This window comes from Muntiacus reevesi, chromosome 18 (assembly GCF_963930625.1).
Source record: "Muntiacus reevesi chromosome 18, mMunRee1.1, whole genome shotgun sequence".
In the NCBI taxonomy this organism is placed as follows: domain Eukaryota; kingdom Metazoa; phylum Chordata; class Mammalia; order Artiodactyla; family Cervidae; genus Muntiacus; species Muntiacus reevesi.
In genome coordinates this window covers 52,571,065-52,635,610 of record NC_089266.1, presented here as the reverse complement: position 1 = coordinate 52,635,610, position 64,546 = coordinate 52,571,065, and the positions used below count along the sequence as shown (strand labels likewise).

Genomic DNA, 64,546 nt, shown 5'->3' with positions numbered 1-64,546 from the left:
CAGACTGGCTGGGCAAGTATGTAGTCTGTAGGGCAGGCCAACAAGTAGGGCAGGCTGGAATTTTGGGGCAGGAAGCTGCAGTCCAGAACTGCATCCTCATCAAGGAAACCTCAGTTCTGCTGTTAAAACCTTTTTTAAGAAAAAGTAATTAATTTATTTAAATTGGAAGATAATTACAGTATTGTTATGGTTTTTGCCATACATCAACATGAATCAGCCACAGGTATACATGTGTACCCCCCACCCTGAACTCTCTCCCACCTCCTTCCCCACCCTACCCTTCTGGGCTGTCCCAGAGCACCGGCTTTGGGTGCCCTTGCATCAAAATTGAAGCACCAAACTTACACTGGTCATAATTTATTGAATCTGGTACATCCACATTGGCTAGGATAATCTCCTTTACTTAAAATGAATGGATGGGACTTCCCCGGCTGTTCAGTGGTTAATACTCCATTATTCAACTGTAGGGGACAGGGTTCAATTGCTGGTCTGTGAACTAAGATCTCCCAGGCCATCTAGTATGGCCAAAAGAAAAAAAAAAATTTTATGAATTGATTGTAAAAAAATAAAATTAGCTGATTAGAGAATCAATCACATCTATAAAATACCTTCACAGCAACACCCAGATCCAAGTTTGAATAACTGAAAGCTGCAGACTAGTTGATTGACACATAAAACCACCCATCAAGAGGGGAGTCATTAATCATCAATGACTCAGGTCTCTCTCAATGAGGATGTAAAAAAAAAAAAAGTTCCTTCTAAATGTATCCTGCATCCATTTAGCAGTTGGAAGTTAGGCATATATATACATGTATATATATTTTGATATCTGATATGTAGGATAATAATTTTCTCATCTCAGTGTACATGACTGGGTCTTTACTCCATTCTGGCCATTCTTGACTTTGGAACTCATGTTGGCAAGAGGATGCAGTGAACAGATGATGAGGTTTGGTGAACATTTTACAGAGTCACATGTGCTCCTACTAGAGAATATATAAAGTGGGACATATCAAGTTTCTCTTATTGGAAACTAAATCAGAATCTGTATCAAAATCATCTACATGACAGTCAGTGAGATGGACACGTCCTGTCCCTTCCCCAGACAGGAAGGCTACTTTTGTGTGACTTAATTTTATTTTCTTATTTTACTTTTCTTTCATTGTGAATCAATCTTTTTTTTTTTTTCTAATTTTATTTTATTAGTTGGAGGCTAATTATTTCACAACATTTCAGTGGGTTTTGTCATACATTGACATGAATCAGCCATAGAGTTACACGTATTCCCCAGTGAATCAATCTTAAAATGGACTAGAGCTCTAAATAAGAACGCTTTTTTGAAAAAATTATTTATGTATGTGACTCTGCTGGGTCTGTTTCTGGAAGAGCATCACATCCTACTCTTACCTGCCATTATATTTTATTTTGCCAAGAATGAGCATTTGTAGTAAAATAATTCAGACCAACCTGGAAAGTTACATGTAGCTCAGAGAGCTCTGTCTAAAAAATCAGACCATTTTTAAAGCACATCAAGTTTAAAATGCCAATTAATTCCAGTTTTGATCAATCCCTCATAATGAGCATTGTATAAGTTTCCTGTACCAGTCCTTGCATTAGAGGTAGTAAGAGTTCACAGGTAAAGAATGCTGGCATTTAAATAGATGATGTACTGGACTTGGGGCTTCCTTGATGGCTCAGTGGCTAAAGAACCCATCCACAGTGCAGAAGACACAGGAGATGCGGGTTCGATTCCTGGCTCAGGAAGATTCCCTAGAGGAAGCCATGGCAACCCACTCCGGTATTCTTGCCTGGATAATCTCATGGACAGAGGGGCCTGGTGGGCTACAGTCCACAGGGTCACGAAGAGTCATACATGACTGAGTGACTAAACACGCAGGCACATAGTGGACAAGGGTATAGATGGTAAATCAATAATGGGGCTTCAGTTGCTAAAATAAAGGGCAAGTTTTAAGGACAGTAGGGTTCTGTTGAACTGATACCATATATCTGCCCATGTATGGCTTTCTCTATGTAAAAATCAATAAGGCTTAAAAGTAGAAGAAAAAGAAAAAGGGAAGAAGAAAGAGAAGAAGAAAGAAAGAAATCAGACTAGATATCTCAGATTGCACAAGAGAGAGAACAGTCCTTATACTGTTGAGCAACTCCATGGTTCTCCAAGTGTGGTGCCTGGAACAGAGAAATCAGCATTGTCTGAGAATTTGTTACACATGAAAATTCTTGGCCTTATCATTGATCAACAGAATGAGGAAGTCTGGGGCCTGGGCACTGTAATTTGTCTTTTAACCAGCTCTCCAGGCGATGGTCTCAAGGGAAAGAATCAAAGGAATGGGTTCTTCTAAAACTCCCAGAGAAACTGTTTCTTTTGAAGAGACTCTTATAGTTCTAGATCTTGGCCTGAGATCCTACATGCTACAAATCTATAAAATTGTTTTGTCCTTGGTCCTTTTGACCCTAATGAATGTGTGTTTTTGAGAGATTTTCAAGCTTTTTAACAAGTCCCATTGCTCCCTTGTCCCCAGTGGTAATCAACCCTACCCTGCCTCCTGAATCGAGTCCAGTAGTTTCTCCTCAAGGATATTCCCTCTTCCCCTAGAGTCACACCCATTGTTGTATACGTGATGTTTGGGCAGTGGTTAGGAAACTAAGTTTGCAGAAAAGGGATCTTCAAGAAGATGCAAGACATGAGGGCTCTCTCCCGTTCTGAGCTGAAGGAAGGTGCGAGACCAGGGGTTTCTCACCTGTAGACAGAGCAGCTGTTAAGAAGAATCCAGACACACTTGCTGGAGGGTGCAGAGAAAAGGCAAGAGATTTAGACTTGATGATAGTAAGGCTAAAGTGTGAGGAAAACTTCAGAAAATAATGCAGGGGAAATGCGGTGTTGGAAACAGATTTTCCAATGAGGGATGATATTGAGAGCAAAGGATAGGAAAATACACCACAGAGTTCTCCACATGGTCACATTGAATGGCATAATTACCTACTAATTCATTATGACAGCAACTTTTTTGAGCGACTGGTGAATCAGAGTTGCTATTACAGGTGCTGGGGCTACTAAGTTACTGAACTTACAATCTAGTTAAGAGGGACAATGGAAAAAAATATGATGAGACGAAAATGACCTCTGATGGACAATACATTGCAGGGAGCAGGTGGAGGTGGGGAGTGAGACAAGGCAGGGGAGTGAGAAGGCCACTTAACTCTCACCTGTCACCCTTATCTCTCACCTCCTGTGTCCTTCACCTTTGTTCCCAGCCTCTTCCCTCCCCCTCCACTTTCCCCTTCCCCTTCCTTCCTCTTAATATCCCCTCTTTGTTCTTTTGACAACACACTGGTGGCTCAGACAGTAAAGAATCTGCCTGCAGTGCAGGATACCTGGGTTTGAAAGACCCCCTGGAAAAAGAAATGACAACCCACGCTAGTATTCTTTATTCCTTTGTCTATACTATTGCTCTTATTTCAACATCTTCAACATCTTCATCTATCTTTGTATTCAGTAACAGAAATTCTTGGACCTTTTAAAGGAGCCTTTCCATTCCCCTTCTTACAAAATCCATCACCTATTTCTTAATCCAGGAAATCTCTCTCCACCTTCTCATGTCTCAGCACAAACACCATGTATATTCTGTTAACTCATCCAGTAAGGGACCACCTACATCAGTGATGGGGGGACATTCCCTGTAATTGTTTACCCACCCAGCAGTCAATGCCACATGCTTTTTGAGTATTGACTATGAGCAAGCTTGAGCACTGCAGTGCACAGATTAATTGAGAATCAAGGTACATGTCTGTAGTGGCACATTATGGTTGAATCAAGACGAGAAACCTAGAAATACAAAAAGTTCACGAACTTTTAGATGTAATAACAGTTGCATGAGAAATGACTGGTATAATAATGTATTAGAGACTGTAAGAAGGCAGGAGGTTTTCAGTGGGAGGCTACACAGAGGAGAGTGATTACTATTTATTATTCCAGACACTATTCTAGGAACCTTATGTGTTATCTTATATAATCCGCTAGACAATGTATAGAGATAACACTTTTAATTCCACCTTAGAAGTGGAAACTGAGACAAAGAGCTTGAATAACTTATTGTGGGTCACATCTCAAGGATAAAAAAAACTCTGTAGTTTGACTACAAGTCTGCTGTACTTCAAGTGTCTTTCTATCACTATATTACACTGAATTTTTAAAGCAAGTTGTATATGTCATGAATGGCTTTAAGATATCTCAAGAATATATATTCCAGGACAAACTAGTACACATTCTAGAGCCAAGGCCATTTAGTCAGCACCTGGAATTATTATATGCATATAAATGTCCATCATCTAAACCGGGACATGCATTTTGAGGCCCAGGCACTAATATGTCACTTCTGTGGTGTGTTTCCTGTAGGTGTATGGAGTAGACACCATGTTATCAGGGAACCACACGTGGGTGCCAGAATTTGTCTTCTTGGGACTCTCACAGACTCAGGAGCTCCAGTTCATCTTGTTTCTGGTGTTCCTATTTGTTTATATCACCACTGTCGTGGGAAACCTCCTCATCATGGTCACGGTGACCTCTGATTCCAGACTCCACACACCCATGTATTTTCTGCTGCGAAACCTGGCTGTCACAGACCTCTGCTATTCCACAGTCACTGCCCCGAAGATGCTGGCGGACTTCCTCTCTGAGAAGAAGACCATCTCCTATCAGGGTTGCATGGCCCAGATCTTCTTCTTCCACTTTCTGGGAGGTGCCATGGTCTTCTTCCTCTCAGTGATGGCCTATGACCGCCTTGTTGCCATCTCCCGGCCCCTCCACTATGTCACCATCATGAACACTCAGGTCTGTGCTGGGCTAGTGGTGGCCAGCTGGGTGGGAGGCTTCATTCATTCCATTTCGCAACTGGCTCTGATGCTCCCTCTGCCTTTCTGCGGCCCCAACATCTTAGACAATTTCTATTGTGATGTTCCACAAGTGCTGAGACTCGCCTGCACGGACACCTCCCTGCAGGAGTTCCTTATCATTTCCAACAGTGGGGTGCTGGTCCTCATCTGGTTCCTCCTCCTCCTGGTCTCCTACTCAGTCATCCTGATGATGCTGAGGTCCCACTCAGGGCAGGCGAGGAGGAAGGCAGCTTCCACCTGTACCAACCACATCATTGTGGTGTCTATGGTCTTCATTCCCAGCATTTACCTCTATGCCCGGCCCTTTACCTCCTTCTCCATGGACAAGGCTGTGTCCATTAGCCAAACTGTCATGACCCCCATGCTCAACCCTATGATCTATGCCCTGAGGAACCAGGAGATGCAGGCAGCAGTGAAGAGATTAGGGAGGCATCCTCTGGCTTGTAAAAGTGAGTGACAGTGAGTTCCTCACTTCTCTTTGACTTTGTTTTCTTTGTAGAGTGGGCATAGAGAGCTACTGTATCTCCCCTGTTCACAACTTGTGGATGTGTTGTATGGATTACCATAGAAGTGAATACATAGTGAACCTAAGCAACTTACTCAGATTTTTTGGCAAAATTGATAATATCCTTATTTTTTATTTTGATGTTGATTTGAATACTCCTATGACAAGATGTGTTGTCATGGAAGCATTTGAAAGTCACAGGTTCTTTTCTGGCTTCTTTGTGGACAGTTTCTTCTTAGGATGGCAGCATTCCCCCAGAAGAGCAGTTCTATTTTCTGTACCTGACCTTTTTTCCCAGTACCCCTTTTGCTGTGAGTCTGGATGGCTGGAAACTACACAGGATCCAGAGTCTTTAGCCTGAAATTGGAGACCGTGTCCATTACTTACCAAATGGATGACCTTGAATGAGACACCTGGCCTCTCTTGAACCCTTAATATCTTCTTCAACAAATATGCTGAAACTAATATGTGACCCCAAACCTTCCAGTAACAGAATCAAAAATTGTTACAAAACATTGAGTGATCCATATAACTGTATTTTTATTTTCAAATTGGAAATTATCATGAGTTTCAGATATTTTCACTGTATATTTTAATATAGTATAATAATTATTACAAGTAAAAGATCATGTTTAAAACTTTTTGGAAAAGACCCTGATGCTGGGAAAGACTGATGGTAAAGGAGAAGGAGGCAGCAGAAAATGAGATGGTTAGATAGCATCATCGACTCAATGTTCATGAATTTGAGCAAAATTAGGGAGATAGTGAAGGACAGATGAACCTAGAGTGCTGCAGTCCATGGGGTTACAAAGAGTCAGACAAGACTTAGTAACTGAACAACAGCAACAACAAATGCATATACATTATAATACACAACATTATCAGTATAGTGTATAAACAGTCATGTATATAGTAGTCAGTTCAAGAATCACATGGTACCAGTAACTTCCCTGTAGGTGCTCTCTACCACATCACTTCTCTTCAAATGAAACCACTTGCTTGAATTTTGTGTTTATCATCCCATCATTTATAAAAATAATCTCATGACACCTTTACATAATCAGCATAGTGTTTTATTTAGCTTTTTTGAGCTTTATACAAACATTAGACTGGATACAATATTCTGGGATTTGCTTTTTTTCACTCCACATTAAGTTTCTAAATGCCACATGTTACTCTGTTTGGCTGTAGCTCATTCTTTGCACTGCTGTATAATATTCCTTTGTGAGAATAAGCTTAATGGGATTGTTCCAGTTTTTCTGTTGCAAACAGTGCTCTTTTGAATATTCTTTTTCTTCTCTCCAGTTGTTATGTTGAGGAACTATGAGTCATTATATATTTTAAAGTGGAATTGCTGAGCCATGAGATCTTCAAAGACTTATCTTTACAAAACTATACCAAATTCTTTTCCAAAGTTGTTAATGCATTGCATTTCATCAGCAGTGTTGAGGTGTTCTTATTGATTCATATCCTCCTAACATTTGTTATTGGCAGATTTTTTCATTTTTGCTAATTTATTGGGTTAAAAAATGGAATTTCACTGTGGCCTTAATTTGCATTTCTCTAACATTTCCTTCCAACTTTTTATTGTATGTAGGTTTCTCATGAATGCATTTTGTTCCCTTTCCTCTTACTTTTTCTAGTTAGTGTATGGGTTCTTAGGTAATTTAGTTGTTGACCTATTATCAGCTATATTTATTATAGTACTTTCTTCCAGTTTGTGACTTGTCTTCCTTATTCTTTGTGTTAGTTTTCACATAGTCAGTTTTATTTTAGTATTAGTTCATATTGAAATCTTATTTTTAAAAATTGCCTCTTATCCAGAGGACAAAGCAATATGATATTCTGCTATGTAGTTCTTCTAGCTTAAAAAAATATTTAAAACAATTTTTAACTTTTTAAAAAATCTCACACTTACAGAAAATTTGCAGGTAGAGCACAGTGTACTTTTTCCCTGAAAGTCTGAGCATAAGTTACAAACTTGATGCCCACCACTCCTTAATATTTGTGTGCATTTTCTGCAAAATTGTCAATACTGCTGTACAGTCAGGTATGGCATTTTTGTGACTTTACCAGGAATATCTCAGAAGTCATGCTCTGCTGCCATTGCAGCCTATGAGGTGTAAGAAATTTTGCTTTGTCCTGTTGCTCATGTCTCATCACTTTGATTACTAAGAGGTGTTCATTAGGCTTATCACTTAAGTTGTACATTCTCACTTGAAAGTTAGTAAATATTTTGTGGGAAGGTACTTTGAGACTATGTGAATATCTAGTTTCTTACCAAACTTCCAATTATTCATTTATACCTGTGTGAAATTAATTTTCCTTTTTTGTTCATTACATTATAATCTATTATTATCATTACTTATTTTGATGCTTCACTTACCTCAGAACTGGCCGGTCAGAATCTGTAAGCTGGGTTCTATGTTCTTTTTATTGTTTGAGCACTTCTTTTCTTACCTGCCCACTGAAATGCCCCATGCTTATCTTATACTTTCTCTGCTCCAGCTCTGGAATCACCTATTTCGGTAAACAGTCCTACTTCCTTTGAGTGGAGAATGGTACTGAAAGGCAAATCTGAGTGCTGGGTGTGTTTATATATAACAGTCCCATTCAATCTTTGTCTATCTATCACCTATCTATCTATCTACCTCTATCATCCATGTAACTAATGAAAATCATATATTCACACAAATACTTCCATTCCCAATGGAACATCATAGAATTCTTTCTATTTTTCTTTTTCTATACTTATAATTCCTTTCTCTGGTGAGGAAACTGGCTCCCATTATTCTTTCTCTATATATAAAGTTATTATATATTTATATTATTCTTTACATATATAATTATGTATTATATATATTTCAAGTCACATAAAATTAATTATTTAATTCACCCTTTCTTTGCAACCATCTCCCGTAGTAATTCTGTCTACATTTCCTCTCTCTCTCCTGATACTTTCCTCACTGCACTTGGGCTTAGGTATCACACAGCAGGCCAGCTCCCTGCTCAGACACTTTCCTTACCCTACTCATGCTCCAACACCCCCCATTAGAACCTTCCAGAATGGAAACCCTTCTCACCCTGCTGGGGCTCTGACAGTTGACATCAGGCCACACCTCTGCATAGACACCCTTCTCATCCATTTGGAGATACGCTACCCAAGCTGAGTCATCCCACCATAGAAACAGTCTTCTCACCTTGAGTTAACACCACAGTGGGTAGCTCCAAAGGGACACTCAGACTCTGACAACCCATTCTGGGCCCCATCTTGTGGACAATCTAATTAATTACATTTTCCTACATTCAGAGGATAATTCCTCAATTCTACCTTCCAACCCTCTATTAAAGTTTTCATTTCTGAAAATATATTTTAATTCCCAAGAACTCTCTTTCTGTTCTATAATGTTTTCATACCTCATTTTTTCATGTCCTTATTTTAAGCATATTATATCTTTTTGCTTCTCTCAAAGGATGATAGCTATATAAACTTTTCTTCTGTTTCCTATGACATTTTGGCCTTGCTTCTGATTCATTTTCCTATTTATTTGGTTTTTGCCTTTTGTGTTAATGGTCTTCCTTAATCCCTTGTTTATCCTTGGCTACCTTCACTCAAGAGCAAGGCAGTAAAACACAAACTTCTACCTCTGTTTATGTTAAAACTTTTAGACTTCATCTTTGGAGTTCAGGTGGATATCATCTGTTTACTGGAGGTTGCCAAAATGTCAAAACATGGAGGTGCATTTTTCTGGGGTTACTGTTGCTGCAAAGAAAAATCTTTCTTTCCTGTCTTCTCACCTTGAGTTAAATACTCAAATTTAGTCCTAGGTTGGGGAGAAAGATGGGTCTCAGTACCTCTTTGCAGAGTAAATTCTTACCTGACCTCCTTCTCTCATTTACATTACCTGCATTTGAGTTCATGACCACTGTTAAGAATTTTCCTATATAAGACAGTCTTTGCATCCCTGTCAACCTTCTGTTGCCTCTGGCCCATCATGTTCAGTCCACAATGCAGGTGCTTTATAAGAAGATAGTCTTGTTTTTTGGGGTCTGTCCAAAACCATTGCCAATCACTTCTCCTTCTTTGTCCCCAAACAAAATCGGGCACTTTCCTAAAACATTTAGAAGCCAGGCTTCCTGTTGTGTGTATCTGATCCAGGATTGAAAATTTCAACAAAAAATGTATTAGTCAAGGAACTTCTGGAAAAGGTTTCTGCTCTATGATTACAGGCAAGATATGCAGAAGACACTTCCCCCAAACGTATCGTCACCTCCAGCCTTTGAATGAGATGTGTGAGGACACACACCATAATGAAGCATGGTTGCATCCTGGCTCATGAGGGAGAGGTCAAGGGCACCACAGACTCACTGAACCAGTGTCCTGATACCGCTGAGTTAGTGGGTCCCTGGGGGCTCACAGTCTTCCACTCCTGATTTTTCTGAATATTTTTAAACTTCCTCCTTCTTTTTCAGCTCCCAACTCCTGTTCCCTTTCTCCTCTACCTCTTCACTCTCCTCACATCTTTAATAATTTTGAATTTGAGATAGGCTGAATCAAGGACAGAGGAAAAGTTATAGGCTTTTAACTCCCCTGATTAAGTCTTTGATGAAACAGAATGTGGTATGAACAAACAGAGGAGCAATATACCTCTCTGTCCATCCTCTCAACTCTCCCCACTCTCCTCCTCCCTGCTGCCACTGAGGCCCTACTATGTAGGTTACTTTTCTGTGTAACGTCCTCCCCTGGTTCTCACCTCCCTCAAGGTAAAACCTAAATGTATGAGCCTGGTCTCTTAGCACAGTTCAGAGTGATCCCTGCCTGCTCTCCGCCCAATGTCCCACCACTTCCTCTGTGCTCCAGCCTCGTTGAGGCTTTCAGGGGTCACGGAGTGTGTGCTTTCCCATTTCATCTCTGGTTTCTGTTCTTCCTGCCAGACACTTTCCCTCCTTTGCCTGCCTGACAGACTTGAACTTCACTTCTGTTTAAATATCATCTCCTCTTCAAAGACTTCCTTCTCTCCCAGTCATGGCTATTTGCTCAGCCTTATAACCTTTGAGCATTCCCCTAGTAGAGTTCTCTCCTCTCTGAAATGCATTTACTTTCCCCATCAGCAGCTGAGTTCCTTGAGAAGAGAATGTATTCTTATTTTTGCATCCTCAGCATTGAGCATATAGGTGGACTCAATCTACCTTTTACTGCTCTCTTACTCTTTTTTTTTTTTTAATTTTATTTTATTAGTTGAAGGCCAATTACTTCACAACATTTCAGTGGGTTTTGTCATACATTGACATGAATCAGCCATAGAGTTACACGTATTCCCCATCCCGATCCCCCTCCCACCTCCCTCTCCACCCGACTCCTCTGGGTCCTCCCAGTGCATCAGGCCCGAGCACTCGTCTCATGCATCTCACCTGGGCTAGTGATCTGTTTCACCATAGATAATATACATGCTGTTCTTTTGAAACATCCCACCCTCACCTTCTCCCACAGAGTTCAAAAGTCTGTTCTGTACTTCTGTGTCTCTTTTTCTGTTTTGCATATAGGGTTATCATTACCATCTTTCTAAATTCCATATATATGTGTTAGTATGCTGTAATGTTCTTTATCTTTCTGGCTTACTTCACTCTGTATAATGGGCTCCAGTTTCATCAATCTCATTAGAACTGATTCAAATGAATTCTTTTCAACAGCTGAGTAATATTCCATGGTGTATATGTACCACAGCCTCCTTATCCATTCATCTGCTGATGGGCTCTTACTCTTAAAAAGGATAACTCTCAGTTCTGTTAACAAATTGACCTAAATCAAATTGATTGCCAAATACCTCTCCAGCAAAGATGGATTCATTTGGGACCAGCAGAGAATTGCAGTTCAGGGTATGCACCCTTGGTGAGCCATGTGCAAGCCCTTCAGGGTAAGAGAATAAAACTGATTTTATAAGGAGGGAAAGGAGAGTGGGAGACTGCAGTAATAAAGCATCCATGGCTCTTCACAGACTGAGTCCTTGCCAGTCTTTTCGATGGAAGCAGGGAAGTCTTTCTTCTTATTTTTGATTTTGGAGGTTGTCGTAGGGTGTGAGAACTCCTCCATCTGTTCTGATTCTACTTAATTGAAGTTTTAGTTTATTAATTTTTTAAGCATTCATTGAAATTTCACAATGGGCCAAGTAACTCCAAAAAATAATATACTAGAATCATTTCCCTAAAACAGCAAATTACATACAGTCCCACTCTGAGGAATCAACATGGAGGCTGAGATGTGCCTTCAGTTTAGTTCAGTTCAGCCACTCAGTCACATCCAACTCTTTGTGACCCCATGAATTGCAGCACGCCAGTCCTCCCTGTCCATTACAAACTCCCGAGTTTACTCAAACTCATGTCCATTGAGTCAGTGATGCCATCCATCCATCTAATCCTCTGTCGCCCCCTTCTCCTTCTGCCCCCAATCTCTCCCAGCATCAGGGTCTTTTCCAATGAGTCAGCTCCTCGCATGAGGGGGCCAAAGTACTGGAGTTTCAGCTTCAACATCAGTCCTTCCAATGAACACCCAGGACTGATCACCTTTAGGATGGACTGGTTGGATCTCCTTGCAGTCCAAGCAACTCTCAAGAGTTTTCTCCAACACCACAGTTCAAAAACATCAATTGTTTGGCACTCAACTTTCTTCACAGTCCAACTCTCACAACCATACATGACCACTGGAAAAACCATAGCCTTGACTAGATGGACCTTTGTTGGCAAAGTGATGTCTCTGCTTTTTAATATGCTATCTATGTTGGTCATAACTTTCCTTCCAAGGAGTAAGCCTCTTTTAATTTCATGGCTGCAATCACCATCTGCAGTGATTTTGGAGTCCCAAAAAATAAAGTCTGACACTGCTTCCACTGTTTCCCCATCAATTTCCCATGAAGTGATGGGACCAGATGCCATGATGTTAGTTTTCTGAATGTTAAACTTTAAGCCAATTTTTTCACTCTCCTCTTTCACTTCCATCAAGAGGTTTTTTAGTTCCTCTTCACTTTCTGCCATAAGGGTGGTGTCATCTGCATATCTGAGGTTATTGATATTTCTCACGGCAACCTTGATTCCAGCTTGTGCTTCTTCCAGCCCAGCGTTTCTCATGTTGTACTCTGCATATAAGTTAAATAAGCAGGGTGACAATATATAGCCTTGATGCACTCCTTTTCCTATTTGGAACCAGTCTGTTGGTCCATGTCCAGTTCTAACTGTTGCTTCCTGACCTGCATATAGTTTTCTCAAGAGGCAGGTCTGGTGGTCTGGTATTCCCATCTCTTTCAGAATTTAACAGTTTATTGTGATCCACACAGTCAAAGGCTTTGGCATAGTCAATAAAACAGAAATAGATTTTTTCTGGAACTCTCTTGCTTTTTTGATGATCCAGCAGACGTTGGCAATTTAATCTCTGGTTCATCTGCCTTTTCTAAAACCAGCTTGAACATCTGGAAGTTCACAGTTCACATATTGCTGAAGCCTTGCCTGGAGAATTTTGAGCATTACTTTACTAGCATGTGAGATGAATGCAATTGTGCAGGTAGTTTGAGCATTCTTTGGGATTGCCTGCCTAGTAGATACTTTATTATTTTATGTGCCTTGAGAAAAGAAATATATAGACAGAGGAAACAATGGCTTTTTAAAAATAAAAGTATTCCTTTTTTAAAAGAACAATAATTGTTTTACAGAATTTTGTTGTTTTCTGTCAAATCTCAACATGAATCAGCCACAGGTATACATATAGCATCTCCCTTTTGAAGCTCCCTCCCATCTCCCTCCCCATCCCACCCCTCTAGGTTGATACAGAGCATGAGCAAATTCCCATTGGCTATCCATTTTACATATGGTAATGTAAACTTCCTTGTTACTGTCATCATACATCTCACCCTCTCCGCCCCTCTCCCCATGACCATAAGTCTATTCTCTATGCTTGTTTCTCCACTAATGCCCTGCAAATAAATTCTTCAGTACCATTTTCCTAGATCCTGTATTTATGCATTAGAATACTATACTTATCTTTTGCTGTCTGACTTACTTCACTCTGGATAATAGGTTCTGGGTTCATCCACCTTATTAGAACTGATTTAAATGCATTCCTTTTTTATGGCTGGGTAATAATTCCATTGTGTATATGTACAAAAACTTCTTTATCCATTCATCTGTCGATGGACATCTAGGTTACTTTCATGTTCTAGGTATTGTAAATAGTGCAGCAAAAAAATGGGACACAAGTGTCTCAATTTTGGTTTCCTCAGGGTATACACCTAGGAATGGGATTTCTAGGTCACATGGTGGTTTTATATCTAGCTTTTTAAGGAATCTCCATACTGTCTTCCTTCATGGCTATATCAATTTACATTCCCACCAACAGTTCAAGAACAATCCTTTTTTCCACACCCTCTCCAGCATTTATTGTTTGTAGACTTCTTGATTCTGACCAGTGTGAGGTGATATTTCTTTCTAGTTTTGATTTGCATTTCTCTAATCATGAGCAGGTGGTGATTGCAGCCATGAGATTAAGAGACCCTTACTCCTTGGAAGGAAAGTTATGACCAACCTAGATAGCATATTAAAAAGCAGAGACATTACTTTGCCAACAAAGGTCCATCTAGTCAAGGTTATGGTTTTTTCAGTGGTCATGTATGGATGTGAGAGTTGGACTATAAAGAAAGCTGAGTGCTGAAGAATTGAGGCTTTTGAACTGTGGTGTTGGAGAAGACTCTTAAGAGTCCCTTGAACTACAAGAAGATCCAACCAGTTCATCCTAAAGGAAATCAGTCCTGAGTGTTCATTGGAAGGTCTGATGCTGAAGTTGAAACTCCAATACTTTGGCCACCTCATGCCAAGAGTTGACTCATTGGAAAAGACCCTGATGCTAGGAGGGATTGGAGGCAGGAGGAGAGGATGAGAGGATGAGGAGGCTGGATGGCATCACCGACTCAATGGACATGAGTTTGAGTAAACTCCGGGAGTTGGTGATGGACAGGGAGGCCTGGTGTGCTGTGATTCATGGGGTCACAAAGAGTCGGACACGACTCAGCGACTGAACTGAACTGAATCTTGAACGATGTTGAGCATCTTTTCAAGTGTTTATATCTGTATGTCTTCTTTGGAGAAATATCTGTTTAGGTCTGTTACCCACTTTTTGATTGGGTTGTTTGTTTTTTTGGTATTGAGCTGTATGAGCTGCTTGTAGATTTCAGAAATTAATCCTTTGTCAGTTATTTCAGTTGCTATTATTTTCTCCCATTGAGGGCTGACTTTTTACCTTACTTATAGTTTCCTTTGCTGTGCAAAAGCTTTTAAGTCTAATCAGGCCCACTTGTTTACTTTTGTTTTTATCTCCATTACTATAGGAGTTGTGTCATAGAGAATCTTGCTTTGATTTTTGTCATTAAGTGTTCTGCCTGTGTTCTCCTCTAAGAGTTGTATAGTTTCTGGTCTTACATTGAGATCTTTAATCCATTTCGAATTTACCTTTCTGTATTGTGTTAGGAAGTGCTCTAATTTCATTCTTCTACATGTAGTTATCCAGTTTTCCCAGCACCATTTATTGAGGAGGCTGTCTTTGCCCCATTGTGTAGTTTTGCCTCCACTGTCAAAAATAAGGTACCCATAGGTACGTGGGTTTATTTCTGGGCTTTTTTTTTTTCATTTATTTTTATTAGTTGAATTTTTTTTCCTGGGCTTTCTATCGTGTTCCATTGGTCTATGGTTCTGTTTTTATGCCAGTACCATACTGTCTTGATGACTGTACCTTTGTACTATAGTCTGAAGTCAGCAAAGTTGATTTCTCCAGCTCAGTCTTCTTTCTCAAGACTGCTTTGGCTATTCATGGCTATTTTGTGTTTCCATATGAATTATGAAAGTCATCTGGTCCTGGGCTTTTGTCTTTTGGGAGATTTTTAATCACAGTTTCAATTTCACTGCTTGTAATTGGGTTGTTTATAATTTCTATTTCTTCCTCGTTCACTCTTGGAGGATTGAACTTTTTTAAAGTATCTGTACATTTCTTCCAGGTTATCCATTTTATTGCCATATAGTTGTTTGTAATAGTCTCTTATAATCCTTCATATTTCTGCATTGTCTGTTGTAATCTCTCCTTTTTCATTTCTAATTTTGTTGATTTGATTCTTCTCTCTTTTTTAGTTGATGAGTCTGACTAAAAGCTTGTTAATTTTGTTTATCTTCTCAAAGAACCAGCTTTTAGTTTTATTGATCTTTACTATTGCTTCTTTCATTTCTTTTTCATTTATTTCTGCTTGTATCTTTATGATTTTTTTTCCTTCCACTAATTTGGGGGGGGGGGTTATTGTTCATTTTCCAGTTGTTTTACTTATAAGATTCAGTTGATTATTCAACATTTTGTTGTTTCTTGAGTTAGGATTGTATTGCTATAAACTTCCTTCTTAGAATTGCTTTTGCTGCATCCCATAGGTTTTGAGTTGTCATGTTTTCATTGTCATTTGTTTCTAGAAACTTTTTGATTTCCCTTTGGATTTCTTCAGTAACCTGTCAGTTATTTAGAAACATATTGTTTAATACCCCTGTGTTTGTGTTTTTTACAGTTTTCTCTTGTAATTGATACCCAGTCTCAAAGTGTTGTGGTTTGAAAGGATGCTTGATATAATTTCAATTTCCCTAAATTTACTGAGGTTTGATTTGTGACCCAAGATGTGGTCTGTCCTGGAGAATGTTCCATGTGCACTTGAGAAGAAGGTGTATTCTTCTGCATTTGGATGGAATGTCCTGAGATATCAGTGAGATCCATCTCATCTAACGTATCCTTTAAGTCAACAAGAAAATATTGTGAATCTTCACTAATTTTCTGTTTTAATGCTCTGTCCATTGGTGTGAGTGGGGTGTTAAAGTCTCCTACTATTATTATGTTACTGTCAATTTCTCCTTTTATATTTGTTAGTGTTTGTCTTATGTATTGAGGTGTTCCTATGTTGGGTGCATAGATATTTACAATTGGTATGTCTTCCTCTTGGACTGATCCCTGGATCTTTATGTAGTGTCCTTCCTTATCTCTTGTAATATTCTTTATATTAAGGTCTATTTTGTCTGATATGAGGATAGCTACTGCAGATTTCTTTTGTTTCCCGCTTGTATGGAATATATATTTCCATCCTCTCACTTTCAGTCTATATGTGTCTTGAGATCTGTCTAAAGTGGCTTTCTTGTAGACAGCATGTATATGGGCCTTGTTTTTGTATTCATTCAGCCTGTATGTATCTTTTGGTTGGAGCATTTATTCCTTTTATGTTTAAAGTAATTATTGATATATATGTTCCTATTGCAATTTTCTTAATTGTTTGGGGTTTGATTTTGTAGATCTTTTTCTTCTCTTTATTTCTTAACTATTTAAGTCCCTTTAACATTATTTGTAAAGCTAGTTTGGTGGTACTGAATTCTCTTAACTTTTGCTTTTCTGAGAAGCGTTTGATTTCTCCATCAATTTTGAATGATAGCCTTGCCAGGTAGAGTAATCTTGGTTGTTGGTTTCCCCCTTTCAGTATTTTAAATATATCCACCAATCCTTTCTGGCCTGCAAAGTCTGCTGAACAATCAGCTGTTAAACGTATGGGGTTTGCCTTGTATGTTAGTTGTTGCTTTTCCCTTGATGTTTTTAATATTCTTTCTTTGTGTGTAACCTTTGTTAGTTTGATTAGTATGTGTCTTGGTGTATTTCTCCTTGGGTTTATCCTGTATCAGACTTTTTGCACCTCTTGGACTTGATTGACTATTTCCTTTTCGGTGTTGGGGAAATTTCCAACTGTAATCTCTTCAGAAATTTTCTCATACCCTTTTTCTCTTCTTTTTCTGGAACCCCCATAATTCAAATGTTGTTGCATTTGATATTGTCCCAGAGGTCTCTGAGACTATCCTTAGTTCTTTTCATTCTTTTTACTATATGCTGCTCTTCAGAAGTTATTTCCACCATTTTATCCTCCAGTTCACTGATTCATTCTCCTGCTTCAGATATTCTGCTATTGATTCCTTCTAGAATATTTTTATTTTCAGTAATTGTGTTGTTTGTCCCTGTGTGTTTATTCTTTAATTCTTCTAGGTCTATGTTAATTGATTCTTGCCTTTTCTCTATTCTGTTTTCAAGGTTTTTGATCATCTTTGCTATGATTATTCTGAAATTTTTTCAGGTAGTTTGCCAATTTTCTGTTCATTTATTTGGACTTCTGTATTTCTAGTTCGTTCCTTCATTTGTGTAGTATTTCTCTGCCTTTTCATTACTTAAAAAAAAAAAAAAAAAACTTATTGTGTTTGAGGTCTCCTTTTCCCAAGCCTCAAGTTTGAATTTCCTCTTCCTTTTGGTTTCTGCCCTCCTAAAGTTGGTTCAGTGGTTTGTGTAAGCTTCATATCGGGTGAGATTTTTGTTGGGTTTTTTCTTTTTTGTTGTTGTTGTTGTTTTTCCTCTGATGGGCAAGGCTGAGTCAGGTGGTAATCCAGTCTGGCTCTGATTTGGTTTGTATTTTTGTTTTGTTTGTTGTTTAGATGAGGCATCCTGCACAGGGTTCTATTGGTGGTTGGGTGAACTTGGGTCTTGTATTTAAGCAGTTTCTAGTGTGTGAGTTCTCATTATTTGATACTCTCCCGGGTTAATTCTCTCGTAGTCTAGGGTCTTGGAGTCAGTAGCACTTCCACTCCAAAGGCTCAGAATCTGATCTCTGGTCAAGAACAAAGATTTCACAAGTGGTTTGTTATGGCATTAAGTAAGATTAAAGCAAATATCTCAAAATGAGAAACTAAGGATAAATGCCAGACAAATGGCAGTTACAAAATGAGACAAATAATAATTAAAATAATGAAATACACACATGTACAAATACACCCATAAGCAAAATCAAAACAGTCCGACAAAAATAAAGTACAGTAGATTGACCTGGCAAACAAAGGATATAAAATTTATATTTACCAGTTAAGAAAAGAACGAACTCATGCACAAACTGGAAAACAAAAACTAAAGCAAGGTGCAAAGTGGGGAATAAAGCAGTGAAAACAAAACTAAGAAATAGAGAGGCATGGAAAGATAGAAAGAATAGCTATGCAAAGTTAAATAGAGGTAGATAAAAAGATTTATATACATTAAAGATTAACTGCAAGGAGAAAAGAACAGTAGGAAAAGCAAACAAAGGAATAAATATAGAAAAATAATAATAGTTTTTGAAAAATTAAAATGAAGAAAAGAAAAAAAAAAAAAAGGAAAATGCCAAGAACTGCAAAAGCCCAACGCAGAGGCAGAGGTTTATAATAACAATAAAGATAAAAAATGTGACTGAGAGAAGAAAACAAAATCAAAAGCTTAATTAGATTTCATAGTGCCAATAAAATCGACAACTACAATGGCGGGGAGGTGAAGGGGAAGGAAAAAAGTAAAATAAATCCAAAAAAACCCACAGAATAGTCAAAATATAAGAAAAATAAATGTTTTTCTTGAGACACTGCTGTCAGATTCCTTTTCCTCTCGGGAATCACAGTCCTCCTCACCTCCTAGGATGCCCTCCAGCGATGTGCTGGTCTCTGGACCTGCTGTGGGGGCAGTTCAGATTCTAATCTGGTCCTACTCCTTGTGTTCTTGCCTCCAATGTCCACAGCTACCAGGACCAGTGCATTTTCCTGGTGGGAGTTCTCAATGTCCTTTTTTTTATATATTCCATGTCATTGAGTCTGGCTAATTGATCATGTGGATTTAATCTGCAACATGTACAGCTGGTAGGAAGGTTGTGGGTCTTCTTCCTTAGCCACATTGCCCCTGAATTTTAATTCTGGTTTTATTTCCACCTCTGCATGTGGGTTGTCCCCTGGAGTTTGCTCCTGAGGCTGCCCTGGAGGACTTGGTTGTGCTCCAGTGAGGGCCAGGTATGGAGGTGGTGCAGCTGCTTGGGTTGCAGGGTTTCTGGCATGCCAGGTGCTCGGGAGAGTTGGTGGCTAGGACAGCAGGAAATATAGTGTTCTAGAAGGGTATGGCAACCAGTATGGACTAATACATTCCAGTATTCTTGCCTGGAGAAACCCCCTAACAGAGAAGCCTGGCAGACCACAGTCCACAGGGTCACCAAGTGTTGGAAGCTACTGAAGAGATCCTGTATGCATAAACACAAGCTTTTTTTTTTTTTTTATGTCTGTGGCAGCTCTGCCCAAGCGAGGGTTAAGCATGATGGTGGTGCATCTGCTTGGGTAGCCAGGACGCTGGAGGCACCAAATGTGTAGGGACACAGACTGCCTCCACCACAGGAGTTATGGCCCAATCAGAGTCTTCTTTTGAGCCTCTGGTAGCTGGCAATCAGAAGGCCTCTTTGGCCAGTCTTTCTCCTTTTTCTGCCCATTCAGGCACTTAGAGGGCTCCCTTGCCTGGGGTCCTTCTCTGTTATTCAGTGCAGCAGGCACACAGAAGGGATCCCCTGGCTGTTGTCTTAGTCTGTAGATCGGTGCATCACGCACTAAAGGGGCACTCTGTGTGGGTCTGAATCTGTAGTTTAATGGGCCAGCCTCTTGATTGTTCAGCAGCCTATTCTGGCCTTTGGGGAGAGAGAGAGGCTATGGTGATGGCTCCAACCCCTAGGTGTGACTCAGCAGTATCGTCTTGTTTCAGTGGCTGCTTGGCTTTCTTCTACAGGCATTTCCCACCACAGTCTCCTCCCTCACATCCCCTCAATCCGTCTCTCTGCAGTCAATAGCAGCCCTCACCCTGGGATTGCTCCATAATCCCTCAACTCCAGCTGCCAGCCACTGAGCCTTCTAGGGGACCTGCATTCCTGTCCGGGGTATGGTGCAGTAAGGACTGTCTGAATCTCATTCACTTCAGTTTGCTGCAGATCAGCTGTTTCACTCTCAGCCTTAAATGTTTATCCTCTGACTCAGACAATTGCCCTGATGTGGGGCTCGGACCCCTGCTTCAGTTCCCCCACTCACTGAGGTCCTACAAATGTTCCTGTTTTTCCCCTTAGTTCCTTCCTCCTATCGAGTTTTGCATGGTTCTTTATATTCTTTTCCACTGGTTGGGTACTCCTGCCCGCTCTCAGCTGGTGTTCTGCATGCACTTCTGTGTCTGAAGGTGTACTCCTGATGTATCTGTGGAGAGAGATGTACTCCATGTTCGCCTACTCCTATGCCATCTTGTTCTCACTCCTGCTTTTTTTTTTTTAATTGAGAACTAAATCAGAATCATAATAAATTAATCCAGGCAAGTTAAGTAGTTCCTTTTGATAGTTACAGTTAATGGCATCTCACAGTAATGTGCTGTCACTTCAATCGTGTCTGACTCTTTGCCAGCCTATGGATTGTAACCCTCTAGACTCTTCTGTCCTAGGGATTCTCCAGTCAAGAATACTGGAGTGGGTTGCCATTTCCTTCTCCAGGTCTGACTGTAAAGGAGATTGATAAGATCCATTTACTTCTCCAGAACAAATCCAGGCTATTTTAAGAAAAGACTGGAGTTTAAAATGAACTGAAACTCTAAATATTGGAAGAACTAGTATTTTTAGAAACTCTTGTACTTAGAAGCCACAATTTCACATATTTTTAAAAATAAACCAGAAGGATTGTGCTTTGCTAAGTATAAATATTTGTAACAAAAGAATTCAGATCATCCTGGAAATCTCATGTAAAATAGAAAACTGTGTCTAAGAACTCACATTTTTATTCTACACCAAGATAATAAAACTTATCTAAATGGTACATCATAATAGGAATGTATATACAATTCATGTACTAGTCCTTGTATAAAAAGAAGGACTTTATTGAGTAGTAATTCATATGTAAAGAGTACTAGAGTTTTATAGATGGTGCAATAGAATTGGATATACATGGGGAGTTGACCTTGGGTTCTGGTTGGTAAAATAAATGACAAATTAATAGGGTTTTTTCCCAGTGTAGTATGCAAACCTTTCCCCACCTATCATGTTGTCCAAGATCAATTAATTTTTAAAATTTTATTTATTTATCTATTTTGATGGAGGGTTCTTTTTTATTTCATTTATTTATCTTAATTGGAGGCTAATTACAATATTGTAGTGGTTTTTTCCATACATGCATATGAATCAGCCATGGGTGTACATGTGTTCCCCATCCTGAACCCACTTGTCATCGCAGTGCAACAGCCATGAGCACCCTGTCTCATGTATTGAACCTGGACTGGTGATCTAGTTCACATATGTTAATATACATGTTTCAATGCTATTCTCTCAAATCATCCCACCCTAGCCTTTTCCCACAGAGTCCAAAAGTCTGTTTTTTATGTCTGTGTCTCTTTTACTATCTTGTATATAGGGTCATCATTACCATCTTTCTAAATCGCATATATACGTGTTAATATCCAGTATTGGTGTTTTTCTTCCTGACTTACTTCACTCTGTATAATAGGCTCCAGTTTCATCCACCTCATTAGAACTGATTCAAATGCATTCTTTTTAATAGCTGAGTAATATTCCATTGTGTATATGTACCACAGCTTTCTTACATAAGACATTTCTTATATAAGAAATAAGAAATGATTTCTTACATAAGAAATCATTTGCTGATGGACATCTAAGTTGCCTCCATGTCTTGGCTACTATAAACAGTGCTGTGATGAACATTGGGGTACACATGTCTCTTTCAATTCTGGTTTCCTCGGTGTGTATGCCCAGCAGTGGGATTGCTGGGTTGTATGGTGGTTCTATTTCCAGTTTTTGAAGGAATCTCCACACTGTTCTCCACAGTGGCTGTACTAGTTTGCATTCCCACCAACACTGTAAGAGGGTTCCGTTTTCTCTGCACCCTCTCCAGCATTTATTGTTTGTAGACTTTTTGATAGCAGCCATTCTGACCGGCGTGAGATGGTACCTCATTGTGGTTTTGATTTGCACATCTCTGATGATGAGTGATGTTGAGTATCTTTTCATGTGTTTGTTAACCATCTGTATGTCTTCTTTGGAGAAATGTCTGTTTAGTTCTATGGCCCATTTTTTGATTGGGTCGTTTATTTTTCTGGAATTGAACTGCAGGAGCTGCGTGTGTATTTTTGAGATTAATTCTTTGTCAGTTGCTTCATTTGCTATTATTTTCTCCCATTCTGAGGACTGTCTTCTCATCTTGCTTATAGTTTCCTTCATTGTGCAAAAGCTCTTAAGTTTAATTACGTCCCATTTGTTTATTTTTGCTTTTATTTTCATTACTCTGGAAGGTGGGTCATAAAGGATCCTGCTGTGATTTATGTCAGAGAGTGTTTTGCCTATTTTTCATCTAGGAGTTTTATAGTTTTTGGACTTACATTTAGATCTTTAATCCATTTTGAGTTTATTTTTGTGTATGGTGTTAGAAAGTGTTCTAGTTTCATTCTTTTTTTTTTTTTTTCATTTATTTTTATTAGTTGGAGGCTAATTACTATTCTTTTACAAGTGGTTGACCAGTTTGCCCAGCACTACTTGGTAAAGAGGTTGACTTTTCTCCATTGTATATTCTTGCCTCCTTTGTCAAAGATAAGGTGTCTATAGGTGCATGGATTTATCTCTGGGCTTCCTTTCTGTTCCATTGATCTGTATTTCTGTCTTTGTGCCAATACCATACTTTCCTGATGAAGGTAGCTTTGTAGTATAGCCTGAAGTCAGGCAAACTGATTCCTCCAGTTCCATTCTTCTTTCTCAAGATTGCTTTGGCTATTCGAGGTTTTTTGTAGTTCCATGCAAATTTTGAAACTATTTTTTCTAGTTCTCTGAAAAGTCCTGTTGGTAACTTGATAGGGATTGCATTGAATCCATAGATTCCTTTGAGTAGTATACTCATTTTCATTATATTGATTCTTCCAATCCATGAACACAGTATATTTCTCCATCTATTTGTATCATCTTTGATTTCTTTCATCAGTGCTTTATAGTTTTCTATATAAAGGTCTTTTGTTTCTTTAGGTAGACTTATTCCTAAGTATTTTATTCTTTTCGTTGCAATGGTGAATGGAATTGTTTCCTTAATCTCTTATTGTTTCCTTAATTTCTGTTTCTGTTATATGACGCAGTAATCCCACTGCTGGGCATACACACTGAGGGAACTAGAATTGAAAGAGACATGTGTACCCCAATGTTCATTGTTGCATTGTTTACAATAGCTAGGAAATGAAAGCAACCCAGATGTCGATGGGCAGATGAATGGATAAGAAAGCTTTAGTAAATATACACAATGGAATATTATTCAGCTATTAAAAAGAATGCATTTGAATCAATTCTAATGAGGTGATTGAAACTGGAACCTATTATACAGAGTGAAGTAAGTCAGGAAGAAAAACACCAATGCAGTATTTTAACACATATATATGGAATTTAGAAAGATGGTAACGATGACCCTACATGCGACACAGCAAAAGAGACACAGATGGAAATAACAGACTTTTGGACTCTGTGGGAGAAGGCTAGGGTGGGATGATTTGAGAGAATAGCATTGAAACATGTATATTAACATATGTGAAATAGATCACCAGTCCAGGTTCAATGCATGAGACAGCACACTCAGGGCTGGTGCACTGGGACAACCCTGAGGGATGGGATGGAGAGGGAGGTGGTTCAGGATGGGGGACACATGTACACCAATAGCTGGTTCACGTGAATATATAGAAAAAACCACCACAATATTTCAAAATAATTAGTCTCCAATTAAAATAAATTAATTAATTTACCAAAAAAAGAGTGCATTCCTTGAGAGGAGAAATATATAAAGTAGAATATACAAGGGTTTCCTTACTGAAAACCAAATCAGAGTAATAATGAATTAATCCAGGTCATTTAATTAGTTGCTGTGGAGGCACAAGAGACCCAGTTTCAATCCTTGGGCCAGGGAGATCCCCTAGAGGGGGAAATGGAAACCCACTTAAGTATTCTTGTTTGAAAAATTCTACAGACAGAGGAGACTGGTGGAGTGAGTCCAGGGGGTCACAATGAATGGGACGTGACTTAGCGACTGAACAACAACAGATAATGTTGCAGTTATTAACAGCTGACAGTCAAGGAGACTGATAAGACCTATTTCCTTCCTTAGCATTGACCAACGTATTTTGACAAGTAGCTGGAGTTTAAAATGAGCTAAAAAATAAAAAAAAATAATAAAATGAGCTAAAACTCAATGCTGGAAGGAATTAGTGTTTTTTAAATCTCTTCTATTTGAAAAAAATCAGAGCTCACCAATTTTTTTTTTTTTTTAACAAACCTGACAGATTTTATTTTGCTAGCTATAAACATTTGTAACAAGGAATTCAGATCAACCTGAAATCTCAAGTAGAATAGGAAACTCTAAGAATCACAGTTTTTCTTGTGTACATTAGGATTATGAAGCCAGTTAATTACAGTTCTAAACAGTTAATCATAAGATGGTGTATATACTTCCTGTACTACTCCTTTTATGAAAGGAGGGATCTTAGTGAATAGTAATTCCTATATAAAGAATACTAAAATGCTACAGATAGCTCAATATAATTGGATATGGATGGGAAATCAACCTTCAAATCTGGTTGAGAAAATAAAAAAGAATTTACAAGATTTATTTCCAATGTAGTAAACAAACATTTTCCACCTATGGCATTGTGCAAGTTAAGATCAATTAATTCTAGCTTTGAAACAAATATATTACCGTATGTGAAATAGATCACCAGTTCAGGTTTGATGCATGAGACAGGGTGCTCAGGGCCGGTGCACTGGGATGACCCTGAGGAATGGGATGGGGACGGAGGTAGGAGGGGGGTTTTGGGATGGGGAACACATGTACACCTATGGCTGATTCATGTGATATATGGCAAAAACCACTACAATATTGTAAAGTAATCAGCCACCAATTAAAACAAACTAATTAATTTTTTAAAAAGATCAATTAATTCTTTGTAAAAACAAGAAACTATCAAATCTGTTGTCTTTAATGAAACCGTGAAAAAGAGCTGTCCATTGTGCTGACAACAAACTTCCCTGGTGGCTTAGACGGTAAAGCTCCTGCCTACAATCCAGGAGATCCAGGTTCGATCCCTGGGTTGGGAAGAGCCCCTGGAGAAGGAATGGCAACCCACTCCCACATTGTTGCTTGGGAAAATCCCATGGATGGAGGAGCCTGGTGGGCTACAATTCATGGGGTCGCAAAGAGTCGGACACAACTGAGCGATTCACTTTCTTTTCTTTCTTTATTGTGCTGACAGGAACAGTAAAGCTCAAAGCCGGTGGTTCTCAAGCTGTGGCCCTAGACAAGCAGCATTAGCATCATCTGAAAGTTTGTTAGAAATGTGAATTCTCTGACTCAACCCAAGACCTACTAAAGGGGGAATTCTTCATGGGTACTTCTGAGTTTTAACATCCCCTCCAGATAATTCTAGTGGATGTTCAAGTATGTGAATGAATGAACTGTGAAATGGGTCTTTCCAAAAATCCCAGAAATTTTGTTTATTTTGGAGAAACTCGGTCCTTTCTGACCCTCATCTCCTAATCCTATGATTTATGAATCTCTACAGTTTTCAATATTCTTGGTGGGTTTATGTTTTCTTTTGTTGTTTTGTGTAAGTTTATGTTGTGATTTTTGGTTTCTTTGTCTTCTGGCCCAAGGAGAACTTTCCAATAGTAAGTCTTTCTGAAAGACTTTGGAACTTTGAAACAACTCTCATTGTTCCCTTGTTTCCAGCAGGAATCATTCCAGCTCTGCTTCCTGAGTCCAGTCCAATCATTTCTCCCTGAGGATATACTCTCTTCCCCAGGGTCATGCCCCTGAGTCCTATGTGTGAGGGATGGACAGAGAACAAGAAGATGTGGGGTTACATATGGAGGATCCCACCAAAAGATGTAAGACCTCAATCCTCTTCCCCCATTCAGGGCTGAAGGAAGGTGAGAGCCTGAGGACTTTCCACACAGGCATATAAGTCAATGGTAGTTAGGTTTTTGGAAACACAAGCTGGAGAATAAACATTTGACATAGTCGCTTAGTTGGTAAAGAATCCGCCTGCAATGCAGTAGACCCCAGTTCGATTCCTGATTCTGGAAGATCCGCTGGAGAAGGGGTAGACTACCCACTCCAGAATTCTTGGGCTTCCCTTGTGGCTCAGCTGGTAAAGAATCCACCTGAAATGCAAAAGACCTGGATTCGATCCCTGAGTTGGAAAGATCCCCTGGAGAAGGGAATGGCTACCCACTCTAGTGTTCTGGCCTGGAGAATTTCAGGGTCTGTATAGTCCATGGGGTTGCAAAGAGTCAGACAACTGAGCGACTTTCATTTTCACTTCACTTCACATAGACTTGATGGTACTGAGTCTTATGTTGGAAGAGAGCTTTGGGAAGTAATTTGGGTGGATGAACTTTTAAATAACTGCTTTGGGTTGCATGTAAAACCCAGTAATTTTAGCAACCAAGCATATCACTGGCCTAGTGGGATAGGAAACAGAGGATAAGTAAGTTCACTTTAAATATCTCCAAATAATCCATTACCTACTTAATACAATATTTGGCAACATTCACTGAGCATGTGCTTTTATCAGAGTTTCTGTTCCAAGTTCTGGGTTTACTAAGATATTGAAGTTATGATTCAGTTGGTTGAGGGGAGAAAGTGGAAAAATGAATGATGGTAAATATATAACAGAAGTATTTCTGAAATGTCATAAGAACCCTGAGAATGGGGAATTTGTTCTGCATGGGAGAAATGGTGACAGGAGTAACAGAGGCTGATGTTTGAATGGGCTTTTCTAGATTTGAGAAAGTCAGATCAGAATTCTGGGAAACCAATATGGAAATAAATAAATAAAATAGTTAATAATCTATTGAAAAGCTTTTTTTTTTTTCATTCATTTTTATTAGTTGGAGGCTAATTACTTTACAATATTGTAGTGGGTTTTGTCATGCATTGACATGAATCAGCCATGGAGTTACATGTATTCACCATCCCGATCCCCCCTCTTACCTCCCTCTCCACCCGCTCCCTCTGGGTCTTCCCAGTGCACCAGGCCCGAGCACTTGTCTCATCCATCCAACCTGGGCTGGTGATCTGTTTCACTATAGATAATATACATGCTGTTCTCTCGAAACATCCCACTCTCCCCTTCTCCCACAGCTTGCGGCTCATTGGAGGTATAGATACTGATTAGGAAGGCAGATGAAGATTACATTTCATAGTCTGTATGGCATGCTGAATTGCATACACTTCTGTATGTGTTTCTACCCTGACTTGATCCGCAGGGTATTGGATGTGGCTTCTAAGGGACTCTGGTGGAATCACTACAAGAATAGATGTGAGAGGGGAACGTGATCAGATCAGCACTTAGAAAAGTCTCAGGTACAGCTGTGTAGAAGGTGTACTGGAGGAAGAGAAGATGAAACTGAAAAATAAGAAGGGAGTGATCTGTAATGGATAATGGATCTGGGGAGTCAGGTGAGAGTGAGTGGAGACTGAAAGGAAGTGGAAGGGGGGTCACCAATCATTCTATCTCTCACCCTCCGAGAGTCTTTCTTCACCTTTGGTCTCAATTTCTCCTCTGCCCCTTCACCTTTCCATTCCCCATCCTTCACTCATTCTATTTCCCCATCTTCCTTCCTTTTAAATTTCTTCTTCCATTCAATTCTTCACCTATTTCCATTTCTTCTCCTTCAATAATTTTTTCCCTCTTCTATTGGATTGGATTCGACAACTTGTGAAATTGCTGTCTTTTCAGAAGAGCTCTAAGTCTCCTGTTCAAACAATATATTCATCTATGTCTGTACTAGTTAGTTACCCTTCTGCCACTTGACTCTACCTATGTTCTGGGTGAGCTGAGCCTCACTCAGTAAAGGGCTACCTACCATGGAGGATGGGGAAAAACAAAATGTCCCAGGTGTCTAGCTGTGGCCAGAGGTTCTCCTGTATGGACCTGCATACCCAGAAGCATTTCACTCATGCTAGAGTTACTTATTAGTACTTATTAGTTACTGACTAACAGCAAGGAGATCATTCCTGGGTGTTCATTGGAAGGACTGAGGTTGAAGCTGAAACTCCAATACCTCAGCCACCTGATGCGAAGAGCTGACTCATTTGAAAAGACCCTCATGCTGGGAAAGATTGAGGGTGGGAAAAGGAGATGACAGAGGATGAGATGTTTGGATGGCATCACAGACTCAATGGACATGGGTTTGGGTGAACTCTGGGAGTTGGTGATGGACAGGGAGGCCTGGCGTGCTGTGGTTCATGGGGTCACAAATAGTCAGACACGACTCAACTGAACTGAACTGAATAACAAGGATGAGCACTGAAGCGCACAAATAAATTCTGAAATGAAGATTGTATCCATAGTACATTTTTGTTGAATTGTAGAAGAAAAACTAGACACATGAAAAAGTTCATTAACATTATTATCTGTTAACTGTTGCATGGAAAAAAAGATTGGTACAAAAATGTATTAGAGACTGGAAAAGGGAGAATTTTTTAAAAGTAGGAGACTACAGAGGGGAGAGTGATTACCATTTATTATTTTAGACCCCGTTCTAGAAAACTTGTGTGTTATTTTATTCAAGCTCCAGGACAAATTTACAGACATTTTCTTACAGAGATGAAATCTGAGACTCAGATAAGAGATTTACTTAAGGTCAAATCTCAGAGAAATATAAAGTTATGAACTTTACATTTCCCAACTCTGTTGGGCTCTATGTGTCTTCTCACCACTCTATTACCACTGAATCTTTGAAAAGCAGGCTGCATATGTCTCTGGATCAATTTAAGTTATCTTGTGAATGTGTACTCCAGTATCAGCTCTCCAAAGACAAAATCATTTTTATCAGCCCAGGGTATTATGATCTGCACATGAAGCTGTCCTTTGTATGAAGTTGGACAATTGCTTTGAGTCACTGAGCACTAGAATGATGAATAGTAACTTCATACATCTCTGTTTGTGGTGTGTTTTCTTTAGGTGTATGGAGAAGAGAGCATGGATTCAGGGAACCACACATGGGTGTCAGAGTTTGTCTTCTTGGGGCTCTCACAGAGTCGGGAGCTCCAGCTCTTCTTGTTCCTGCTGTTCCTGTTTGTCTACACCACCACTGTCGTGGGAAACCTCCTCATCATGGTCATGGTGACCTCTGATTTCAGGCTGCACACACCCATGTATTTTCTGCTCAGAAACCTGGCTGTCTTAGACCTCTGTTTCTCCTCAGTCACTGCCCCAAAGATGCTGGTGGACTTCCTTGCTGAGAAGAAGACCATCTCCTACCAGTGCTGCATGGCCCAGATCTTCTTCTTCCACCTCTTGGGAGGTGGGACTGTTTTCTTCCTCTCAGTGATGGCCTATGACCGCTACATAGCCATCTCCCGGCCCCTCCACTATGTCACTATCATGAATACTCAAGTGTGTGTGGGGCTGGTGGTGGCTACCTGGATAGGGGGCTTTGTCCACTCCATTGTCCAACTTGTTTTGATGCTTCCATTGCCCTTTTGTGGCCCCAACATCTTGGATAACTTCTACTGTGACATTCCACAAGTGCTGAGACTGGCCTGCACGGACACCTCCCACCTGGAGTTCCTTATGATCTCCAACAGTGGGATGCTGGTCTTCATCTGGTTCCTCCTCGTTCTGATCTCTTACACTGTCATCCTGGTGATGCTGAGGTCCCACTCTGGGCAGGCGAGGAGGAAGGCAGCTTCCACCTGCACCACCCACATCATCGTTGTGTCTATGATTTTTATTCCCAGTATCTATATCTATGCCCGACCCTTCACTTCCTTCCCCATGGACAAAGCTGTGTCTATCAGCTTCACCGTCTTGACCCCCATGCTCAACCCCATCATCTACGCACTGAGGAATCAGGAGATGCAGGCAACCATGAAGAGATTAAGCAAACGTCTAGCGATTTCCAGCAGAAGGTGAACTTAAGAGTCATTGACTTTAAATGACAAATGTTTTCTGTGAACTGTTTTCCCATGTGAGAAGTGGAAAAAAGATTTTATTGAGCGTGGCAACTGAGATTAAAGTAATATTTCTGTGGGACTACTCCTGTGTCAGGTATTGTGTTAGGCACTTTCCTACTTTTGTGTCATTCTCAGAAAACTGACAGTGGGTATGCTATTATTATATTAAACAGTTTTGTCTGCCCCTGGTGCCTCAATGGTAAAGAATGTGCTGGGCAATGCAGGAGACATGAGTTCAATCCCTGGGTCAGAAAGATCCCCTGGAGAAGGAAATAGCAACCCACTCCAATATGCTTGCCTGGGAAATCCCATGGACAGAGGAGCCTGGTGGGCTAGAGTCCTTGGTATCCCAGAGAGTTGGATGTGACTTAGCAACTAAATGAACAAATCAGTTTTACAAAGGGGAAAACTCAGACAGAAGTGACTTGCTCAATAATGAGGAGCAAGTGAGGTGAAGATCTGGACTAGGGGACATTTTCTCTGACCGCAAGTTTCGAGGCAGAGGATACAGGTAGAATTTGATACTCAGGGTCTGAGACAATCACAAGGGAAAACTTAGGGAGTTCCTCTTCTATGGATAAATATCTGTGATGAATGCTCCATATTTTCATTTCAACTCTGAAGCAATCACATTTGTTTTGCTCTCCGTCTCTCTACCTCAACTTCACTGTGGTATTTTGAAAGTGATCTCACTGTAACATTGCCTGAAAATTCCCATAAGTGTATTTTCCTTTTGGATTTGTTCCTTTTCTAACAAATACTCTTTGGATAATATGAGAACTATTCTACTTTCCAAACGAAATCTTTACATCATTAGTATGATGTGGCTAAGAATAAGATGCTCTAGGATGGTTGGGGAACCAAGGCCAGAGAGAGCAGGACCATGTCTATTAGTGGTCCTGATCTGAGGTATGGGTTCAGTCCAAGGCTGCTGCCTCATGGGGTTTTGCCTTTCTCTTTGACTTCCTACCCTGGAATGAGGGCTTCCTGAGGGTGGGGGCTATACTTTATTCATCTTTAAATCCTCTCAGGACCTAGACATTATCTTATTCAAATAGGCATTTCTACTTTTTCTTGCATACTGTTCTTTCCCTGTGAGTTCTAATCTTCTTTTATCTCTGTATAAAGTGAGATGAAAGTTGCTCAGTCATGTTCAACTCTTTGCAACCCCATGGACTATAGAGTCCCTGGCATTCTCCAGGCCAGAATACTGGAGTGGGTAGCTGTTCCCTTCTCAGGTGATCTTCCCAGCCCAGGGATCAAACCCAGATCTCCCACATTTCAGGCAGATTCTTTACCAGCTGAGCTCCCAGGGGAGCCCCACATCTCTGTATAACTTGTATTTATTTACCTCATTTCGCTGAAGTATGTTCCCCCTTGTTAAAATCTTGGGCAATGTATAACATTGCTCCAAAGTTAAGAAGAGAATAGAAAGCTTTTTGTTTCCTCTTCCCTCCTTGCAACCATCCCATCCAGGAAATAAATGTTATAGACTCTTCAAGCCATCATGGCAGCTCTGAATTCATCCTTTCTTCACTGATACTTCCCTGTCCCATTTCACACATTTCTCCCCATTTGCAGTGGGTATTTGGAGATGACAGGAGAGAAAATGAACTCTGTCATATTTGATCTGGGAGGTCCCACAGAACAGTATTTTCCCATTCATGCCTAAGTCCTTTAAATATTTTTTTATTTTTATTTTTTTTATTTTTGTTTTTTATTAGTTGAAGGCTAATTACTTCACAACATTTCAGTGGGTTTTGTCATACATTGATATGAATGGATGAAACTGGAGCCCATTATACAGAGTGAAGTAAGCCAGAAAGATAAAGAACATTACAGCATACTAACACATATACATGGAATTTAGAAAGATGGTAATGATAACCCTATATGCAAAACAGAAAAAGAGACACAGAAGTACAGAACAGATTTTTTTTTTTTTTTTTTTTTTTTTTTTTTTTGTTGGCAAAGTAATGTCTCTGCTTTTTTTTTTTTTTTTTTTTTAATATTATTTTATTAGTTGGAGGCCAATCACTTTGAACTCTGTGGGAGAAGGTGAGGGTGGGATGTTTCGAAAGAACAGCATGTATATTATCTATGGTGAAACAGTCCTTTAAATATTTGACAGTACTTTTCTCATCCTCTAATTTGTCTCTTTTCCAGATGCAGCATCTACATTCCTTCAATTATTTCCATTGTGACAAGTTCCCTGATTCCAACATCCTGACCATTTCCTCTGTATTTGCTTTCATATGATCACATGGCTCATAAAATGTGATCCTCATCATATGACACACAGCTATATGGGGGGTGCGAATTCTTTTGGACACTATGATAGACCTCTTTGAAATACACATCTGTAAGGATGCTTTTCATTGCAAGTAGCAACATAACCAGATCACAGTGGCTTAAAGAATGAGGAGATTATCTCACTTAGAAAGATTAGAGGATACACAATTGTATAGTTCGTTAATTCATCAACTCCAACATTTTAGGATCTGTTTTGGCTGCTCTGTAATTCTCTGTCTTTCCCATAATGATGGCAATATGGCTTCCAAAACTTCAGTCATTGTATCTTTTTAAAAAAACTTTTAATTGAAGGATAATTGCTTTACAGCATTTTGTGGTTTTCTGTCATGCATCAACAAGAATCAACCATAGGCACACCCATGTCCCCTCATTCCCAGACCTCCCTCCCCTCTCCCTGACCACCCCACCCTTCAGCCTGTTGCAGAGCCCCTGTTTGAGTTCCCTGGGTCACACAGTAAATTCCCATTGGCTGTCTGTTTTACATATGGTATTGTAACTTTCTATCTCTCCAGACATCTCCCCTTCTCCCTCCTCTCCTCCCACTGTGTCCATGGGTCTGTTCTCTGTTTCTCCATTGCTGCCCTGAAAATAAATTCATCAGTGCCATCTCTTCAAATTCTATATATATGTTTCAGCATATGATATTTATATTTCTCTTTCTGACTAACTTCACTCTGAATAATGGACTCTATTTTCACTTCATTAGAACACATTCAAATGCGTTCATTTTTATGGTTGAGTAGTATTCCATTGTATGTATGTAACACAGCTTCTTTATCCATTCATCTGTTGATGGACATCTAGGTTGCTTCTATGTTCTAGCGATTGTAAAAAGTGCTGCAATGAACATTTGGGATACATGTGTCTTTTTCCGTTTTTATTTCCTCAGGGGGTAAATGCTTAGGAGTGGGATTGCTGGGTCATGTGGAGGTTTTACTCTAAGCTTTTTAAGGAGTCTCCATACCATCTTCCATATGGCTGTATCAGTTTACATTCCCACCAAGAGTGCAAGAACGTTCCCTTTTCTCCCCACCCTCTCCAGCATTTATTGTTTGTAGATTTTTTTAAGATGGCCATGGTGACACATGAAGTGGTATCTCACTGTAGTTTTTTTAATTTATTTTTTAATTGAAGGATAATTGCTTTACAGAATTTTGTTGCTTCTGTCAAACCTCAACATGAATCAGCCATAGGAATACATAAGTCCCCTCCCTTTTGAACCTCCCTCCAATTTCCCTTCCCATCCCACTCCTCTAGGTTCTTTCCTTGTGTTTAGTCTTTGTTAGTTTGATTAGTATGTATCTTGGCTTGTTTCCCATTGGGTTTATCCTGTATGGGACTCTTTGAACCTCTTGGATTTGACTATCTCCTTCTCCATGTTGGGGAAATTTTCAACTATAATCTCTTCAAAAATTTTCTCATACCCTTTCTTCTTCTCTTCCTCTTCTGGGATCCCTATAATTCACATATGGTGCATTTGATACTGTCCCAGAGGCCTCTGAGATTATGCTCAGTTCTTTTCATTCTTTTCACTATAAGCTGCTCTTCAGAAGTTATTTCCACCATTTTATCTTCCAGCTTACTGATTCGTTCTTCTGCTTCAGATATTCTGCTCTTGATTCTTTCTAGAGTATGTTTAATTTCAGTAATTGTGTTGTTTGCCTCTGTATGTTTATTCTTTAATTCTTCTATATCTTTTAAAATTGATTCTTGTACTTTCTCCATTTTGTTTTCAAGGTTTTTGATCACCTTTACTATCATTATTCTGAATTCTTTTCAGGTACTTTGCCTCTTTCCTCTTCATTTATTTGGACTTCTGGGTTTCTAGTTTGTTCCTTAATTTGTGTAGCATTTCTCTGCCTTTTCATTATTATTATTATTATTTTTTAGCTTATTGTGTTTGAGGTCTCCTTTTCCCAGGCCTCAAGGTTGAATTCTTTCTTCCTTTTGGTTTCTGCCTTCCTAAGGTTGGTCCAGTTGTTTGTGTAAGCTTTGTATAGGGTGAGATTTGTGCTCAGTTGTTGTGGTTGTTGTTTTTCCTCTGAAGGGCAAGGCTGAGTGAGGGCAAGGCTGTCTGGTTATGATTTGGTTTGTATTTTTGTTTTGTTTGTTGTTTAGATGAGGTGTCCTGCACAGAGTGCTACTGGTGGTTGGGTGATGCCGGGTCTTGTTTCAAGTGATTTCCTTTGTGTGAGTTCTCACTATTTGATACTCCCTAGTGTTAGTTCTCTGGTAGTTAGTGTCTTGGAAACAGTGCTCCCACTCCAAAGGATCAGGTCTTGACCCCTGGTGAGAAATGAAGATTCCACAAGTGGTTTGTTATGGCATTAAGTGAGATTAAATCAAATACCCAAAATTAAGAAAACCAAAGATGAACTCCAGACAAATGGCAGTTACAAAATCAGGCAAATAATAATTAAAATAATAGAATATACACATATACACTCATGAGCAATGTCAAAACGCTCCAGCAAAAATAAAGTACAACAGATTCACCTGGCAAACAAAGGAAATAAAATTTATATTTACCAGTTAAGAATAAAACTAACTAAAGCACAAACTGGAAAACAATATTAAAGCCAGGTGCCAAGTGGGTAATAAAGCAATGAAAACAAAACTAACAAATATATTGAGAGGAAAAGACAGAAAGAAAAGAAAGAAAGAATAGGTATGCAAAGTTAAATAGAGGTAGATGAAGGTTTATGTACATTAAAGATTGACTGCAAAGGGAAAATAATAGGAAAGGCAAACAAAGAAATAAATGTAGAAAAAATATAATAGGTTTAAAAATTAATATTAATGTGAGGCTGTCATGGCTAACGCCATGGCAGGCAGCCTAGAGTAGGAGTAGGCCTGGTTTCCCAGGGTAACATAATTATCAGGCCTCCTGGAGCCAGCCAATCAACATATGCCTAGCCAGAAGAAAGGGAACCTATCAGGGGAAAGCTGAAAGCCCCACGTAGGGCCAACAAAAATTACCTTGCAACTGTGTAACCAATCTGCTTATGCCAACTAGCCACTGTGTAACCAATCCGATTGTGCCAACTACCTGCTGCTTATTTTGACCTAATAAACACCCGAGAGAACTGGGGCTCGGGGCCTTTCGTCCTCACACACCTGGTGAGGATGGGAGGCCCTGGCTCGAGTCAGTAATAAATTCCCCTATTGCGAGTTGCATTGTTTCGAGGAGTCTTCTTTCCCGACCGGGGACTCGGACTATGGGCAGAACATTTGGGGGCTCGTCCAGGATCCCTTGACCGGGGAAGAACGCTCTTTGGAACAAAGGAGGGAAAAGACAGGTAATAGCACCGGTGCTCAGGCAGGTTTAGAAAAAGACCAGAGTAAAGCCGAGGCCCTGCTGTGAAGCGGGGAAGGTTTCTGGCGCAAAAAAAGACCAGAGTAAAGCCGAGGCCCTGCTGTGAAGCGGGGAAGGTGTCTGGCGCAGAAAACGTCCAGAGTAAAGCCAAGGCCCCGCTGTGAAGCGGGAAGGTGTCTGGCGCAGAAAAAGTCCAAAGTAAACCCGGGGTCCTGCTGTAAAGCAGGAAGGTGTCTGGCGTTAGGGAAATCTTTCCATGAGGGAACGGACAGGCCGTTCCGGCTGGCGTTAGGCCGAGGCCAGCAAGCGCGCTGGGAGGCAGCCAGCTCTGCGGGAAGGAGACCTCCTCTCCTAAGCCTGAATCTGGGGAACAGTGGCCGCCATATGGTAAGGTGACCCTTGTTCCAGAGGATCTGTGTGGCCAATGTGTGTCTGTCTATGTGTTTTTCTGCGTCTGTATAACTTCCAGCATTGTCTCCTGTCTCATTGTTCTCTGGTGTGTCATTGTCTACTTCTTCCTATAAAGCCTTGGAGCCTCATTTCTGTTTCTGGGAGTTTCAGTGAACAGGCTGACAGTTGTCAGGGCAACTGACGAGTCCCGGCCAGGGCTACTCCCTGGCAGATTCTGAAGGCCTCCCAACAAGTCAGCCCCAGTAACGGGAGCCCGAGAAGCTGAAACTCCTTTCTTTTTTCTCGTATTCTAAACTGAGAATCTGACCAAATAAAAACCCATCTGTGTGGGCACGGGACAGGCACTTAAGAGCCGATAGGGCGCCTGCCACTAGAAGACTCCCATGAAAGGATAAGGGGATCACGGAATGGGCTAGAAACCCTTAGGGTGCCCGCCCCCAGCAAGAAAACTTCCGTGCAACGACACAGGCACATAAGCAGTTCCTAAAGCATAGCACAATCCCAACCTCCTGGCCACCATCACTCCTGATAAGATTTATTGGTGGTAATTCTCGGTGACTTTCTTCTGACTCTCGCTATGAGGCAAAAAAAAAAAAAAAAAAAAAATCTACTCATACTCTCTCTCATGACTGATCATTTCTCAAAGGTCAGGGCTAGAGCGTACGATCTGTTGCTACTGGTTACAAAGAGTAAATTAATAACCTTTTGCTCTGCAGAGTGGCCCGCCTTCCAAGCTGGATGGCCTCCAGAGGGAACTTTTCAACCTTCTATTATTCAGTCGGTGAAAGAAAAAGTTATGGCTCCTGATCCCTGGGGCCACCCGAGCCAAGTCCCATATGTTATGGTCTGGCAAGATCTAGTAGAAGATCCGCCCAAATAGTTAAAACCTTTTGTTCACAAACTCCCTGATTCTCCTAATGTACAGGCCCTGGTTACAGAAACTCCCACTCCCCCAGAAAAAGCCAAAAAGAATAAGGGCCCAAAACCGGTCTTGCAGGAATCCTCGAACCGGAACCTGATTGACTTGGAGACGGAAATTAGGCCCCCGCCATATGCCCCTCCTCAGTTGCAGGTTCTCCCGGGGGGAAGACCCCCCCCCCCATGAATCAGAAGGGGTGAGGGAGTCCCGACCCCGAAGAGAGAATAGAGGGGGTGGGGGTGAGCGAGATCATGGGGACCCAGAGTTACCTTCATCTACTGTATAGGCACTCCCCGTCCAGGTGGGACCAGCTAACCCGGATGGAGAGTGAACCTACCAATACTGGCCCTTTTCCCATTTTGTTCACTCATAACCCCACCTGGGATGATTGCCAGCAGCTGTTGCAGGTGCTCTTCAACACGGAAGAATGGGAGCGAATCCTGGCAGAGGCGCGGAAATGGGTCCTGGGGGTCAACGGGAGACCAACAGCCCAGCCTCATCTCGTGGACGAGGGATTTCCTCTGTTGCGGCCTAACTGGGGTTTTGAACAAGTGAAAGATAGGGAGCATCTCCGAGTGTACCACCAGACTCTAATGGCTGGCCTGTGGGCCACAGCTAAAAAAAGCCAACAAATTTGGCAAAGGTAAATTTAGTAAGGCAAGAGCCCATTGAGAGCCTGTCAGCCTTCCTAGAGAGGCTAATGGAAGCCTTTAGGCAATATACACCCATGGACCCCCAGGCTGAGGAATCACGCGCTGCAGTTCTACTAGCGTTTGTGAATCAGGCAGCCCCAGATATTAAGAGGAAATTACAAAAGATAGAGGGGTTAAAAAAAACAGACAATACAAGACTTACTGAAAACAGCTGAAAAGGTATTTAATAATAGGGAGACCCCAGAAGAAAGGGAGGGATGACTTCGTTGGGAGGAAAGGGAACTAGCTGAGAAGATCAGGAAAGAAGATAGGGAACATAGGGCGAAGGAAAACCGGAAGAACCAGAGAGAGCTAGCCAAGATTCTTTTCGCAGGGATAAAGGCCAGAACAGAATTGAGGGAGCCTCAATGCCCCCAGATAGGAAAAAAAAAAAAAAAGAGAGAGAGACCAAAAAGGCAGGCCCTAAAGAAAGATCAGTGCACTTACTGCAAAGAATGGGGACACTGGAAAAAGGAGTGCCCTAAGAGGGACCTGAAGAGAGAGAATTTCCCCTGGAACTCGAGTTCTATATGCGGACTAGGGGAGTCAAGACTCGACACCCCTCCCCGAGTCCTGGGTAACCATACATGTAGAGGAGAAACCCGTTGGCTTCATGGTGGACACTGGCATCCAACACTCTGTTTTAAATTAAAAACTGGGACCAATGTCTAAAAAAAAAAAAAAAAAAAAAAAAAAAAATCAGCTTGGTGCAGGGAGCCACGGAGACAAAAAGATATTGTTGGACCACAGAACAGAAAGTAAATCTGGGGACCCACCAGGTGCCCCATTCGTTTTTGGTGATACCAGAATGCCCAGCCCCTCTGCTTGGATGGGACTTGTTGACTAAATTAATGCTCAGATCCATTTTGACCCTGGGGGAATGTCAGTCACGGATGGACTTGGACAGCCGATACATGTCTTGTCTCTAGCTTTAAGAGATGAATACAGACTTTTTGTGCCTAAGCCCTCAGAGGTTATAGCACCAGATATACAACCGTGGGTCCACAAATACCCGTTGGCATGGGCAGAAACAGCAGGAATGGGACTGGCTAAACAAAGACATCCAGTCGTCATCACATTAAAAGCCGAGGCAACTCCTGTGAGGGTGAAGCAATATCCTATGAGCCAGGAGGCTCGGCGGGGGATCACTCCCCACATTTGACGGCTCATAGATGCCGGAGTTCTCAAGCAGTGCCAATCCCCTTGGAACACCCCCTTACTACCGGTGAAGAAGCCAGGGAGTACGGATTACAGACCCGTCCAGGACCTATGAGAAGTCAACAAGTGGGTGAGTGACATACACCCTACTGTCCCCAACCCGTATACCCTCCTGAGCAGTCTGCTGCCTGAGTACACTTGGTACACTGTGTTAGACCTGAAAGATGCTTTTTTCAGCCTACCCCTGGCAGCCCAGAGCCAAGAAATATTTGCCTTTAAATGGACTGAGGGGGAAAGCCAACTAGTAGTACAACTAACTTGGATCCGCCTCCCACAAGGGTTCAAAAGCTCCCCTACCTTGTTTAATGAGACTTTGAGTGAAGACCTCTATGAATATCGGACTTGCCACCCAGAGGTCATCCTGCTGCAATATGTAGATGACCTTACGTTGGCTGGAACCACAGAAGAGGCATGCAGCCTTGCCACCGGTGACCTCTTACAGACTCTAGGCACCTGGGATATCGTGCTAGTGCAAAGAAGGCACAAATATCCCGGCAAGAGGTCACCTATTTGGGATATAAGATCAGGCAGGGGCAAAGGTGGCTAATCTAGGCCATGAAAGAAACAATATTACAGATACCAGAGCCCAAGACTCCCCACCAGGTGAGAGAGTTTTGGGGGACTGTTGGATATTGTAGACTGTGGATCATGGGGTTTGCTGAGAAGGCCCAGCCCTTATATGAAGGAAGTAAAGGGACCCCAAACTGGACTTGGACTGAGCCAATGAAACAGGCTTTCCTGATACTCAGACAGGCGCTACTAGAAGCCCCAGCCCTTGCCCTGCCTAACCCAAAGAAGCCATTCCAGCTGTTTGTAGATAAAAAGCAAAGAATAGGAAAGGGGGTCTTGATGCAACAATGGGGACCATGGAAGTGGCCGGTAGCATACCTTTCAAAGTGATTGGACCCGGTGGCCTCTGGGAGGCCCCCTTGCCTCCGCATCATTGCAGCCATTGACCTCCTCATCCATGACGCCGACAAGTTGACGTATAGACAGCAACTCTGGGTTTACACCCCCCACGCCATCGAACGGGTTCTAAAGCAGCCGCCAGATCAACAAAGATACCACCCTCCAGAAAGATGACAAAGATAGATGATACCGAGATCAATACAACAACCCGATATTGCCTGCCATCCTGGGTCGTCACCTATGTAAACACCTGCACACAACTACACACTTGGGGGAGAAAAAGACCTTGACACTTCTCCAGACAGCCTGCCTGAGTTTCCCTCGACAAAATGCAACTGTACAAGAAATAATCCAGGCTAGCAAAGTGTGCCAGCTGATGAGGACAGGAAAAAAAGGCAGCACACTGGAACGAGGTACCGAGGGGAAGAGCCAGGGCAACACTGGGAGATAGATTTCACTGAGGTAAGGCCAGGCAAGTACGGGTATTGCTATCTGTTGGTTCTGGTAGATACCTTCTCGGGGTGGGTAGAAGCCTTCCCCACTAACGGAGAGACAGCAACAGTGGTTGCTAAAAAGATCTTAAAAGAGATAGTGCCTAGGTACGGGCTGCCAGTGACTATGGGCTCTGATAACGGACCTGCCTTTGTGAGCCAGATTGTACAAGGGCTGGCCCAAGCTCTGGGGACAAAATGAAAGCTACATTGTGAATATAATCCCCAGAGCTCAGGACAGGTTGAAAAAATGAATCGGACCCTAAAAGAAACTTTGACAAAGTTGGCAATAGAGACTGGTGGGGATTGGGTGACCCTCCTTCCCTTCGAGCTCGAAAGAGTGCATAACACCCCTTATAAGCTGAATCTTACCCCTTTGAGATTCTGTATGAAAGACCCCCTCCTGTGTGTCCTATATTCGAGGAAAAATGCCTACCACCCCCTACCCTGGGACAATTTCAGCAAACACTGATGGCATTAAGTAAGGTACATAGCCATGTTTAAAAATTAATTCGAGAGATACATGAGGGTTCAAGCAAGGGGACCATCCCCTCACATAATATTAGCCCAGGTGTTTGTTTGGGTTTGGGTAAAACGACACCAATCTAAAGCATTAGAACCTAGATGGAAAGGCCCTTATGTTGTTCTCCTTACTACTCCTACTGCTGTTAAGGTCGACGGGGTTGGGCCCTAGGTTCACTGCAATCACGTGCAGCAAGCCATCCCGGAAGAACAGGAGAGGATGCAAGCAGAATGAGAGACAAGACCTCACCCATCAAATCCTTTGAAACTGAAACTCGTACGAAGGGAGCCCTCTTATCTCTCCTGCTGATGACAGTTTTCATCGGCCCAGGAGCAACCAGCCACCACCCCCATCAGCCAGCTAACCTGACTTGGGTGATCTACAATCCTGAGACTGGAGAAGTGCTTAATTAGAGCTCCAACGTGGCCCCCAAAGGGACATGGTGGCCAGTACTGACCTTTGATTTGTGCGTGCTGGCGGCTGACAGTAATGGGTTTGGTCCCCACCAAATGACCAAGTTCTTTGCCCACGGCTCTTTCGGTCTGTTCACCCGTAACTGTGAGTGAAAAGGCCCACAGTACTACGAACAGGTGCCTGTCTATGTCTGCCCAGGGGGAAAAAGGGATCAGAACCAAATTGAAAAGTGTGGGGTAGTTGACTCTTTTTATTGCGCCACTTGGGGTTGCAAAACTATGGGAACTGTCCATTTCGCACCTCCAAGAATCCTTGAGCTTCTTGGCTGAAGTAGTGTTACAGAATAAGAGAGGTTTAGATTTGTTGTTTCTGGAACAAAAAAGATTATGTACAACACTGGGAGAAAAATGCTGTTTCTATATTGACCATTCAGGGGTGGTACAAAAATCTCTCCAGAAAGTAAGAGAGGGACTAGCCCCGCAAAAGAGAGAACGAAAAGCCCAACAAGGCTGGTTTAAATCTTTGTTTCAGTGCTCCCCCTGGTTGACCACTTTGATTTCCACCCTCCTGGGTCCACTCATAGTATTAATATTGTTACTGACCTTTGGTCGATGCATTTTAAACCGTCTGGTCTCATTTATTAGGGAGCGCCTAAATACCATCCAAATTATGGTATTAAGACAACAATATCAGTCAATTTCACAGGGTGACGAGAAAGATTCCTCTACAAAAGTATAAAGACAGGGGGGAAATGTGAGGCTGTCACGGCTAACGCCATGGCAGGCAGCCTAGAGTAGGAGTAGGCCTGGTTTCCCAGGGTAACATAATTATCAGGCCTCCTGGAGCCAGCCAATCAACATATGCCTAGCCAGAAGAAAGGGAACCTATCAGGGGAAAGCTGAAAGCCCCACGTAGGGCCAACAAAAATTACCTTGCAACTGTGTAACCAATCTGCTTACGCCAACTACCCACTGTGTAACCAATCCGATTGCGCCAACTACCTGCTGCTTATTTTGACCTAATAAACACCCGAGAGAACTGGGGCTCGGGGCCTTTCGTCCTCACACACCTGGTGAGGGTGGGAGGCCCTGGCTCGAGTCAGTAATAAATTCCCCTATTGCGAGTTGCATTGTTTCGAGGAGTCTTCTTTCCCGACCGGGGACTCGGACTACGGGCAGAACAATTATAAAGAAGAGAAAAGGGGAAAAAGGCAGAAGAAATAAAATGGAAGGGGGGGGAAGGGGGGAGAACTCCACAGTACTGCAAAAGCCCAATGTAGACACAGAGGTTTATAACAACAATTAAAAGTGTGACTGAATATATACATATACACCCATCAGCAAACTCAAAACAGTTAACAAAAATAAGGTACAGTAGATTGACCAGGCAAACAAAGGAAATCAAAAAATATATGTACTAGTTTAGAACAAAACTAACTAAAGCACAAAAAGGAAAACAAAACTAAAGCAAGGTACCAATTGGGGAATAAAGCAATGAAAATAAAACTAACAAATATGTTCAGTGGAAAGGAAAGAAAGAATAGATATGCATAGTTTAATAGAGGTAGATAAAGAAGATTTATATACACTAAAGATTAACTGCAAGGAGAAAAGAACAGTAGGAAAAGCAAACAAAGGAATAAATGTAGAAAAAATAATAGGTTTAAAAAATTAAAATAGAAAAACAGGGGGGAAAAAAAAGGAAAACTCCACAGAACTGAAAAAGCCCAACGTAGAGGCAGATTTATAACAACAATACAAAATGTGACTGAGGGAAAAAAAAAAAGCTCCGAAGCTTAATTAAATTTCGTAGTGCCAATAAAATTGACAACTACATCAAAGGGGTGGGAGGGAAGGGGGGAAAAAAGAGAGAGAAATTCAAAAGAATCTACAGAACAAGTTAAAACATAAGAATAATAAGTGTTTTTCTTGAGTCACTGCTGCCAGAGTCCTTTCCCTCTCTGGGAATCACAGTCCACCTCACCTCGCTAGTATGCCCTCTAATACTGTGCTGACCTCTGGACCTGCTGTTGAGGCAGCTCAGATTCCAATCCGGTCCTTCTCCTCTGTGTTCTTGCCTCCAGTGTCCATAGCTATGAGAACTAGTGCATTTTCTTTTGTGGCTGCTCTCAATGTCCTTTTATATATTCCATAAACTCAGAGTCTGCCTAGTTGATCATGTGGATTTAATCTGCAGCTTGTACAGCTGGTGGTAAGGTTTTGGGTCTTCTTCCTTAGCCACACTGCCCCTGGATTTCAATTGTGGTTTTATTTCCACCTCTGCATGTGCGTCATCCACTGCAGTTTGCTCCTGAGCCTGCTCTGGAAGACTTGGGTTTGCCCCTGTGAGAGCCAGGTGTGGAGGTGGTGCAGCTGCTTGGGTCGTAGGGGTTCTGGCAGCACCAGGTACTCAGGGGAGTTGGTGGCTAGGGAAGAAGGGGATAAAGTGCTCTAGAAGGATATGGCAATCAGTATTGGCCAATACGCTCTTGTATTCTTGACTGGAGAACCCCCCTGACAGAGAAGCCTGGCAGATCACCGTCTACAGGTTCGCAAAGAGTCAGACACAACAGAAGCAACCCTGTGCTCATAGATGTAAGGCTTTTTTTTTTCCTGAGGCAGCTCTGCCCCAGTGAGGATTGAACATGAAGTTTGCACAGTTACTTGGTTTGTGAGAGCCCGGCAGCACCAAGTGTGCAGGTACACGTACTGCCTCCACCCCAGGAGTTATGGTCCTATCAGAGTCTTTTTCGAGCCTCTTGTAGCTGGGGATCAGAAGGCCTCTTTGGTCTGTCTTTTTCCATAGTTCCACCCATGCAGACACTTAGAGGGCCTAGGGTCCTCTGTTGCTTGGTGCATCAGGCACTAAACGGGCACCCTGGGTGGGGTCCTCCTCTGTAGTTCTGTGCAGCAGGCATTTAATGGGCCAACCTCTCTATTGTTCAGCTGCCCATGCTGGCACGTGTGGTCTGAGAGGCTGTGGTAATGGTTCCACCCCGTACGCGTGACTCAGTAGTATCGCCTTGCTTCCATGGCTGCCTGTCTTTCCCCCACAGGCTTTTCCCACTATAGTCTCCTCCCTCACAATCCCTTTATCTGTCTCTCTGCAGTCAACAGCAGCTCTTGCCCTGGAATTGCTCCACAACCCCTATACTCCAGCTCCCAGCCACTGCGTCATCCAGTACCTGCATCCCTGTCAGAGGTATGTATGGCTTCAGCAAGGACTGTCTGATTCTCATTCCATTTAGGCTGCTGCAGATCAGCTATTTCATTCCCAGCTTTGAATGTTTCTCCTCTGACTCAGACAATTGCCCTGATGTGTGGATCAGACCTCTGCTTCAGTTCCCCCATCCACCGAGGGCAGGTCCAGTCATATGAACACTCCAGTTTTTCCCCCTAGTTTTTTCATCCTACCTAGCTTTGCATGGTTCTACATATTCTTTTCCACTCGTCAGGGGCTCCTGTCTGCTCTCAGCTGATGTTCTGCATGCACTTCTGTGTCTGAAGGGCTGTAACTGATGTATCCGTGGAAAGAGATGTACTCCACATCCACCTACTCCTTCGCTGTCTTTTCCCAATCTCCTCATTGTAGTTTTGATTTGTGTTTCTCTAATAATGAGTGATGTTGAGCATCTTTTCATGTGCATGTTAGCCATCTGTATGTCTTCTTTGGAGAACTGTTTCTTCAGGTCTCTTTCCCACTTTTTGATTGGGTTGTTTGCTTTTCTGGTATTGATTGGTATGAGCTGCTTGTATATCTTGGAAATGAATTCTTTATCAGTTGTTTCCTTTGCTATTATTTTCTCCCATTCTGAGAGTTGTCTTTTCACCTTCTTTGAAGTTTCCTTTGCTGTGCAAAAGTTTTTTAAGTTTTATTAGGTCCCACTTCTTTATTTTTGTTTTTGTTTCCATTACTCTAGAAGATGGATCATAGAAGATCTTGCTTTGATTCATGTCATTGAATGTTCTGCCTACATTCTCCTCTAAGAGTTTAATCATTTCTGGTCTTACATTTAGGTCTTTATTGCATTTTGAGTTGATCTTTGTGTATGGCAGTAGGTAGTGATCTAATTTCCTTCTTTTGCACATAGCTGCCCGGTTTCCAGGACCATTTATTGAAAAGGTTGTCTTTGCCTCATTGTATATTCTTGCCTTCTTTGTAAAAAGTAAGGTACCCATAGGAGCATGGGTTTATTTATGGGTTCTCTATCTTGTTCCATTGGTGTATATTTCTGTTTTTGTGCCAGTACCATACTCTCTTGGTGACTATAACTTTGTAGTATAGTCTGAAGTCAGGAAGATGGATTCATCCAGCTCCATTCTTCTTTCTCAAGACTACTTTGGCTATTCGGGGTCTTTGGTGTTGTCGTATGAATTGTGAAATTTTTTCTTCTGTTCTGTGAAAAATGTCATTGGTAATTTTGTAGGGATTACATTGAATCTGTGAATTGCATTTGGTAGTATAGTCATTTTCACAATATTGATTCTTCCTACCCAGGAACATGGAATATCTTTCCATCTGTTTATGTTGTCTTCGATTTCTTTCATCAGTGTCTTAGAGTTTTCTGTATACAGGTCTTTTGTCTCCTTAGGTAGGTTTATCCCTAGATATTTAATTCCTCTTGTTGCAATGGTGAATGGATTGATTCCTTAATTTCTCTTTCTGATTTTCATTGTTATTATATAGGAGTGCAAGTGATTTCTGTGTATTGACCTTGTATCCCGCGACTTTGCTGAATAGATCTAGTAATTTTCTGATACTTTCCTTTGGGTTTTCTATGGATAGTACCATGTCATCTGCAAACGGAGCTTTATTTCTTTTTTTCCAATCTGGATTCTTTTTATTTCTTTTTCTTCTCTAATTGTCATAGCTAGGACCTCCAAAACTATGTTGAATAATAATGGTAAGAGTGGACACCCTTGTTTTAATCCTGATCTTAGAGGGAAAGCTTTTAGTTTTTCACCATTGAGAATAATATTTGCTGTGTGTTTTTCATATATGGCCTTTACTATGTTGAGGTAGGTTCCTTCTATGCCCATTTTTTTAAGAGTTTTAATCATAAATGGATGGTGAATTCTGTTGAAGGCTTTTTCTGCATCTTTTGAGATGATTATATGGTTTTTATCTTTCAATTTGTTGATATGGTATATCACCTTGAATGATTTGTGTATATTGAAGAATCCTTGCATCCCTGGAATAAATCCAACTTGATCATGGTGTATGACCTTCTTAACATATTGTTGGATTCTGTCAGCTAGAATTTTGTTCAGGGTTTTTGCATCTATGTTCATCAGTGATATTGGCCTGTAATTTTCTTTTTTGTGTGTTTTGTTTGCCTGGTTTTGGTGTCAGGGTGATTGTGGCCTCATAGAATGGGTTTGGAAGAGTTCCTTCCTCGGCATTTTTTGGGAAGAATTTCAGAAAAATAGGCATTAGCTTTTCTCTAAATGTTTGATAGAATTCCCCTGTGAAGCCATCTGGCCCTGGGCTTTTGTTTTGGGGAAGATTGTTGATCATTGTTTCAATTTCAGTGTTTGTAACTAGGTTGTTCATAATTTCTGTTTTTTCCTGGTTCAGTTTTGGGAGGCTGTTCTTTTCTAAGTATCTGTCCATTTCCTCTAGGTTGTCCATTTTATTAGCATATAGTGCTCACAATATTCTCTTATGATCCTTTGTATTTCTGTGTTGTCTGTTATTAACTTCTCCTTTTGCATTTCTAATTTTGTTGATTTGATTATTCTCCCTTTTTTTCTTGATGAATCTGTCTAGTGATTTGTCAGTTTTGTTTATCATCTCAAAGTGAAGTCACTCAGTCATGTCCGACTCTTTGCGACCCCATGGACTGCAGCCTACCAGGCCTCTCCGTCCATGGGATTTTCCAGGCAAAAGTACTGGAGTGGGTTGCCATTTCTTTCTCCAGGGGATCTTCCCGACCCAGGGATCAAACCCAGGTCTTCCGCATTGCAGGCAGACACTGTGCTCTGAGCTACCAGGGAAACTTCATCATCTCAAAGAACCAGCTTTTAGTTTTATTAATCTTTGTTATTATTGTCTTCCTTTTTCATTTATTTCTGCTCTGACTTTTATGATCGCCTTCCTTCTGCTGACTTCGGGGTTTTTTGTTCTTCTTTTTCCAGCTGCTTTAGATGTAGAGTTAGGCTGTCTATTTGATGCTATTTTTAAATTTTTTGAAGTATAGATTGTACCGCTATAAACCTCCCTCTTAGAACTGCTTTTGCTGAATCCTATAGGTTTTGGGTCATCATGTTTTCACTGTCACTTTTTTCTAGGAATCTTTTGACTTCCTTTCTTATTTCTTTAATAACTTCTTTGTTATTTAGTAATATATTGTTTAATCTCCATGAGCTTGTGTTTTTTGCTGTTTTGTTTTGTTTTGTTTTTTTCCTGTAGTTGATATCTAGTCTCATAGCATTATGGTCAGAGAAGATACTTGATACAATTTCAATTTTCTTAAATTTACTGAGGCTTGATTTGTGGCCCAAGATACGGTCTATCCTGGAAAATGTTCCATATGCACTTGAGAAGAAACTATTCTGCATTTTGATGGAAAGTTCTGAAGATATCATTTAAGTCCATTTGGTCTAATGTTTCATTTAAGGTTTTTGTTTCCTTATTGATTCTATGTTTTGATGATCTGTCCATTGGTGAGAGTGGGGTGTTAAAGTCCCCTACTATTGTTTTGTTGCTGTCAATTTCTCCTTTATGCCTGTTAGTGTTTGTCTTATGTATTGAGGTGTTCCTATGTTGGGTACATAAACATTTACAATTGTTATGTCTTCTTCTTGGATTGATCTCTTGATTATTATGTAGTGCCCTTCTTTGTCTCTTATAATATTATTTATTTTGCCTGAAAGAAGGATTGCCACTCCAGCTTTCTTTTGGTTTCCATTTGCATGGAATATCTTTTTCCATCCTTTTGCTTTCAGTCTGTATGTGCCTCTAGGTCTGAAGTGGGCCTCCTGTAGGAAGCATATATATGAGTCTTATTTTGGTATCGATTCAGTCAGTCTGTATCTTTTGGTTGGTGCATTCAATCCGTTTACATTTAAGGTAATTTTTGATACATATGTTCCTATTTGCATTCTCTTGTTTGTTTTGGGTTTGTTTTTGTAGGTCTTTCCTTTCTCTTGTGTTTACTGGCTATGTAAGTTCCTTTAGTATTTGCTTCAAGGCTGATTTGGTGGTGTTGAATTATCTTAACTTCTGCTTGTCGATAAAACTTTTGATTTCTCTATCAATTTGAATGAGATCCTTGCTGGGTAGAGTAATTTTAGTTGTAGGTTTTTCTCTTTCTGCACTTTAAATATATCCTGTCGTTCCCTCTGGCCTATAGAGTTTCTGCTGAAAGATCTGACGTTAATCATATGGGTTTCCCCTTGTATGTTACTTGTTGCATTTCCCTTGCTGTTTTTAATATTCTTTCTTTGTGCTTAATCTCTGTTAGCTTGATTAATACGTGTCTCAATGTGTTTCTCCATGTGTTTAACCTGTAAGGGTCTCTGTACTTCTTGGACTTGATTGACTATTTCCTTTCCCTTGTTGGGGAAGGTTTCAACTATCATTTCTTCAAAAATTTTCTCAGTGCCTTTCTTTTTTTTCTTCTTCCTCTGGGTCCCCTACAATTCAAATGTTGGTGCATTTAATATTGTCCCAAAGATTTCTGAGGCTATCCTCAATTCTTTTCATTCTTTTCCCTTTATTCTGCTCTTCAGCAGTTATTTCCACCATTCTGTCCTCCAGCTCACTTATCTGTTCCTCTTCCTCAGTTATTCTTCTATTGGTTCCTCCTAGAGTATTTTTAGTTTTAGTAATTGTGTTATTCATCTCTGTTTATTTACGCTTTGTTTCTTCTATGTCCTTGATCATTGTATTAACTGTGTTAAATGCTTCTTACATTTTCTCCGTTCTATTTTCCAGTCTTCAGAGCATCTTTGCTATCATTATTCTGAATTCTTTTCCAGGGAGATTACTTATTTGCTCTTTATTTAGTCTTGTGAGTTTCTACCTTGCTCTTTCATTTATGCTGTATGTCTCTGTCTTTTCATCTTTTTCCCCCTAACTTTCTCCATTTGAGGTCTCCTTTGCTCAGGCTTTAGGGTTGTATTACTTCTTCCTTTTGATTTTTATTCTTGAAGAGAATTGTTGGTTGGGTGCTTTGTTGGTTGGGTGCTTTGTGTTGGGGGTGACCGTGCCTACTTTTTAGTGGGAGGAGATCAAGCAGGTGATGACAGAAATACTGGGACATATCCACACTCTTCCACACATACAGTAATGACCAAAGTGTTCTAAAAAAGAAAGTACAGTAGATTGACTTGGTGAGCAAAAGAAACCAAAGGTGATATCAACCAATTGAAAGCAGAGTTAACAAGTGCTTCATCTGGAAATCTGAGCATGAGCAGAGGGCCAACTGGAGAATATAGCACAGAGAGCTCAACAATTTAACTCACCTGTTGAAAGAAGAAAGAGTGAAGGAAAAGGGGGAGAAAAAGAGAGAGAAAAGAAAGAGAAGAAGGGAGCAAAAAGAAAAAAGGAGAGGTTGGAGAAGAAGATTAAAGAAAAAGAGAGATAGAGAAAAGAAAAAATAGAGGAGCAAAGATGAATAGATGTATGTGGGAAACATTTATATATATTCAGGTACAGCTATAGCCAGCATGGCTTCAGCTGGTAAAGATCTATAGGAAAAGCAGTTGAATACATAAAAAACAAATCAAAAAAACTCATTAAGAAATAAGAAAAAAAGTGATAAAGAGAGAGAAAAGGAAAAAAATCTGAAAATGAATTTTTTTTCTTACTTTCTTTTCTCTTTGACAATAAACACAGGGAGGAAAGCCCCACAGCACTACAGTAGGCTAATATGGAGGTGAAAATATGTAGGGGGAATAAATCATGTGATTTATAATAAAAAAAGAAAAACAAACTCTTAAAATGAATCTTTTTTTAAAACAAGGAAAACAAAGAAGGAAACTCCACAGCACTGCAAAAGGCTAATGTGATGATGGAAATATGTTGGGGGAATAAACAGTGTTATTTACAAGAAGAAAGAATCTTAAAATGAATTTTTTAATTTTTATAACAAGAAAAACAAAGAGGAAAGCTCCACAGCACCGCTAATGGCTAGTGTGAAGGTGGAGATATGGTGGGGGAATAAACAGCATGATATGTAAGAGAAAAATGAAAAAAATTTAACAAAGGTTCTCAAGGTTGTAGCTCTTGTTGTGGAGGCTGCCCCTGTGGATGGGGTTGGGTTAGTGTCCTGTGGCGTTTTCCTGGTTGGGGGAGCTTGCGCCTGTGTTCTGGTTGATGGAGCTGGGTCTCATCTCTCTGAAGGGCGGTACAGCGTCCCGTAGTAGGCTTTGGAGTGTCCATGGTTTAGTATGCCTTTCGGCAGTCGTTCTTGCTTTCGGGGTGTCAGGAGCGTCTATGTCCACCTCTGCTTCAGAGTGGCCCTGTCAGCATATCCGCAGTGTCGCCAGTACTCTACTTGTCCGTGGGATCATTGCCGGTGCTTCTGTTCCCCTGTCCCGCCCTGCGCTGCTGGCAGAAACTTGCTAGGTAGGTGCTTGTGTGGATCCTTCTGCGTCGCGGCGACGTGTGGGCTGCCCTCAGCCCCTGGGCTCCCTCTCTGCGTTGCGGGGCTTGTGCGCACTTGTCTCGGCTTCCCAGGCACACACTCTGTGTTGTGAGGCTTGTGTGCACCTGTGTTGGCTCCCGAGGCCTGCCCTTTGCTTCGCGGGGCTTGTAGGGACTTGTTTCAGGCCTCGGGCTGGCCTCTGCATCGCGGGGATGATGTGCACTTGTTTCCTCTCACCACCTGCCAGTCATTGTATCTTTATATCTAAACAATTCGGCAAGAAGGAAGAGGAGGCACATTCATGGGCTTTTTCTTTTTTTAATCCTTTGGAAAAATCTTTATCTAAAATGATTCAAGCAGAATTCCCTTATGAGTCTTTGGCCAGACACAGGATCTTGTAGTCATTGCAGTGTGCAAAGGAGGATGGAAAGTACATGGCTGGCTGTTTCAGCCAGAAAAAAGGAGATTGGATATGGCAGGCAACAGTGTCTGCCACATAGGTAGATCCCCCTGATAGCAGGGTGGTAGAGAGATGACTGGACTGAGTCAGAAACATTGACAGTGAGTAAAGTTTGTTATAGACAGGGACGTAAAACCAACTGCCTTGACAAGCTGACAAGCTTGTCAGCTTGAGAAGCTAACTTACCATGAGTAAGTTAGATAGGCCCAGTGAAGACTAAGGTGAACTAGAGTGGGGTATCCAGGCCAGAGGGCAAGTCCCACTTCTCGCTCTTCTCCACCCTCATGGAGAGTTCCAACAGCTAACATACAAGCGAGCTCCCATCAGGTTATTAGATGATTTCTCAACGGAAACTCTAAAGGGCAGAAGGGAATGGCACCATATATTCAAAGTGATGAAAGGGAAGAACCTACAACCAAGAATACTCTAGCCAGCAAGATACTCATTCAGAATTGACAGAAAAATCAAAAGCTTTCCAGACAAGCAAAAGTTAAGAGAATTTGGCACCACCAAACCAGTTTTATAACAAATGCTACAGGAACATCTTTAGGCAGGAAATACCAGAGAAGGAAAAGTCCTACAAAAAATAAACCCAAAGCAATTAAGAAAATGAGAAGAGAATTGTACATACTGACAATTACCTTAAATATAAATGGACTGAATTCAGTTCAGTTCAGTTCAGTTCAATTGCTCAGTCGTTTCTGATTCTTTCTGACCCCATGAACCACAGCACACCAGGCCTCCCTGTCCATCACCAACTGCCGGAGTCTACACAAACCCATGTCCATTGAGTTGGTGATGCCATCCAACCATCTCATCCTCTGCCAACCCCTTTTCCTCCTGCCCTCAATCTTTCCCAGCATCAGGGTCTTTTCAAATGAGCCAGCTCTTTGCATCAGGTGGCCAAAGTATTGGAGCTTCAGCTTCAACATCAGTCCTTCCAATGAACACTCAGGACTTATCTACTTTAGGATGGATTGGTTTGATCTCCTTGCAGTCCAAGGGACTCTCAAGAGTGTTCTCCAACACCACAGTTCAAAAGCATCAATTCTTCAGTATTCAGCTTTCTTTATAGTCCAACTCTCACATCCATACATGACTACACTAGACGGACCTGTGTGGACAAAGTAATGTCTTTGCTTTTTAATATGCTGTCTAGGTTGGTCACAATTTTCCTTCCAAGCATCTTTTAATTTCATGGCTGCAATCTTCATCTGCAGTGATTTTAGAGCAACCCCCCCTCAAAAAAAAAAATAAAGTCAGCCAGTGTTTTACCTGTTTCCTCATCTATTTGCCATGAAGTGATGGGACCAGATGTTATGATTTTAGTTTTCTGAATGTTGAGCTTTAAGCCAATTTTTTCACTGTCCTCTTTCACTTTCATCAAAAGGCTCTTTAGTTCTTCACTTTCTGTCATAAGGGTGGTGTCATCTTCATATCTGAGGTTATTGATATTTCTCCCATCAATCTTGATTCCTGCTTGTGCTTCTTCCAGCCCAGCATTTCTCATGATGTACTCTGCATATAAGTTAAATAAGCAGAGTGACAATATACAGCCTTGACATACTCCTTTTCCTATTTTGAACTAGTCTGTTGTTCCATGTCCAGTTCAAACTGTTGCTTCTTGACCTGCATACAGGTTTCTCAAGAGGCAGGTCAGGTGGTCTGGTATTCCCATCTCTTTCAGAATTTTCCACGGTTTATTGTGATCCATACAGTCAAAGGCTTTGGCATAGTCAATAAAGCAGAAATAAGTGTTTTTCTGAAACTCTCTTGCTTTTTCAATGATCCAGCGGATATTGGCAATTTGATCTCTGGTTTGTCTGCCTTTTCTAAAACCAGCTTGAACATCTGGAAGTTCACAGTTCACGTATTGCTGAAGCCTGGCTTGGAGAATTTTGAGCATTATTTTACTAGTGGGTGAGATGAGTGCAATTGTGTGGTAGTTTGAGCATTCTTTGGCATTGCCTTTCTTTGAGACTGGAATGAAAACTGATCTTTTGCAGTCCTATGGCCACTGCTGAGTTTTCCAAATTTGCTGGCATATTGAGTGCAACACTTTCACAGCATCATCTTTTAGGATTTGAAATAGCTCAGCTGGAATTCCATCACCTCCACTAGCTTTGTTCATACTGATGCTTCCTAAGTCCCACTTGACTTCACATTCCAGGATGTCTGGCTCTATGTGAGTGTGAGTGATCACACCATCATGATTATCTAGGTCGTGAAGATCTTTTTTATACAGTTCTTCTCTGTATTCTTACCACATATTCTTAATACATTCTGCTTCTGTTAGGTCCATACCATTTCTGTCCTTTATTGAGCCCATCTTTGCCATTCAATATCATGGTAATCCAAGGCTATGCCCCTACCAGTAATCCTGAAAAAGCTGAAGTTGAACGGTTCAATGACCTTCTAGAACGAACAAGCCCTCTAGAACTAACACCCCCAAAAGATACCCCTTTCATTATAGGGGACTGGAATGTAAAAGTAGGAAGTCAAGAAACACCTGGAGTAACAGGCAAATTTGGCCTTGGAGTACAGAATGAAGCAGGGCAAAGGATAATAGAGTTCTGCCAAAAGGATGCACCGGTCATAGCAAACACCTTCTTCCAACAACACAAGAGAAGACTCTACACATGGACATCACCAGATGGTCAACACCGAAATCAGATTCTCATATTCTGTGGAGCCAAAGATGGAGAAGCTCTATACAGTCAGGGAAAAGACCAGGAGCTGACTGTGGCTTAGATCATGAACTCCTTATTGTGAAATTCAGACTTAAATTGAAGAAAGTGGGGAAAACCACTAGACCATTCAGGTATGACCTATATCAAATCCCTTATGAATATACAGTGGAAGTGAGAAATAGATTTAAGGGACTAGAGTTGATAGAGTGCCTGATGAACTATGGACAGAAGTTCATGACATTGTACAGGAGACAGGAATCAAGACCATCCCCAAGAAAAAGAAATGCAAAAACCAAAATGGCTGTCTGAGGAGGTCTTTCAAATAGCTGTGAAAAGAAGGGAAATGAAAAGCAAAGGAGAAAAAGAAAGATATTCTCATTTGAATGCAGAGTTCCAAAGAATAGCAAGGAGAGATAAGAAAGCCTTCCTCAGCGATCAATGCAAAGAAATAGAGGAAAACAACAGAATGGGAAAAACTAGATTTATCTTCAAAAAATGAGAGATATCAAGGGAACATTTCATGCAAAGATGGGCACAATAAAGGACAGAAATGGTATGGATTGAATGCACCAACCAAAAAGACTTAGACTGGCTCAATACATGAAAATCTGTGCATGGACGTATGTCCACTTACCACATCATTCCAGTTAAGCTCCCAAACTGTATGTAATTATTTTATATTGTTAGGTTAATCATGTTTCCATTATAGTTTGCAGTGATAATTATCCTTTACTTTCTGTGTGGCTATTATTGTGGAAATGGATAAACATCTTTAACTATTGTGATTATGTAACTATTATTCATTTAATGAATAAAGGTTACCAAAAACGATGGCCTTTTTATCATAGGGGACTGGAATGCAAAAGTAGAAAGTCAAGAGATACCTGGAGTAACAGCCAAGTTTGGCCTTGGAGTACAAAATGAAGCAGGCCAAATCCTAACAGTTTTGCCAAAAGAACACACTGGACATAGCAAACACCCATTTTAAAAACACAAGGGAAGACTCTACACATGGACATTACCAGATGGCCAATACCAAAATAAGATTGATTATTTTTTTGCAACCAAAGTTGAAGAAGCTCTATACAGTCAGCAAAAAGAAGCCTCGGAGCTAACTGTGGCTCTGATCATGAACTCTTTATTGAAAAATTTAGTCTAAAAAGTTGGTAATGATAGCCCTATATGCAAAACAGAAAAAGAGACACAGATGTACAGAACAGACTTTTGGACTCTGTGGAAGAAGGCAAGGGTGGGATGTTCTGAGAGAACAGCATAGAAACAAGTATACTATCAAGGGTGAAACAGATCACCAGCCCAGGTTGGATGCATGAGACAAGTGCCCAGGGCTGGTGCACTGGGAAGACCCAGAGGGATGGGATGGGGAGGGAGGTGGGAGGGGGGATTGGGATGGGGAACACATGTAAACCCATGGCTGATTCATGTCAATGTATGGCAAAAACCACTACAGTATTGTAAAGTAATTAGCCTCCAACTAATAAAAATAAATTTTAAAAAAGAAAGAAAAATTCAGTCTTAAATTGAAGAAAGTAGGGAAAACCACTAGGCCATTCAGGTATGACCAAATCAAATCCCTTACGATTATACAGTGGATGTGACAAATAAATTCAAGGAATAAGATCTGATAGACAGAGTTTCTGAAGATCTCTGGACAGAGGTTTGTGACATTGAACAGGAGGTGGTGGTCAAAGCCATCCCCAGGAAGAAGAAATGCAAAAAGGCAAAATTTCTCTAAGGAGGCCTTTCAAATAGCTGAGAAAAGAAGAGAAGCAAAAGGCAAAGGAGAAAAGGAAAATGTACCCATCTGAATGCAGAGTTCCAAAGAATAGCAAGGAGAGATAAGAAAGCCTTCCTAAGAGATCAATGAAAAGAAACAGAGAAAAACAACAGAATGGGAAAGACTAGATTTATTTTCAAGAAAATGAGAGATACCAAGGGAATATTTCATGCAAAGATGGGCACAATAAAGGACAGAAATAGTATGGACCTAACAGAAGCAGAAGAGATTAAGAAAAGTGGCAAAAATACACAGAAGAACCATACAAAAAAAGTGACCCAGATAACCATGATGGTGTGATCACTCTAAGTTCCTTCTAAATGTATCCTGCATCAATTTAGCAGTTTGAAGCTAAGTCAGGAAATATGTGTGTATATATATATATAATATTTATATATATCTAAATATATTATATATATAAATATATACAATTAATATATATATAATATAAATATATATATATATTTAGATATGTGATACATAGGACAATCATTTACTCATCTTAGTGTACATGACTGGGTCTTTACTCCATTCTGGCCATTCTTGGCTTTGGAACTCATGTTGGTGAGAGGATGCAGTGAACAGATGAGGTTTGGTGAACATTTTACACAATCACATGTGCCCTGACAAGAGAATATATAAAGTGGGACATATCAGGTTTCTTTTATTGAAAACTAAATCAGAATCTGTATGAAAATCATCTACATGATAGTCAGTGAGATGGACACGTCCTGTCCCTTCCCCAGAATCAATCAAGGCAACTTTTGTGTGACTTAATTTTATTTTCTTGTTTTACTCTTTTTTTTTCATTGTGAATCAATCTTAAAATGGACTAAAGCTCTAAATAAGAACTTTTTTTTGAAAAAATTATTTATGTATGTGGCTCTGCTGGGTCTGTTTCTGAAAGAGCATCACATCCTACACTTATCTGCCATTGTACTCTATTTTGCCAAGAATGAGCATTTGTAGTAAAATAATTCAGACCAACCTGGAAAGTTATATGTAGTTCAGAGAGCTCTGTCTGAGTTTAGACAGAGAGCTCTGTCTAAAAAATCAGTCTGTTTTTATAGAACATCAAGTTTAAAATGCCAATTAATTCCAGTTTTGATCAATCCCTCATAATGAACATTGTATGTTTCCTGTACCAGTCCTTGCATTAGAGGTAGTAAGAGTTCACAGGTAAAGAATGCTGGCATTTAAGTAGATGATGTACTGGACTTGGGGCTTCCCTGATGGCTCAGTGGCTAAAGAACCCATCCACAGTGCAGAAGACGCAGGAGATGCGGGTTCAATTCCTGGCTCAGGAAGATTCCCTAGAGGAAGGCATGGCAACCCATTCTGGTATTCTTGCCTGGATAATCTCATGGACAAAGGAGCCTGGTGGGCTACAGTCCAAAGGGTCACGAAGAGTCATACATGACTGAGTGACTAAGCATGCAGGCACATAGTGGACATAGGTACAGATGGTAAATCAATAATGGGGCTTCAGTTGCCAAAATAAAGGGCAAGTTTTATAGGAGAGTAAGGTTCTGTTGAACTGACACCATATATCTGCCCATGTATGACTTTCTCTAAGTAAAAATCAATTAAGCTTAAAAGTAGAAGAAAAAGAAAAAGGGAAGAAGAAAGAGAAGAAGAAGGAAAGAAATCAGACTAGTTATCTCAGATTGTACAAGAGAGAGAACAGTCCTTATACTGATGAGCAACTCCATGGTTCTCCAAGTGTGGTGCCTGGAACAGAGAAATCAGCATCGTCTGAGAATTTGTTACAGATGAAAATTCTTGGCCTTATTGATCAACAGAATGAGGAAGTCTGGGGCCTGGGCACTGTAATTTGTCTTTTAACCAGCTCTCCAGGCGATGGTCTCAAGGGAAAGAATCAAAGGAATGGGTTCTTCTAAAACTCCCAGAGAAACTGTTTCTTTTGAAGAGACTCTTATAGTTCTAGATCTTGGCCTGAGATCCTACATGCTACAAATCTATAAAATTGTTTTGTCCTTGGTCCTTTTGACCCTGAGGAATAACTCTTAATGAATGTGTGTTTTTGAGAGATTTTCAAGCTTTTTAACAAGTCCCATTGCTCCCTTGCCCCCAGTGGTAATCAACCCTACCCTGCCTCCTGAATCGAGTCCAGTAGTTTCTCCTCAAGGATATTCCCTCTTCCCCTAGAGTCACACCCATTGTTGTATACGTGATGTTTGGGCAGTGGTTAGGAAACTAAGTTTGCAGAAAAGGGATCTTCAAGAAGGTGCAAGACATGAGGGCTCTCTCCCGTTCTGAGCTGAAGGAAGGTGCGAGACCAGGGGTTTCTCACCTGTAGACAGAGCAGCTGTTAAGAAGAATCCAGACACACTTGCTGGAGGGTGCAGAGAAAAAGCAAGAGATTTAGACTTGATGATAGTAAGGCTAAAGTGTGAGGAATGCTTCAGAAAATAATGCAGGGGAAATGGGGTGTTGAAAAGAGATTTTCCAATGAGCATATGCAAAACCAGGCTTTTAATGACAAAGTGGAAACTAGGTCCTGTGATTTAGAGGGATGATATTGACAGCAAAGGATAGGAAAAGACACCACAGAATTCTCCACGTGGTCACATTGAATAGGAAGGATCGCATAATTACTTACTAATTCATTATGACAGCAACTTTTTTTGAACAACTGGTGAATCAGAGTTGCTATTATAGGTGCTGGGGCTACTAAGTTACTGAACTTACAATCTAGTTAAGAGGGACAATGGAAAAAAATATGACGAGATGAAAATGACCTCTGATGGACAATACATTGCAGGAAGCAGGTGGAGGTGGGGAGTGAGACAAGGCAGGGGAGTGAGAAGGCCACTTAACTCTCACCTGTCACCCTTATCTCTCACCTTCTGTGTCCTTCTTCACCTTTGTTCCCAGCCTCTTCCCTCCCCCTCCACTTTCCCCTTCCCCTTCCTTCCTCTTAATATCCCCTCTTCGTTCTTTTGACAACACCCTGGTGGCTCAAGACAGTAAAGAATCTGCCTGCAATGCAGGATACCTGGGTTTGAAAGATCCCCTGGAAAAAGAAATGACAACCCGCTCTAGTATTCTTTATTCCTTTTTCTGTACTATTTCTCTTGTTTCAACATCTTCCTTCTTCATCTATCTTTGTATTCAGTAACAGAAATTCTTGGACCTTTTAAAGGAGCCTTTCCATTCCCCTTCTTACAAAATCCATCACCTATTTCTTAATCCAGAAAATCTCTCTCCACCTTCTCATGTCTCAGCACAAACACCATGTATATCCTGTTAACTCATCCAGTAAGGGACCACCTACACCAGTGATGGGGGGACATTCCCTGTAATTGTTTACCCACCCAGCAGTCAATGCCACATGCTTTTTGAGTATTGACTATGAGCAAGCTTGAGCACTGCAGTGCACAGATTAATTGAGAATCAAGGCACATGTCTGTAGTGGCACATTATGGTTGAATCAGGAGAAAAACCTAGAAATACAAAAAGTTCATGAACTTTTAGATGTAATAACTGTTGCATGAGAAATGACTGGTATAATAATGTATTAGAGACTGTAAGAAGGCAGGAGGTTTTCAGTGGGAGGCTACGCAGAGGAGAGTGATTACTATTTATTATTTCAGATGCTATTCTAGGAACCTTATGTGTTGTCTTATTTAATACCCTAGAGATTGCATAGAGACAACACTTTTATTTCTACCTTACAGAAGTGGAAACTGAGACAAAGGGCTTGAATAACATTCTGGGTCACATCTCAAGGATAAGAAAGTGTGTAATTTGTCTACATGTCTGCTGGACTCCAAGTGTCTTCCTATTACTATATTACACTGAATTTTTTAAAGCAGGTTGTATATGTCATGAATGGCTTTACGATATCTCAAGAATATATATTCCAGTACAAACTAGTACACATTCCAGGGCCAAGGCCATTTAGTCAGCACCTGGAATTATGATATGCACATAAATGTCCATCATCTAAACTTGGACACTCAGTTTGAGCCTCTGAGCACTAATTCATTGCTGTGTGTGTTTTCTGTAGGTTATGGAGTAGACACTATGTTATCAGGGAACCACACGTGGGTGCCAGAATTTGTCTTCCTGGGACTCTCACAGACTCAGGAGCTCCAGCTCGTCTTGTTTCTGGTGTTCCTGTTTGTTTACATCACCACTGTCGTGGGAAACCTCCTCATCATGGTCACAGTGACCTCTGATTCCAGGCTCCGCACACCCATGTATTTTCTGCTGCGAAACCTGGCCGTCATAGACCTCTGTTTCTCCTCGGTCACTGCCCCGAAGATGCTGGCAGACTTCCTCTCTGAGAAGAAGACCATCTCCTACCAGGGCTGCATGGCCCAGATCTTCTTCTTCCACTTTCTGGGAGGTGCCATGGTCTTCTTCCTCTCAGTGATGGCCTATGACCGCCTAGTTGCCATCTCCCGGCCCCTCCACTATGTCACCATCATGAGCACTCAGGTCTGTGCTGTGCTTGTGGTGGCTAGCTGGGTGGGAGGCTTCATCCATTCGATTTGCCAACTGGCTCTGATGCTCCCACTGCCTTTCTGCGGCCCCAACGTCCTAGATAACTTCTACTGTGATGTTCCACAAGTGCTGAGACTTGCCTGCAAGGACACCTCCCTGCAGGAGTTCCTTATCATTTCCAACAGTGGGGTGCTGGTCCTCATCTGGTTCCTCCTCCTTCTGGTCTCCTACTCAGTCATCCTGGTGATGCTGAGGTCCCACTCAGGGCAGGCGAGGAGGAAGGCAGCTTCCACCTGCACAACCCACATCATTGTTGTGTCTATGGTCTTTGTCCCAAGCATTTATCTCTATGCCCGGCCGTTCACCTCCTTATCCATGGACAAAGCTGTGTCCATTAGCCAAACCATCATGACCCCCATGTTCAACCCCATGATCTATACCTTGAGGAACCAGGAAATGCAGGCAGCAGTGAAGAGATTAGGGAGGCATCCTCTGGCTTGTAAAGGTGAGTGACAATGTGTTCCTCACTTCTCTTTGACTTTGTTTTCCATTTGTAGAGTGGGCATAGAGAGCTACTGTATCTCCCCTGTTCATAACCTGTGCTTGTGTTGTATGGATTATCATAGAAGTGAAGGCATAGTAAACCTAAGCAACTTACTCAGATTGTTTTAGCAAAATTGATAATATCCTTATTTTTTATTTTGATGTTGATTTGAATACTCCTGTGACAAGATGTGTTGTCATGGATGCATTCTGGAAAGTCACACCTTCTCTTCTGCCATTTTGGTGGACAGTTTCCTCTTAGGATGACAGCATTCGCCTAGAAGAGCAGTTCTGTTTTCTGTACCTGACCTCTTTTTCCCAGTACCCCTTTTGGTGTGAGTCTGGATTGGTGGAAACTGCACAGGATCCAGAGTCTTAAGCCTGAAATTGCAGACTTTAACCAACACTTACCAAATGGATGACCTTGAATGAGATATCTGGCCTCTCTTGAACTCATAACTTCTTCCTCAACAAACTTGCTGAAATTAATATGTGACCCCAAACCTCCCAGTAACAGAATCTGAAATTGTGACGAAACATTGGGTGATCCCTATAACTGTATTTTTTATTCTCAAATTGGAAATTTTCATGAGTATTCAGATATTTTCACTGTATATTTTAATATAGTATAATAATTAATACAAGTAAAAGATAACGTGTAAAACTCATTGGAGAAGACCCTGATGCTGGGAAAGAGTGACGGTAAAGGAGGAGGAGGCAGCAGAAGATGAGATGGTTAGATAGCATCATCGACTCAATGTTCATGAATGTGAGTAAACTCCAGGAGATGGTAAAGGACTGGTGAGCCTGGAGTGCCGAAGTCCACGGGGTCACAAAGAGCCAGACAAGACTTAGTAACCGAACAACAGCAACAACAAATGTGTATAAGTTATAATATACATTATCAATATATTGTATAAACAGTCATGTATACAGTAGTCAGTTCAAGAATCACATGGTACCATAACGTCCCTATAGGTGCTCTCTATCACATCACTTCTCCCCAAATGAAACCACTTTCTTGAATTTTGTGTTTATCATTCCATCATTTATAAAAAATAATCTCAGCACACCTTTACATAATTGACATGTTATTTTATTTTGCTTTTTTGAGCTTTATACAAATATTAGACTGTATATAATATTCTGGGGTTTGCTTTTTTCACTCCACGCTATGTTTCTAAATGCCACATGTTACTCTGTTTGGCTGTAGTGGGTTTTTTTTTGCTGTATAATATTCCCTTGTGAGAATAAGCTTAGTGGGATTGTTCCAGTTTTTCTGTTACAAACAGTGCTCTTTTGACTTTTCTTCTACTTGTCTCCAGTTGTTATGTTGAGGAACTATGAGTCATCATATATTTTAAAGTGGAATTGCTGAGCCATGAGATCTTCAAAGATTTACCTTTACAAAATCATGCCAAATTCTTTCCCAAAGTTGTTAATGCATTGCATTTCATCAGCAGTGTTGAAGTGTTCCTATTGATTCATATCCTCTTAACATTTGTTATTGTCAGATTTCTTCATTTTTGCTAATTTAGTGGGTAAAAAAATGAAATTTCACTGTAGTCTTAATTTGCATTTCTCTAACATTTCCTTCCATACTTTTTATTGTATGCAGGTTTCTCATGAATGCATTTTGTTCCCTTTTCTTTGACTTTTTCTATTTAGTGTATGAGTTCTTAGGTAATTTAATGGTTCATCTATTATCAGCTATATTTATTACAGTACTTTCTTCTAGTTTGTGATTTGCCTTCTCTATTTTCTGTGTTAGTTTTCAGGTAGTCAGTTTTATTTTAGTGTTAGTTCATATTGAAATCTTAATTTTTAAAATTGCTTTTTATCTGGAGGACAAAGCAATATGATATTCTGCTATGTAGTTCTTCTAGCTTTAAAAAATATTTAAAAGCATTTTTAACTTTTTAAAAAATCTCACACTTACAGAAAATTTACAAGTAGAGCATAAAGTACTTTTTCCCCGAAAGCTTGAGGGTAAGTTACAAACTTGATGCCCACCACTCCTTAACATTTGTGTGCATTTTCTGCAAAAAGACATTTCTACCAATACTGCTGTACAGTCAGGTATGGCATTTTTGTGACTTTACCAGGAATATTACAGAAGTCATGCTCTGCTGCTATTTCAGCCTATGAGATATAAGAGATTTTGCTTTGTCCTGTTGCTCATGTCCCATCACTTTGATTACTAAGAGGTGTTCATTAGGCTTATCACTTAAGTTATTCATTTTCCTTTGGAAGTTAGAAAATATTTTGTAGGAGAGTACTTTAAGACTTTGTGAATCTCTGGTTTCTTACCAAACTTCCAATTTATTCATTTATTTATTTATACCTGTATACCTGTGTGAAATTAATTTTCCCTTATTATTCATTGCTGCTGCTAAGTCGCTTCAGTCGTGTCCGACCCTGTGCGACCCCATAAATGGCAGCCCACCAGGCTCCACCATTAAGTTATAATTTATTGTTATCATGATTTATTTCGATGCTCCACTTACCCCAGAATTGGCCAGTCAGAGTCTGTAAGCTGGCTTCTGTGTTCTTTTCGTTGTTTGAGCACTTCTTTTCTTACTGGCCTAGGGAAATGCCCCCTGCTTATCTTATGCTTTCTCTGCTCCAGCTCTGGAATCACCTATTTCAGTAAACGTAGTCCTGCTTCCTTTGAGGAGAATGGTACTGAAAGGCAAATCCGAGTGTTGGGTGTGCTTATATATAACAGTTACATTCAATTTTTGTGTATCTATCATCTCTCTATCTATCTACCTCTATCATCCGTGTAACTAATGAAAATCACATATTCACACAGATACTTCCCAATGGAACATCATGGAATTCTTTCTATTTTTCTTTTTCTATACTGATAATTCCTTTCTCTTGTGAGGAACCTGGCTCCCATTATTCTTTTTTTATATATAACGTTACTATATATTTATATTATTCTTTATCAGTTCAGTTCAGTTTAGCCTCTCAGTCATGTCCGACTCTTTGCAACCTCATGAAACGCAGTATGCCAGGCCTCCCTGTCCATCACCAACTGCCAGAGTTTACCCAAACTCATGTCCATTGGGTCGGTGATGCCATCTAACCATCTCATCTTCTGTCGTCCCTTTCTCCTCCTGCCTTCTATCTTTCCCAACATCAGCCATTAAAAAGAATACATTTGAATCAGTTCCAACATCAGGGTCTTTTCAAATGAAGTCAGCTCTTCGCATCAGGTGGCCAAAGTATTGGATGGAGATTCAGCTTCAACATCAGTCCTTCCAATGAACACCCAGGACTGATCTCCTTTAGGATGGACTGGTTGGATCTCCTTGCAGTCCAAGGGACTCTCAAGAGTCTTCTCCAACACCACAGTTCAAAAGCATCGATTCTTCTGTGCTCATCTTTCTTTATAGTCCAACTCTCACATCCATACCGGAGGAGGCAATGGCAACCCACTCCAGTACTCTTGCCTGGAAAATCCCATGGATGAAG

At 40.7% G+C, this 64,546-nt stretch overlaps 3 protein-coding genes across 3 annotated transcripts; all 3 read left to right on the top strand.

Annotated features, from left to right (window-relative positions):
• The first annotated feature begins 4,432 nt into the window (after positions 1-4,432).
• Positions 4,433-5,368, top strand: LOC136149787 (olfactory receptor 4D2-like). Its single transcript, XM_065910353.1, has one exon. It carries the CDS (start codon positions 4,433-4,435, stop codon positions 5,366-5,368), a length of 936 nt encoding a protein of 311 aa, XP_065766425.1.
• A 23,959-nt stretch (positions 5,369-29,327) lies between these two features.
• LOC136149832 (olfactory receptor 4D1-like) lies at positions 29,328-30,263 on the top strand. The gene has a single exon (XM_065910421.1). The coding sequence runs from the start codon at positions 29,328-29,330 to the stop codon at positions 30,261-30,263; it is 936 nt and encodes a 311-aa protein (XP_065766493.1).
• Positions 30,264-60,097: 29,834 nt separating this feature from the next.
• Positions 60,098-61,033, top strand: LOC136149785 (olfactory receptor 4D2-like). Its single transcript, XM_065910351.1, has one exon. The coding sequence runs from the start codon at positions 60,098-60,100 to the stop codon at positions 61,031-61,033; it is 936 nt and encodes a 311-aa protein (XP_065766423.1).
• Positions 61,034-64,546: the final 3,513 nt, after the last annotated feature.

Excerpts from the sequence above, each read along its gene's own strand:
- LOC136149787 (XM_065910353.1), top strand. The coding sequence starts at position 4,433 with ATGTTATCAGGGAACCACACGTGGGTGCCAGAATTTGTCTTCTTGGGA.
- LOC136149832 (XM_065910421.1), top strand. The coding sequence starts at position 29,328 with ATGGATTCAGGGAACCACACATGGGTGTCAGAGTTTGTCTTCTTGGGG.
- LOC136149785 (XM_065910351.1), top strand. The coding sequence starts at position 60,098 with ATGTTATCAGGGAACCACACGTGGGTGCCAGAATTTGTCTTCCTGGGA.